Source organism: Gossypium arboreum, chromosome 4 (assembly GCF_025698485.1).
Source record: "Gossypium arboreum isolate Shixiya-1 chromosome 4, ASM2569848v2, whole genome shotgun sequence".
Classification (NCBI taxonomy): Eukaryota; Viridiplantae; Streptophyta; class Magnoliopsida; order Malvales; family Malvaceae; genus Gossypium; species Gossypium arboreum.
The window spans coordinates 113,414,324-113,486,412 of record NC_069073.1 but is presented as its reverse complement, the minus strand read 5'-3'; the positions used below and the strand labels follow the sequence as shown (position 1 = coordinate 113,486,412).

General features: G+C 31.6%; 4 protein-coding genes and 2 non-coding genes across 7 annotated transcripts; 3 read left to right on the top strand and 3 right to left on the bottom strand.

Moving 5' to 3' along the window:
- The first annotated feature begins 15,170 nt into the window (after positions 1 to 15,170).
- Positions 15,171 to 15,251, top strand: TRNAL-AAG (transfer RNA leucine (anticodon AAG)). The gene has a single exon. It is a non-coding gene; the product is annotated as a tRNA-Leu (tRNA).
- Positions 15,252 to 26,442: 11,191 nt separating this feature from the next.
- Positions 26,443 to 26,523, top strand: TRNAL-AAG (transfer RNA leucine (anticodon AAG)). The gene has a single exon. It is a non-coding gene; the product is annotated as a tRNA-Leu (tRNA).
- Positions 26,524 to 33,071: 6,548 nt separating this feature from the next.
- On the top strand, positions 33,072 to 41,413 carry LOC108459193 (glycosyltransferase BC10-like). The gene is made up of 2 exons (XM_053026865.1): positions 33,072 to 34,001; positions 40,635 to 41,413. The coding sequence occupies exons 1-2, from the start codon at positions 33,288 to 33,290 to the stop codon at positions 41,277 to 41,279; spliced, it is 1,359 nt and encodes a 452-aa protein (XP_052882825.1). The 5' UTR covers positions 33,072 to 33,287; the 3' UTR covers positions 41,280 to 41,413.
- Positions 41,414 to 47,049: 5,636 nt separating this feature from the next.
- Positions 47,050 to 48,679, bottom strand: LOC108459890 (uncharacterized). The gene is made up of 3 exons (XM_017759290.2): positions 48,494 to 48,679; positions 48,068 to 48,409; positions 47,050 to 47,358 (listed from the first exon to the last, which is right to left on the bottom strand). Exons 2-3 carry the CDS (start codon positions 48,407 to 48,409, stop codon positions 47,281 to 47,283), a joined length of 420 nt encoding a protein of 139 aa, XP_017614779.2. The 5' UTR covers positions 48,494 to 48,679; the 3' UTR covers positions 47,050 to 47,280.
- Positions 48,680 to 49,106: 427 nt separating this feature from the next.
- On the bottom strand, positions 49,107 to 50,266 carry LOC128279337 (uncharacterized). Its single transcript, XM_053026512.1, has 4 exons — positions 50,051 to 50,266; positions 49,608 to 49,870; positions 49,435 to 49,533; positions 49,107 to 49,331 (listed from the first exon to the last, which is right to left on the bottom strand). Exons 1-4 carry the CDS (start codon positions 50,196 to 50,198, stop codon positions 49,209 to 49,211), a joined length of 633 nt encoding a protein of 210 aa, XP_052882472.1. The 5' UTR covers positions 50,199 to 50,266; the 3' UTR covers positions 49,107 to 49,208.
- Positions 50,267 to 51,746: 1,480 nt separating this feature from the next.
- Positions 51,747 to 57,719, bottom strand: LOC108457923 (uncharacterized). 2 transcript variants are annotated; one of them, XM_017757134.2, is made up of 9 exons: positions 57,242 to 57,719; positions 57,055 to 57,132; positions 55,392 to 56,066; positions 55,121 to 55,223; positions 53,211 to 53,311; positions 52,918 to 53,092; positions 52,482 to 52,652; positions 52,302 to 52,402; positions 51,747 to 52,217 (listed from the first exon to the last, which is right to left on the bottom strand). In XM_017757134.2, exons 1-9 carry the CDS (start codon positions 57,527 to 57,529, stop codon positions 52,161 to 52,163), a joined length of 1,749 nt encoding a protein of 582 aa, XP_017612623.1. In that variant the 5' UTR covers positions 57,530 to 57,719; the 3' UTR covers positions 51,747 to 52,160. The 2 variants fall into 2 exon arrangements, with proteins under 2 accessions (XP_017612623.1, XP_052882471.1); XM_053026511.1 differs by lacking the exon at positions 57,055 to 57,132.
- Between the last annotated feature and the right edge of the window lie 14,370 nt (positions 57,720 to 72,089).

Below are 72,089 nucleotides of genomic sequence, written 5' to 3'. Positions count from 1 at the left end.
ATGTGCAAGACTTGGCAATTCGAGCTGACGTATTGAGTCTAATGTATTCATCATCGTCGGATGTAGGACGAAAGTTAGCCCTTTTATTAGATAGAGTTAAAGCTTTGGGCCTTAGGGCGAAATCGTATTTGTAATCCTCTTATATGTAAAGATATTCTTTTTCTAAATAAAATTTTCTAAATGAAGTTGAACCAGAATCGATATTCTTTTTGCATTCATGCATTTGCATATCATAACATTTCATCACATCATTTGCATTCAAAGTTATAGAAAGACCCTGATTAGTTAAAGTTTACTTTGCATAGGTAGAAAACAGAGAGGTAGAAAAGAAAATCTAGAAATCACACATCCTTACGGCTTTTCGTACTAAAACTAAGAACATGGATCAAAGGTTTGAGCAATTACAAAAGATATGCAAGATCAAATGCAAGAGCAGTTGGCCAAAATACGAGAATGAAATAAGGGAGCGATGCTAGAGGCTCGAGAGAAACATGATGGTTGAAATGGCTCACCACTGAGAGCCACCGATAAAGGAAAAGCTCCCATGGCGATCACTGAAGAGGATAATGAAGGTCCTCCGCCGGGTTTTACTCCGCCTCATGTGCCCCTACAAATCGAGGCACCTCCTAAAAGGCCATCTGTCACAGTAAGGCCTCAATATGAGCCAGTGGATATTAGAATCCCCATAAATTTCCCATCTGGGTTGGGAAATAATTTGGGTGATAGCTCGATCAACCCTATTACTCCTGATCTGGATTTAATAGAGAAGGAAAGAATGGCCACTGAATCCTCAAAACAATTAGAAGATCGTTGCAGGTGGTTAGAGGAGAAGTTTAGGGTTTTAGAAGGCGCTGGCAATCATCATGGGATTGATGCCAAAGACTTAAGTTTGGTTTCAGATTTGGTGCTTCCTCATAAATTTAAAATGCCAGAGTTTGAAAAATACAATGGGACTACTTGCCCAGAGGCACACATAACAATGTTTTGTAGAAGAATGACTGGTTATGTGAACAACGATCAACTATTAATCCATTGTTTTCAAGACAGCCTGGTGGGAGCGGCAGCTAGGTGGTACAATCAGTTGAGCCGTGCAAGAATCAGTTCATGGAGAGATCTGGCACAGGCTTTCATGCAACAATATAACCATGTGACTGATATGACGCCAGATAGGATCACACTTCAAAACATGGAGAAAAAACTAATGAAAGTTTTAGGCAATATGCACAACGATGGAGGGAGGTGGCAATGCAAGTACAACCACCATTGTTAGAAAAGGAAACCACCATGTTATTTATTAATACTTTAAAGGCGCCATTCATCACACATATGATTGGAAGTACCACAAAAAGTTTCGCGGATATAGTTATGGCGGGTGAGATGATTGAGAATACCGTGAGAGGCGGTAAAATTGAGGGGGAAGTGGCTAAAAGATCAGCCCCAAGGAGAAAGGATAATGAGGTGAATAGTCTCAACTCGAGGGCAATCACAGTTGGTCAACCCAAAGCAGCTATGATTGAACAACAAAATACCCAAAGACAAGAATCGAGCATAAGGCAGAATTCGGAAAGAATGCAATTTACGCCTATCCCTGTGACGTATCGTGAGCTTTATCAAAGCTTGTATGATGCACATGCCATTGCTCCATTTCACTTGAAACCACTACAGCCACCATACCCCAGATGGTATGATACAAATGCTAAGTGTGAATATCATGCAAGAATACCAGGGCATTCGATCAAAAACTGCACAGGATTCAAGAAGGCCGTGGAGAGGCTTATCAAGATGGGGGTTGTGAAATTTGACAAGACTTCGATGTTGAAAATCATTCGGATCATGGCAATCAAGGAGTGAATGCCATTGATGAAACAAAGATAAGAAAAATCAAGGAAGACATTGCTGAGGTGAAGATACCTATGAAGGTAATATGGGAGGAGATGGTAAAGAGAGGTATACTGACCTCTAGAAAAGGAGGAGAAGGAATAGAGAACCATTGTGAGTTCCATGGGGAAGTAGGTCATGTGATTCAAAATTGTGAAGAGTTCAAGGTTATGGTACAAGACCTTATAGTTAACAAAGAGTTGCAGGTTTCTGAGGGTAGTTCTTATGAAGGACAAATATGTGTACTGGAGAATGAACGACAAAGAACCAGCCAACCGAGAATTATTATCTCCTTGCCAGGGAATAATGAAGAGGGGTCACAAACTAGGCCCAAAATAGTCATCCACAAACCCAATCCTTTCCCTTATAAGGATGACGGGAGGGTGCCATGGAGCTATGACTGCAATATAACAATACCGAGGGGAGAGATATAGCTAAGCGCCCAGAGGCACGCAAAATGAAGGTTCTCATACGAAGTGGGAAACGTTATGACGGGGAAATATCGAGAATAGAGCCCGCAGAGACGAAAGATGCCAAGGTTTGAAAAGGAAAAGGAAATCAAGTACTCATCAATGAGCCAGAAGGAGGAAGAGGCTAAGAAATTTCTAAAATTCTCAAACATAGCGAGTATAGCGTGGTCGAGCAATTGCATAAGCAAATGCAGCGATATCGATGTTAGCCCTACTCTTGAGCTCTGAGGTGCATCGATATGCGTTGTTAAAGGTGCTTAACGAAACATATGTTACCCATGACATATCCGTTAACAAGCTAGACCGGTTAGTAAACAACATCAGTGCTGACAAGTTCATTTATTTTAACGATGATGAAATTCCACCTGGGGGCATAGGGTCAACCAAAGCCCTACACATCACTACTCGGTGCAAAGGATACACACTTCCAAGTGTACTCGTGGATAATGGGTCCGCTTTGAACGTCCTGCCGCTATCCACCTTGAACAGATTGCCCATTGACAGTTCGCATATAAAAACGTGTCATAATGTGGTAAGAGCCTTTGATGGAACTGAAAGAAAAGTAATGGGGCGAATCGACATCCCTTTGGAGATTGGGCCAAATACGTATGAAGTTGATTTCTAGTGATGGATATCAAGCCCTCCTACAATTGTTTATTGGGAGACCATGGATACACTCGGCAGAAGCAAAGGCCTCTTCATTGCACCAAAATTAAAGTTAGTAATGGATGGTCGTTTAATAACCATCAATGCGGAAGAGGACATCATAGCGGCGATTACCAAGAAGGCCCCTTATGTTGAGGCAAATGAGGAGGCTATTGAATGTTCTTTCCGCTCTTTAGAGGTCATCAATGCCACCTTTATTTTGGAAAGAAGCAAAGTGCCGGTACCCAAAATGTCTGGAGCCACGAGGATGGCCTTACAAATAATGATGGGGAAAGGAGCATTGTCGGGAAAGGGGCTAGGAAGACGGTTGCAAGGAGAGGTTCAAATCCCAAAACTGATTGAGAAGAAGGACCGCTTTGGCTTGGGCTTCACGCTAGACTACAAGCACAAGAGGCAGGAAATAGAGAAGTGCCAAGCAAGAAGAAAAGCGCGTTTGAATGGAAGAGAAGTGGAGTGGGGACCGATGACATTCCCACCTATATCCAAATCCTTCAAATCGGAGGATTACTTGAGAAAGGAAAGTCATCAAGTTAATGCTGTACACAATGAAGGATCGAGCAAGGAAGCCTCGAGGGCATTCGCCTTACGAACCGGGGAGCTCTTCGAATAATTGGACTACGGAAGACCTTCCGTAGTCTTTAGGAATTTTCGAGTAATTCTCAAAACATGTCTCATTACTCTAGGGCCTAGGAGTAATAAGATTATATTCGTGAAATAGGCTTATGTTCATCTATAATTATTTAAATAAAACATAACTTTTATCAATTTAAACGAGTATCGTTCTATTTTTATCGACCAATATTCCTCCAAATTCTAGCAATTCTTATTCTTTTATTCATAACACATAAACAATCATTCTTTGATTCATTCATTCTTTGTATATTCTTTCATACCTCCACAGTCCCTATATATCAATGATATGAGTCTTGATACTACGACTCTTAATTTCTCTGGCGAGCAAGACATGTGTTTAGAGGAACCTCAGGATTTTGAAGATGTTCAGGATTGTGACGTATCTCTCGATCTGTTAAGAATGGTTAAGCAGGAGGAAAAACAAATCATGCCACATGAGAAAGAGGCAATAGAGAATATAGCCCTAGAGGAAGGGAAGGAGTTGAAAATCGGAACCCTAATTGGCGTGGACACAAGGCATGGTCTGATTGAGTTGCTTCGAGAGTTCAAGGATATCTTCACCTGGTCATATCAGGATATGCCTGGATTGAGTACTGACATTGTGGTACATCGTCTTCCGATAAGACAAGATTGTAAGCCAGTCCAACAGAAGTTGTGAAGAATGAGACCAGATATCGTCTTGAAGATAAAGGATGAAGTCAAGAAGTAGTTTGATGCAGGATTCTTGCAAGAAGTGAAGTACTCTGAATGGGTAGCTAACATTGTGCCTGTCCCCAAGAAGGATGGGAAAGTACGAATGTGTGTTGATTACAGAGACTTGAACAAAGCAAGCCCAAAAGATAATTTTCCTTTACCCCACATTGACACTTTAGTAGATAACACAGCGGGATATTCATTGTTCTCATTTATGGATGGTTTCTCAGGATACAACCAGATAAAGATGCATCCAGAGGACATGAATAAAACCATCTTTATAACCTTGTGGGCACCTTTTGCTACAAAGTAATGCCATTTGGACTAAAAACTCGGGGCAACGTATCAAAGGGCCATGGTGAACTTGTTCCACGACATGATGCATAAGGATATCGAGGTATACGTTGATGATATGATTGCCAAGTCGCGTACGGAAAAAGAGCATATTGAGGTCTTGAGAAGATTGTTTGTAAGGTTGAGAAAATTTCAGCTGAAGCTCAATCTAGCAAAGTGTACCTTTGGAGCCAGATCCGGAAAGTTGTTAGGCTTCGTAGTCAGTGAAAAAGGAATTGAAGTCGACTCAGACAAGGTCAAAGCTATACAAGAATTACCCCCACCACGTTCTCAGAAAGAAGTTCGAGGATTCCTAGGAAGGTTGAATTACATTGCTCGGTTCATTTCACAACTAACCGAGAAATGTGATCCTATCTTTCGCCTCCTCAGAAAGCACAATCAAGGTATTTGGGATGGGGAATGCCAGAGTGCTTTTGAAAAGGTCAAGCAGTATTTGTTGAATACTCCGGTATTGTCACCACCCAGCCCAGATAAACCATTAATACTGTACTTATCAGTGTTCAGTAATTCTATGAGATGTGTGCTTGGCCAGCATGATGAGTCAGGGAAAAAGGAGAAGGCAATTTATTATCTCAGTAAGAAGTTCACTGACTATGAGATGAGATATTCACCAATCGAAAAGTTGTGTTGTGCGATGATTTGGACAACTCGGAGATTAAGACAGTACATGCTATACCATACCACTTGGCTCATCTCAAAACTTGATCCGTTGAAATACATGATGGAGTCAACAGCTCTAAATGGGAGAATGGCGAGATGGCAAATTTTACTTTCGGAGTTTGATATAGTCTACATAAATTAGAAGGCTATAAAAGGAAGTGCGGTAGTGGACTTCTTGGCTAGTAGGGCTCTAGAGGATTATGAGCCACTAAACTTCGATTTTCCAAATGAGGAGTTGATGTGTATAGCAATGACTGAAAATTCTTCTTGGAGGCTCAATTTTGATGGGGCTTCTAATGTAGTCGGAAATGGAATTGGGGCAGTCTTGGCATCTCCGAATGGTGATCATTATCCTTTATGTGTAAGTTAGACTTTGATTGCACAAACAATATGGCTGAATATGAAGCATGCATCATGGGACTTCAAGCAACTATAGAGCGAGGTATAAAAACTCTAGAAGTATACGAGATTCGGCGTTGGTTGTTTATCACCAGAGGTGAATGGGAGACAAGGGACCCTAAATTGATTAGTTATCGAAAGGTAGTTTTGGGGTTACTTGAGGAATTTGATAGCATCACCTTCAATTATCTCCCACGAGACAAAAATCGATGATGATGTTTTAGCAACCTTGGCCTCAATGATCAAGGCAAATAAAAAGAAGAAATGAAGCCAATTCAAATGGGTATTTACGAGGCTCCACTCATTGTTGTAATATTGAGAGGAGGAAATGACATTAACCCATGGTATCGAGATATATTGCGATACGTGAAAGATCGTAAATACCTCTAACAAAGCGGTGAAAATGACAAACGAACCTTGAGGAGGTTAGCTTGCGACTATGTTTTAGACGGAGATATCCTATACAAAAGACGAAAAGACCAAGTACTTTTGAGATGTGTCGATCTTGTAGAAGCTAAGTTAATTATAAAAGAAGTTCACGAAGGTGTATGCGGACGATGCAAATGGGTTCACGATGGCAAGGCAAATCATGAGGTTTGGCTATTATTGGGCCACTATGGAAGGGATTGCATCGCTTACACCAAGAAATGCCATAAGTGCCGATTTATGGGGATAAAATTCATGTACCACCTTCACCTTTGCATGTTATGACTTCTCCATGGCCCTTTTCCATATGGGGCATGGATGTTATTGGACCAATATCACCGAGAGCTTCGAATGGTCATCGGTTTATCTTTGTAGTAATTGACTACTTCACAAAATGGGTAGAGGCTGCTTCTTATGCGAATGTTACTAAGTTAACTGTGAGTCGATTCTTGAAGAAGGAGATCATTTGTCGGTATGGAATGCCTGAAAAGATCATATCCGACAATGCATTGAACCTAAACAACAAAACGATAGCAGAAGTTTGCGACCAGTTCAAGATTAAGCATCACAATTCTTCCCCCTATCGTCCAAAAATGAATGGGGCGGTAGAAGCTGCCAACAAGAACATTAAGAAAATAGTGGGGAAGATGACTGAGACCTATAGAGATTGGCATGAGAAGTTACCGTTTGCACTCCTGGCCTATCGAACATCTGTCAGAACTTCTACCGGGGCAACTCCATTCTCGTTAGTTTACGGGATGGAAGCAGATACCTATTGAAGTAGAAATACCTTCTCTTGAATTTTGATGAAGTAAAGTTAGATGAAGCTGAGTGGGTTCAATCCCGGTATGACCAGTTGAACTTGATTGAAGAAAAGAGGCTAAAAGCCATTCGACATGGTCAGATGTATCAGAAGCGAATGATGCGAGCTTATGACAAGAAAGTTCGACCAAGAGAATTCTATGAGGGAGACCTTGTACTGAAAAAGATCCTTCCTATTCAAAAGGATTTTAGAGGAAAATGGATGCTTAATTGGGAAGGGCCGATGTCGAAAGAAAGCTTTCTCCGTGATGCATTGATCTTAGCGAAATGGATGGGAAAAGTTTACCTAATCCAGTGAACTCGGACTCAGTTAAAAAATACTTTGTCTAAAGAAGAAAAGAATCTAAGGTGAAAACCCGCAAAGGGCGCCTTGAAAAAAAAAAAAAAAAAAAAGACGGAGAGGCCAAGGTGAAAACCCACAAAAGGCACCTTGTGATCAAAAGGGTTTTGAGTTGAAAACACAGAAAGGCAAATCAAATTTTGAAGAGTACACAGAATCTTGTTACAAAGAGCGAAGAATGCTACAAACGGGGCATCAATAGAGTACTTGGGATCTTTTAAACATATTTTGAACTCAAGAAAGACTTTATGGAGCTGGTGTATAGGCACTCAAGCGGTGATATCTGGAGGATCTAACTTCTATCTTGTTTTCCATCTTTAGATTCTATTCCTTCCTAAAATAGACCTTGATTAATTTCCTTTGTATTCTTTCTTCTTAATTCATTCAAATCCAATTATTCTTAAGATTTATTCATCTTCCATGTTACATTTAAATAATGATAGATGAACTAAATATGTTTACAAACAAAGTTTTATGCATTACTCAAATTTCTAGACAATACAAGAAACTAAAACAGACAATTGTTCGAGAAATTCACGTAAGTAAAGGATGAAGGAACTCAAGGAATTTCTTTCATCCAATCTAAAGGAAAATGAACAAAATCAATGATTCAATTTTAAGAAAAGATTGTTCTACAAACATCCTCACGGATCGTAGCATTGGAGGAAAGGTACAGCCTACTGGGCCGAAAGGCGTGAATGAAGCTTTGAGAAAAGAAAGGCAAATGAAAGAATGAATGATGATGTCTAGGATAGGGTCATATTCATGACATTTTGCATCATAACATGTTTAATTAGGAACATTTTACTCACTTCGAGCATGGCATCCTACTTATCAAGCATAATCATTCTACAGGATGACGCGCCTTAATCCCTTAAGCAATAGGGTAATAGGCTACACATAGCAGATCTTGCCTTGAGCGATTTCACCAAGCAGATCCAAGATGGTTTGGCATCCTTGTGTTTACAAGGAACAAATCGAAGACATAGCTGATTTGGCTTTCATGTGATTACGATGAAGCAAATCTAAGATGATTTGTCGCCTCAGATCATCGAGAACGAATCAAGTTTGGCATCTTCACTTTGATGGAGAGCGGACACATAGCGATCTCACCTTCGATGTTTATGCTTGAAGCGGATCCAAGATGGTTTGGCATCCTTGTGTTTACAAGGAACAAATCGAAGACATAGCTGATTTGGCTTTCATGTGATTATGATGAAGCAAATCTAAGATGATTTGTCGCCTCAGATCGTCGAGAACGAATCAAGTTTGGCATCTTCACTTTGATGGAGAGCGGACACATAGCGATCTCACCTTCGGATGATTTCACCAAGCGATCCAAGATGGTTTGGCATCCTTGTGTTTACAAGGAACAAATCGAAGACATAGCTGATTTGGCTTTCATGTGATTACGATGAAGAAAATCTAAGATGATTTGTCGCCTCAGATCATCGAGAACTAATCAAGTTTGGCATCTTCACTTTGATGGAGAGCGGACATATAGCGATCTCACCTTCGATGATTTCGCTAAAGCGGATCCAAGATAGTTTGGCATCCTTGTGTTTACAAGGAACAAATCGAAGACATAGTTGATTTGGCTTTCATGTGATTACGATGAAGCAAATCTAAGATGATTTGTCGTCTCAGATCGTCGAGAACGAATCGAAGTTTGGCATCTTCACTTTGATGAAGAGCAGACATATAGCAAATCTCACCTTCAGATGATTTCGCTAAAGCAGATCCAAGATGGTTTGGCATCCTTGTGTTTACAAGGAACAAATCGAAGACATAGCTGATTTGGCTTTCATGTGATTACGATGAAGCAAATCTAAGATGATTTGTCGTCTCTGTATCATCAGAGAACGAATCGAAGTTTGGCATCTTCACTTTGATGGAGAGCAGACATATAGCAGATCTCACCTTCAGATGATTTCGCTAAAGCAGATCCAAGATAGTTTGGCATCCTTGTGTTTACAAGGAACAAATCGAAGACATAGCTAATTTGGCTTTCATGTGATTACGATGAAGCAAATCTAAGATGATTTGTCATCTCTGTATCGTTAGAGAACGAATCGAAGTTTGGCATCTTCACTTTGATGGAGAGCAGACACATAGCAGATCTCACCTTCAGATGATTTCGCTAAAGCAGATCCAAGATGGATTGGCATCCTTATGCTTACAAGGAACAAATCGAATCATAGTTGATTTGGCTTTCGGCGTTTACGTTAAAGCAAATCTAAGATGATTTGGCATCTCTGTATTGTCGGGATCAAATCAAGAAATAAATCGACATTCCTGTGCTTACAAATGAAGCGGATCGAAGATTTCAAAGATGGCATCCTGTGTTTATAAGGAGCAAGTTGAAGACAATGATTTGGCATCCCTGTGTTTATGGGGAACAGATCGAAGAAGCGGATCAAGAACTCAAGACTCGGCGAGCCCGCAAAATTGGTCTTTTATATCTTTGCTCGTTCTTGTTACACAACAACAAGCAAAGAGGGCAACAGATGGCCCAAATTTTGCCCGGGGCCCAATAAAACCAAACCCAAATAAACATAACTCAACTACCCAATTAAAACCCAATACCAAACCCAAAACTTAGCCCAAAACACTAACCCAACCCAAAAAAAAATCAAAAAAAAATCAAAAAAGAAAAAACCTAATCTCACCTACTCCACACCATAATTAGCCACCCACCCCCATTTTGCTCCATTTGCCTACAAAAGAAAAGGCAAATAAATTAAAAAAAAGAAGAAGAACAAGTGGTAAAAGCTTATAAAAAGCCACAATCTCAATGTAAAAAAGGGGGGAGGATTGGAGAGAGGAATTGATTGTATTTTGGAGAGAAGAAATTTTTTGAGATTCAAGAAGAGATTTTTTTTGAGATTCAAGAGGGGATTTTTCTTTTTTTTGAGATTCAAGAACAAAAAATCAGTATATCAATAGCAATCAAAAAGGTTTAAAGGTTTCATTATATTCACTCCAATCGTAGTAAGAAATAAGGGATAGAATCAAAGCTGCGCGTTTTGGGTCAAAGGGCTATTGTCCGTTTTAGTCCTTCCCGGTTATTTGCATGTGCGAATTAATCCCCTCTTCTTTTATTTATTACGGATTTGCCCCAAAATATTGCTCTCGATTCGATTATGTCCTTCCTATTATTTTTATTTGTTTCATTTACCTTATTTATATTATTATGTTTGCATTTATCTCTTATTTCATTCTAATACTAATATTATTAGCACTTCTATTGTTTTTACTATTAATTAATGTATGTTTATTATATATGTACGTATGTACATTTCTATATATATAAGTATTATTTTATTACGTCATTTTAATATTACTATTATATCATATTTACTTTCGCATTTTAATATTATTATTATTATTATTATTATTATTATTATTATTATTATTAGTGTATATTTTGTGTACATATATGTATGTATATACTTATATATATAGTATTGTTTTTAAATTTAATATTTTATTTGCTCTTTGTATTTCTATATTATTATTATTATTATTATTATTATTATATGGTAGTGTGTATTTGCATTATATGTATATATATATTGATATATAGTATTATTTTGTTTACTTTATTTTAATATTATTATTACCTTCATTCCATTATTATTATTACTATTATTATATTTTACTATCATTATTTTCATACGTATATATGCTCTTGTTTATATTATTATTACTATAACTACTATATTTTTTTACTACATCTATTATGTATTACTAATATATTATTACTACTATTATTAAGTTATTATCATCACTTGTTATTCTCATCACTATTATTATAATTTATTATTGTTACTTATTATTTTACTATTATTATCTAATATATCATCATTATCATTATTTTCATTATAACTTAATAGATCATCATTATTATTATTATTATTATTATTATTATTATTATTAGCACTACTTTTATTACTATTATTTAATATATTATTTTTACTATTATCGTTATATTGTTACTATTACTATTATATTATTATGTTATTATATCTTTTACTATTATTATTGTTGTATTTTTCTATTATTGTTATTATATTTTCCTTTATTTTTGTATTTACTTATACGTTATTATTTTATATTAACTAATTTGATAACTGTATATTTTTAGCATATTTATTTTATTTACATATCATTACTTTTATTATTATTTCATCATCTATTCTATTTATAGTTTTCTTTTAAATAATTTCAAACATTTAGCTTATTCATTATTTCCTTTCTTATTATTTATTCGACTCATTTATCTTACCTTCGTATTTATCGTTAGTATTCATATTTGTGTTTATGTTTATCCCGTTATGGTTATCAATTTTTATTTGTTATGCATTCATTATTATCTCGTTTCATTACTTAATTTAGGTTTTATCCAACCCGATAGTGATTCTTTCACTAAAGTAAATATTTCGTATTTGGTAATCCGAGACAATCGTTCCCTAACTTACTGGATTTCGATTTTTTTTCTCTCACGTTTAATCTAAATAACGGCATATTCTTTTAAATCATAATACGAGTGTTAAATAAAATACTTACTCTCTGATATTTGAGGTGTTGTGTCATAACTCACTGGATATGACATCTTATTACCTCGAGATAAGATTTTTTTTTGCAAATAAGGTGATGCTTGGTGTTTGGAAATTTCGAGAAAGTAGTGCCCTAACTTATTGGGTTGCCACTTTTCTCGTTGAATTCAAATAATTAAGCACCCTTCTAAGTTTTTTAAAGGTTTTCTAAATGCAAGCTAGTATCTTGGAATTTCAAAACAATATGTCCTAACTTATTGGATATAGCGTTTTGTTGCTTGAGATAGGAATTTCAAAAAGGGATAACTTAATGTTAATACTTTGACGCTAGTGAATCCCAATTTTCAAAGTTAAAATATTTTAAAGAGGACTACATCTTAAATTTTTTTTTTCTTTCGACATTAAAGACATTTGATAATCAATTAGGTACCAATTTTTGGGCGTTACGAGGTGCTAATCCTTCCTCGTGACGTAATCGACTCGAACCCGTTCTTTTACTTCGTGGACCAAAACTAATGATTTTAAAACAAAATGTTTTAAAGGTGATCCAATCACACCTAAAAAGATTGGTGGCGACTCCCGTTTTCATTTTTAAAATCGATTCCCATTTTCCAAAGCTCGATTTGAAAATGGTTTCGACAAGTTATTGTGCCTATTTTTAATTTTTTCTTCTTCAAAAATAAAGAATAAACAACTCCCTTACGATGTATTTCAAAAACATTTTAAATATAATTTGGCAAAAGAAATACTAAAAATATCCGAGGCAAGATGTTTTGGGGCTATTTTACTAAACTGACTTAAAAAATTTGATATTTACAAAAATGACCTAGGTTAAAAAATAATCACCAAAATAACCTGAAATGAGCAATAAAATGTGGTTTTGGCCTTCTAATGGCCGACACCACCTCGTATTTTGGCCCCGTGATTGCCTGATAATTGTGTCAGGCTTTAAAAAATTGATTTTTTTGGTTTTGGCCTTCCAATGGTCGGCACAAAGGTATTTTTTTTAAATCGTATCATACTGGTATAAAAAAATACGAGTATTTAAATAAAAAAATTTTGGTACTGGCTTGTCAATGGTCGGCACCAGATACGAGATTTTAATTTTTTTTTTACCTTCTAATGGTCGGAAGTATCATTACGTTTTGGACGGTCAATGCCAACTCCCGGCCATTAGAAGGCAAAAAAATTAAAATTCAGACTGTGCCTACCATTGACAAAGCCAAAGAACAAAATTTTTTATTTAAATACTCGTATTTTTTATACCAGTATGATACGATTTAAAAAAAAATCCTGGTACCAATCATTGGAAGGCCAAAACAAAAAAAAATTAACTTTTTAAAGCCTGAAATAATCATTAGGTAATCATGGAGCCAAAATACGATGTGGTGCCGGCCATTAGAAGGCCAAAACCCTATTTTATTGTTCATTTTAGGTTATTTTATTGATTGTTTTTGAACTTGGGTCATTTTTATAAATATTAATTTTTTTAGGTCAGTTTGGTAAAATAGTCATGTTTTGGGTTTGAATTGGCTGACTTAAATTTCGAATTAAATAATTTTATTTAATATAAAATAATTATTTTAACATTTTATAATAATAAAATATAGCAAATTAAATTTTGAGTGGGGACATAAAATATTTTTTGAATATGGGCTGGGCCCACAGCTCCAATAACAGGCAAGACCAATTCCTAAAATCCAAAAAAATTCTAAACGTAACACGTGTTTGGTTCGTTAAGGCGCCTCCCCATAAACACCAAAACAAAAACGTGCATGACAATGAAATTAGGAATTTGTGATCACTTTTGATGACTTTCTTTTAAAATCTAACTTCTTTTATTTTTAAGAATTATTCATCCCTGGCTAATATTTGGAGTTTTAATATGGGTTTGATTGAATTACATTATAGTGGGTTGTTATATATATATATATATAGGTAGAAGTGTTTATAGATTGAGTTATTTAGATTTAGTTGAGTTTCGATTTAAAAAAAATTTAAGCTCAAACTTAATTAGACTCATTCAGAAAAATTTTATTCTGTTTAAAATGATAAAATGTATTTTATATTAATATTTATATATTTTTATAATTAAATTTACATAAAAATATTTTGAAAAATTATTTTATTTATATTCGACTGAATTGAACTAGTTTATAGATAAATTTCTTTTATCCAAACTCAATCCAAATTAGATCGTATAAATCATCCTATTTATAAACAACTCTATTTTTTTTCTTAGCAAAGAGAGCTCTAATTGCAAGAGAATATATGTATTCAATTTTTTTATTTTTAATAAAAATATTTTAATGTTATATGATTAATGCAAGTAATTATTATTATTAAAAGATAAGCTACCCTTCTCAAAGCCAAAAATGCTGGTTGAGGAGGATACCAATAGAGCACGTATTTTTCCTTTCTTGTGCCATTTTGCGGACGTAGTTTGGTGAGCATAAGCTTTTAGCTACCGTTCCAATGTGTCTAGGTATTCAACTATTTCATCATCATTTGAAAGGTGAGCAAAGATAGATTTGTCAACTTAATTGAAAAGCTCAAAATTCATGCTTGTTTGAGGGTAAAATTTGTGGTCCAATTTGATTTCAGAACATCAAATTTTTTTAGAAAAAAGCATGCATGCTGAGAAATCAAACAAACAGTTAGAGACAACTACAAGTTAGATACCTCAGATTATGTGATCAAAATTAATTTTGATGTAGCCTTCATTATATCGCAAATGGTGGTTAACATTATTCCAATTACTAGGGATTCTGATGGATCAATTGTTTTGTGCTTATCAACAATAAAGGTGGGTGAAGCTTTAGCCTTAAAGAATGGTGTGCTATCATTTATAAAATATTTATTATTTTATATGTATTGGATTAAATGCTAATTTTCAAGTTTTTGTATAATGTTTCATTAATCAAGTTTGACTTAGGAAAGTACGTATAAAATATAAGTCGAACTGAATAAGATAAAGAATTCGATCCATATATTAGAATGCGAAGAAATTAAATAGTAAGATTTTTATAAATATACATTTGTTGGGTATAGTTAAGCAAATATTAGAAGTTTTTAATTTAGATACTTTTATAATATAAAAATTTTAATTAATTATTTGTAACTTTCTTCTCATTGTATTTGAAGCATATTTATATTAATATATGTACATTTAGTTAGAAGGATGAATCTGCATAACTTAAATGGTTACTTGGTCTCAGTTTTTCAGTCTATTTTATAGATAAATAGTTTTATTATAAACGGTGTAAAAAGGTTGAGATGGCCGAGTTGGTCTAAGGCGCCAGATTAAGGTTCTGGTCCGAAAGGGCGTGGGTTCAAATCCCACTCTCAACATTTGGTTCTGTATTTTTACAATCAGACAAATAAGAGCATAACAAAGCCCATTCCTTATTACTTAGCCCAATCCCAGCTCTATTAATTGGTCTCCATACATAATGCTTTTATTTTTATTTTTATTTTTATTTTCTATGTAAAAATATATTTGGCTATGTTATAAAAATATGTACTTGTATGTATACCTGTTATATTTTATGTAATGGATTTCGCGCGAATTTTATATGCGATTTTGATTTTGTGTATATATATTTTGTTTTATTTTTAAAAAAATAAATTTCATATTCTAATAATTGAAAATTAAAAGAAATATTTGATAAATGAAGATAAAAATTTGTTTTTAATAATAAAAATATGAGAAGCATGTTAGGTTTTTTTATTTCATTATTGCAAAATTTTATATTATTTACGGTAAATTATATGTGTTGTTTTGAACTTTGGTCAAAATTACATTTCGACTACTAAACTTTTAAAACTACGTAATAGCCATTAATGCTATTGGATTGTTACATTTTGTCACTCATCTATAATCTCTCGTTAATGACACGTTAATTTAAAAGATTAATGACCAATTTGATCCTTGAAATATAAATAAAATATTATTTTGATATTTTAAATATTTTCTTAATAATTATTCTAAAAGTTTTAAAAATATTAAAATAAATTAAAATTATTTGAAAATATATAATGTATTATAAATAATTATTGCAAAATTTTATAATAATATTTATATTAATATTAAATAAAAATATTTTTATTAAAATAAAATAACCCCACCTCTGTCCCTCCCCCAACGCCACCGCCTCTCCCTTCTATTGTCCTATTTAAGATATTAAGATAAATTTATGAGTAATTTTAAATATTGTATGAAAAAATCTAACTTGCATAGAGGGAGATTTGAACCACTAACCTAAGACAGACGTATAGGCAACTTACTTGTACATATGGTATTGGTTGAGCTATGTAGCTCAGTACAATACTTGTAAGTATGTTGATTATATCCTTTAGTTTAGTTATTTGAATCCTTGTGCACAAATAACCTAAATAATTAATTTTATGATTATACTTACGTAAATATTAAATTAATTTAAAATTTTACAATGACCAATATAATTATATTACTAAATCTAGAAAATTTATAAAACTAATTTAGATTTACACTAGGAAATCCCTACTTATATGCATTATATATGCAAAGTTTTGCTTCAATAACAAAAGTCATGTTGATTATAGTAAAAAAAAAAATCAAATTCTTGATTAAAGTATTCAAAATGTGTATTTACCAAATTTGAATTCAACTTTTTTAACTTGATAGCTAAAATAATATTTTAAATTTCAATTCAACTTTTTTTATACATGGCACCCATTCTTTTTACTTCAATATTAATTCATCAGTTTATTTTATTTCATTTTATTTATTTTTCTTTTCATTTTTTTCAACTTCTCCAAAATAAAATGAGTTAAAAATTTTCAATTTAATTTGCATCAATTTTTTTTCTATAAAGCACTACTTTCACATAATACTAGAATTAATTATATTTTGTTCGCCAAACATGTAACGACTCAAAATTCAGTGGTGTCGAAAAATATGGTTTTGAGACCCTGTTTTCGTAAATTGAGTCCATAAATATTAAATATAAATATTTATGGAGTTAGTATATTGATGAATTGAAATTTGATTAAGTAATTTAGCGAAATTGTGAGTAATTAAGGCCTAGGGACTAAATTGTAAAAGTTCAATCACTATAAAATTTTAATTAGGAAATGGATTGAGGATCTAGATAGAAATTATCTGAGGGTTAAAAGGGTAAATAAACTATTTTTTTTTATATAGATAGTGGGACGTAATGTTGATATCTATTATGCCTAATTTATAATTAAATTAAACTAAATATGTTTTAATAATTAATTAAGCTTACTTAATTAAGTTAACTAGTTTACTAATTATACTATATATATGTTAGGGGGATGAAAGCTTATCATCTTTATCCCAACCGAAACCACCATTGAAAAAAAGAAGAAAATTTCAAGATTTTCGTCAAAATTTCGGCTTTATAATAGGTAATACAATATAACCATTTTCTTTTAATCTTTATAGATTTGAGGTCATGAGAGCTTGATTTAGCTAGCCCATGTAACAATTTATGAAACTACTAAAGTTTTAGAAAGTTATTATTGTTGATTTCTTGAAGAATTAGGTGTGAATTTGATAGAAATTAAGGTTAGTTTAAGAAAAAAGACTAAATTGTAAAGCTTAATTGTTGATTTCATGCATTAGGAAACAAATTGAATGAAACACAAAACAAATTGATTTCGTACAATGTCGCAACAATATCCTTCGTAATGTCATGACATTGAGCAGATAAAGAGTGATGTCACGACATCGTCCTTTGAAACGTTGCAACATTGTGCAGGCAGAGCGACATCGTGATGTCAGGTAAGACAATGTTGCAACATTACACAATGTCTCAACGCCATGCCCTATAGTGTCTCTTATTGTACTATGTGTTGGGATGTCAGTATGCCTCGTGGCTTATTAAAAAATTATTTTGGAGATCATAGCCCTTGGACCCATGTACGAGGAATGATCTAGGTTGATAAAGGTTGAAATTAGACTTTAAATGATTTAAAAAACAAATATTGGTATGGGTTTGAAGCTTCTATTGATGTCGCAAACTTCAGTTGCAACGAAAATGTTTCGGACTGTAACGCCCCGATTAACTTATTTTTGTTTTTGTGAAATTTGAAAAATATGTATCTGTTTTTGTGGCTAAGTGTTCTGATTATGTGTTTGAGGTCTTGGGTTCAAGTTCCATTTTTGGCAATTTTGTTATTTTTTATCCTAACCTTATCCCTGCTGGGTAGGCTTATGTAATATTCTTTGTAAACTCATATCAAAATAAGCTTGCTGGTTTGAGTGGTAAAAAGTTAGTTTGTTGGGGGTTTTATGGTCGAATTCCTGTGTGAGCCAGGGTGATAATTTTTGTTTCAGTTGGCTGAGAGAGTTTGGATGAACTTGAAATTTTGAGTTGGTTGGATTGTTAATGGATGTAGTCGGATTATGTCCAGATTAATCAATTTTATTCTTATCTTATTATTTTATTTTATTTTTCTCTCTCTTCCCAAAACCTTTTGACGTTTCTTCTTCAAATTCCTTTTCCAAACGTTTTCTTTTTGATTTCTTCTTTCTTAGATTTTTGTTCGCTATACTGTCGTTCAATCACTGTGTTTTAAGTTCCGTAATCCCTGCTCAGACTGTGGTAGGTAAGTATTCTTGAAGTTTTGTACAATTGGGAATCATTTTCAGGTGTGTTAATATGGTGAATTCTTGTGTAGGTGTTAATCAAAAGGATCGAAATTCATCTTCTATCGTGTAGTGTGTTTGGGCTATCATAATTGTTTTGGTAAGTGATCGAGCCTTTCGATTGAGTAAAATTTTCAAGTATGTCGATTGGGGTTTTGATAGATTAGTGTTTTGGTACTTGGAATTGATCAATTGAATGGTGTTTTTTTAGGAAGGGCTCGAGATTGCTTACGTGTCAAAATCGAACTAGGTGTGTACTCTTATGCGAGAAAACGAGGTTCAACGAAAGCTGAAAACTGAGTTTTTTGACGCCACACAGGTGTGCGGCTGGCCGTGTGTGAGATACGATCGTGTGACGGCAAATGTGTGGTTGTGTGGGCCACATAGGCTAAGTCGGATTGGGCGAGTGGGCCATACGGGTGAGACACATGGGTGTGTGGGTTTTGGGCTAGGCCATGTAGGCTATACTATTATGTGGGCCCAAAATACTAAAATTTTCCCTAGAGTCACACGGGTCATTTCGATCGATTGTGGACCTACCGTAGAGTCAGTAAAGGCTAACCAAATCTTAATTCATGTGATCTGATATTCTGATAGTCTGATTTGAGTAGGGATCTGATTTGTATGTCTAACTATTCTATTTGAGTATATATGTTATCTATATACGAGCATGTTAAGCATGATAATTCTGTTAATTCTGTATTTTGTATTGGTGTTTATGATGGGATCTGCATATATGGAGGAAGTGGTTTGTACAGCGGCCTTTCGCCTATTATTTGGCAGTTTGGCTATATATTATTTTGTTATGTGTCGCATCTACACTATATGTTATGTAGGGATGATGGATGTTTTTAACCCCACATAGTGTGATGGGATGGCCAGATATGGTGTGTAAAGGATGGGGGTAGGATTCTGTATATCTATTCTATACATCTGATTCTGATATCTGCATCTGTTAAAGACTTAGGTTCGATTCTATTTTTGTCTGCATATGAGATTCTATGTATGTTGCATTACTATCTCTATTAGATTACACACTGAGTTTATGGAAACTTACATCTATTTGTTTGATCTGAACTGGTAACCCTCAATCATAGGCAGGTCAGTACGACAGAGGCTCAGCGGTGACCATTCGTTGGGAAACTGTTTCCCCATTACCATTAGTTTTTGGTATTTTAAATTCTGAATTTATTTGAGAGTTTGTAATTTTTGGAACTCCCTAGACTATATGATTTTAACTGTTGGTTTTGGATTGGTTGTGTTTAAGTTTTTTAAAATTATAATGATTGGCAAATTATGGTTTTATACGAATAAATGTTTTGAAAACACAAGCAAATGGTTTTTCTGAAGACAAGAATGATTTTTTTATATTTCTGCTGCAAATTAATCAAATACTTTAAAGAATAATGTATAACTTTTTTTATTAAGATTATAAAAATGAGTTTATTTGAAACATATAGACTCTGGTTGGTATCAAATAACGTGATTTATTTTAACCAAAAAGACGTGTATTAAAACCCTTCTTCGTAACAGTCTTTGATTCAGCCATAACGTCTAAGCTGGATTTAGAGTGTTACATTTAGTGGTATCAGAGCCAGGTTACAAAACTCGGGATGTGAATTTTAGGTTTCAAAATTTTATTTGAAAAAGGACTGGTTTCAAACAAAAACTTGTTTTATCTTGAACGAGTATGTGGTTTACCAAGTCTCCGGAGCTGATTTTATAGGTATTTCTAAACTTAGATAGAACTTTCTGAAAACACAGTAGTTAGTACTTTTTGAAACTGTATTGAGTAAGTTAGAGACTAAAATCTCTGAAATACTTTTGAACTTCTGATAACTTAAGCATAAAATATCTACTAATAAACACTAGAACTGATGCATAAAATTTTAAAATATAACATTTAAAATTTTGATGAGCGCACGTAGAACACGCGGTAGAGGTATCCGTGGACGCGACGGGCACCGTAGAAGGACTCGAGTTGAGTCTTCCTCTTTGGGCAATATGCCAAAATTGGACACGAGTGAGACTCCGGCTACACCTTCTGTTGAGACCAGGTCTCAGAGCCGATCAGCTGGGGACGACACGCTGTCTCAAGCTATGTTGAGGGTTTTAGAAAGGGTTATTGGACTCCATTTTGGATTTGGGGGGCTAGGGGTCAGTAACTGAACGACTCTGGTCCAATAGAGCTGAGTTGTTTAGAGGCTTCACTAGAGTCGGCCCTACTGTGGCCGAGTATTGGTTGGAGGCTATCGAGATGATCATAAATGACATTGACTTCCCATGAGAGGTAAATGGCTTTGGTCTTCATCTAAAAATGGGTTTTGTTTGGTCTCAATCTATTCACTTTGTTGTTCTTAACTCTTGACAACTTGTATAGGATTTACTTTTGTGTTCATTGATAGTGTAATGTACAATAATTTGTTGATGATTCGCTGTCAAATTCCTCGTCGAATGCTTGATTTTACTACTGGTTTAGATCTATAAGTGAATATCAATAGTGAATTTACTTTAGCTATTTGAGAATTCTCTATCAAATTTCAATAATTTGCTTGTTTGCTTCACTGGCTGAAGAAGCATGTCCACTGATGATGATTCACTTAACTAGCTAAAATCATGACAAAGGCAAACGCACCTATCGTATAGTAGTATAGCTATGGTGAGTTGAGAATATCGTATCCACGATGATTAAAAGTACCAGTAATTACTAACTTTTTATTATCTAGCCTATAAATTGAAAAGGTTGTTTTTAATCCAAAATTCATCTAAACTAATTATTAAGACGTAATAGAGAATTAAGTAGAAAATATTCAAATGAACCAATGAGAGAGACAATACCCAGGAAAGAATCCACCTAGACTTCACTTATTATTCTGAATCTGAATTAAACGATTTATTCACTTGCTTGATCCGTAAAAATCCCTAAATTATATTAATATCTTTTTCGAGAGTAAAAATAACTGACTCTAGTTGATTAATTTAAATCTCTTTCTAATTAAAACCCTTATTATCGCATTAGCTCGATCTATGGATTCCCCTATTAGCTTTGACTCTAATCCAGTAGATTTATGTCATCCTATTTCTAGGATTATATGCAACTCCACTCAATTATGCCAGATCTACTTTTAAACAATGACTTTTGCTCCACTGAAATAAGCACATCAATCATGAATTAATATCCTAAAAATATTAAAACATGGAATAAGTACACATAATTGAGATAAAAAAAATCAAGTATTTATTATATAATTCAGAAGTTAAATGATAAAATCCATCATAGGTTTCATCTTTCCTAGGTATCTAGGGAATTTAGTTCATACTTTGGAAGGAAAACATATCAAAATTAGGAAAACAACAAAACATAAAGAAACCCAAAAACTTCTAGAGAAGTTGACTGGAGATCTTCAATCTTGTAAGAGATCCTGCTTCTGAGCTAATTTTGACGGTGTTCTTCGAGTAATTTTTTTGTTCTTCTTTGTGTGCTCCCTTAAGTCCTCTTCTAGTGTGTATTTATAGACTTTAGAATGCTCAGAAACCCTAAAAATTAGCTTTTTCTGCGTGTTTGGGTAACAGGGAGCGATATCGACATGAGTTGGCATATGGGCGTGTGGCCAGCCTGTGTGGCTCAAACGATCGTGTACTCAGCTCGTGTGGGAATGGCTAGGCCGTGTGGATTCTAAAAGTAGCTCGTTTTGTCAGATTTTGGCTCGTTTTCCGTTTTTTTTGCTCCCCTATGCTCTCTTAAGTATAGAAACATGAAATTAAAGGATTAGGAACATCAAATTCACTAAATTTTATAACAAATAATCCAAAAACATGCCAAGCATGAGATTAAAATATGTTACTTTTATGGTTTATCATCCACCAAAAGCACGAGCCTAACTAAACTTTCACTTGTATGTTTTTAGATATATGTCCATATACATAATGTTTAATTTACAAAATACTTATCTAAAAATTTTTGTGAAATTTATGAACTAATGTAAATAATATTGTCGTATGCAGGATGATTGATATATACAAACTACATTTAAAGATTATTTATTCATATTTTAAGAATTTTTGTAATATTGATTTTCAATTTTCTATATGTGATCATATATATTTATATAATAGATGAAAAAACTTCACCATTAAAGTTAATGATGAAAAGGTCAAATCAATGTGGGATAAAAGATTGACAGAAATATCCTTTGATATTTGTATTAAAGAGATATTGAAAGGCAATAGACCTGGTACTCATTTCAAAAAAGAGGGATGATTGAAAATAACTACCAACTTCAAGAATGAAATAGGCAAGGCTTAATCACAAAGACAATTTAAAAATAGGTGAGATGCCTTGAAAAAAGAATGGAAGGCTTGGAAAAATCTTAAAGGTGAAGATACTGGTCTAGGGTGTAATCCTATAAAAGGAATCGTTGATGTATCAGATGATTGGTGGGAGAGTAAGCTAAAGGTACATTAATAATTCTTATCATTTTTTTCTTATTTACGAGGTTATTGATAATTTCTTATTCAACTATCAATTTATATATAGGTTGTGCTTGAAGCTCAAAAATTTAGAACTTTGGATATTGATCCTGAATTTGAAGGGAAGTTGGACCAGATGTTTATGGGAATAGTTGCCACTAGTGATAAAGCATGGTCACCTTCTTTAGGTACACTTCCTAGTGAATTTTTTGAGGATGTTGGCAATGACATACTTGAAGAGAATGAGGAAGAAAATACAATAAATGATGTTCACATTTCAAGTCAAGTGGGGCATGACTTTGATGGAAACAATAAAAAAAAAAAAAAAACCTGAGGTAGGAACTTCACATTTTAAAGTTGGAAGGAAGAAATCATCAAAGCAAATTAAAAGGGCTACAAGATTGTCCAATCAAATTGAAAAATTATGTAGTGCAATTGACAATGTGAGTCAATCCAAATCTAGTTTGACTCCTGTTATGGATCCATATGGCATTCCATAAGCAATCAAAGTGCTTGATAGCTTGTCGGAGGAAATTCCAGAAGTTAGTCCGCTATACTTTCTCTCATTGAAATTATTAATCAATAAGGACAAAAGAACTGTGTTTTTATCAATTAATCCCAAGATTAGAGCTTTGTGGCTTAAGACGAAAATGGTTAAGACGAAAATATAAGAGAGTTCAAAATTTTCTTGTTTTCTAGGGTTTTAAGATATCTACTATGTGACTTATAAATGTCATCCATGTGTAATCTTTGTTTGACTATTTATTTATGTTCTATTTATTTATGTGTAATCTAGTCTAATTAATAGTTGTTTATATTTGGTTTTTGGATATAGAATTTATTCGTAGGTGATGAATATGGTTGACAATTTCAGTGGTGATGGAAGTGATAATGAAAGGGGAAAAAAAGAGATTTTACAACTCATGGAAAGTTTTAACTGGTTATTTCATGTTGCATATTCTTCTATGCAATTATATTATGAGAAGTATATATTGAAGCAACCATGCACAAATTTAAAACAGTCAGGTGAGACATGGATTCAAGAAATCCTTGAAGGTCATGAATCACGTTGCATGATTAATTTTAGGATGTCAAAAATTATATTCACAAGCTTATTAAGAGTTTTGGAGACAAGATACAATTTGCAAACTTTAAGGCACACATCTTCTCGTGAAATGTTGAGAACTTTTTTGTACATCTTGGGCACCGGTGCAAAATTTTCTCAATATTGAGAAAGATTTCAAAGGTCTGGAGCAACAATAAGTCAATACTTTGCAATTGTGCCTAAGAAAGTTTCAAGGATGGCCATTGATATAATTGCACCTGATGATCGTTCTTTTAGCTTAATACTCAAGCAAATACGTAATGATTTTAGATATATGCCGCATTTTAAGGTAAAAATTTAAAATTATATTATTATATTTTAATATTTTTAAATAAAAATATGCATGGGACTAACATGATTATTTGTTTAGGATTGCATATGTGCAATTGATGGTATACATATTGTTGCTATTCTTCCACCAATGAACAAATTCCCTACATTGGAAGAAAATGTGTCCCGACTCAGAATGTTATTGCAGTAAGATATTTCATTTATTTCATTTTTTAAATAATAAAATATAAGTTCTTTAATTGATAATCTTAAAAAATAAACAACTCTTGAATTAATTGTTTATCATATTATGATATGTAGGAAAATATTATCTTGTTGATTTTGGATATCCTTAAATGAAAGGTTATCTTGGATCGTATAGATAACAACAATATCATTTTCCTGAATTCCGTAGAGGTAGACCTATATCTAGTAAAGAAGAGATATTCCATCATTCACATTCATCATTACATAATGTGATTGAATGAACTTTGGTGTTTTGAAAAAAAAAAAAGGTCATTTTAAGGGATATGCCAAGTTATAGTTTTGAAAAGAAAATGATGATCGTTGTTGTTACAATGACAATACACAATTTTATCCGAAAACGTGTCGGTTGAAATGATCATATGATGGAATACAAAAATATTGGCAGGGCATATGAGAATATTATTGATCCAGAAGATGTGCATGATGGAGAAAGTGATCAGGATGATGGTGAATCAAAAAATTCAAGTGATTATGAAATGAAATTAACAAGAGATAGCATAGCTTGTAGTTTAATGAATTCACTTTTAAATTGCAAATGCTAATGTAAATTTTTAATATTTATATTGAGTATACAATTATTACTCCTTTTGAAACTGAATTCAAATACATAGAATATTTGAATTTGTCAAGTTTATGTTTTCTATGTGATGTTAATATCTAATATGGTTTATATATTCAAATTATATTTTATAAAAAATAATACAAATTATTTTAAATATATTTAACTTTTCTAATTCATGTATTAAAATATTAATAATAAGTTATAATAATTCTTATATTTTATTATAAATGAATTTGATGTATTTCATATATAATAACATTAACAAATGTTAATATCATTTAAATACATCTTTTATTTCTTAATATTATCATGTCTAAAATAAATATTTTATATTTTTAAAAGCACTTCTCAACGATAATATTAAAGTAGCGCGAAATCTCTTTCCCTTCAAAAAAAAAAAAAAAACGGCCACTCTTCCCTCTTATATCCTCGTAACTTCTACCGAGAAGTTAAGTTTTTAAAATAAAAGATACCAAAAAAATATTTGCTAACCCCATATGTTACAAATGATCAGTGAATCTCCTTTTCCTTTTGTCTTTGATGGAATATTTCCAATGGAAGTTTGTTTATCGATTAATGTTTAATTTTGCTCCTTGCATGCACTGTGTTTCAAAATTAAGATTAAAACATTAAAACTAGAATAAAATATGGTTACTATAGCCTTCATTACATCGCAAATGGAGGTTAAACATTATTATAATTACTAGGGATTCTCATGGATAGATTGCTCCTGTGCTTATCAACAGTAAAGGTGGGTGAAACTTTAGCCTTAAAGCATGGTGTGCTATCGTATATAAAATATGTATTATTTCAAATACATTGAGTTAAATTTGAATTTCAAGTTTTTATATAATATTTCATCATCAAGTTTGACTTAAAAAAACTTTGTATAAAGCATAAGTCGAACTGAATAAGATAAAGAACTCAATCCATATATTAGTATGTGAAAAAATTAAATATACATTTGTTGTTGCAGTTAAGTAAATATGGAAGGTTTTTAATTTGGATACTTTTATAATATAAATTGATATCATATAAAAATATTTTAATTAATTATTTGTAACTTTCTTCTCATTGTATTTATAGGAAAAGATCCTACTTCATTTATATTAATATATGCATATTTATTTAGAAGGATGAATCTGCATATCAGTTTTTCAGAATAGCTTATAGATAAATAATATTTTTTCAATTGTACAAATGGTGTTAAGAAGTTGAGATGGCCGAGTTGGTCTAAGGCGCCAGATTAAGGTTCTGGTCCGAAAGGGCGTGGGTTCAAATTCCACTCTCAACATTTGGTTAAAATTTTGTTGTATTTTTACAATCAGACAAATAAGAGCTTACCAAAAGCCCATTCCTTATTAGGAGGTTAGGCCTGCAAACTTAGCCCAATCCCAGCTCTATTAATTGGTCTCCTCTAGCTCTCCATACGTAATGCTTTTATTTTTCTATTTAAAAACATATTCGCGACTTACGTTTGCTTTTTGCTTCTATTCTTTTTTCAACACATCAATAATATATACGTGTTATAAAAAATATGTACACGTGTGATTTTGCATGTGTAATTGTTATATCTTGTGTAATGAGTTTTATGAACTTTATAGTGTATCTCGCAAATTTGATCGTGTATCTATAGAGAACTGAACACATGTAAACCTAGGCTAATTCGTGAACCAGTTTGCAAATCCCAACTTGGCAAACTTTGGAAAGGGATAGCTCCACTAAGATTATGTAAGAGCACATAGAGACCTAGAGTAATTGGTTGCTAGTCACTCTAACATGTCTCATCTTAGGACATCACATCACTGTCACTGTCAATAATATTAAATTAGACTTCCAAGTCAACAAGTCTCTTTCCATCTTTTATTCTTCTCTCCTTTATCTTCTATTCATCTTTTTCCCTTGTTCACCTCATTGGTTAACAATTGGTATGGTGATCGTGAACATATATAACACACTCAAATATCAATGATCCTCCAAGTACTAAGTTTGATCATGCCAATGATCAAGTTATAGACCCCGTTGGTCATAACATCAGAGCAAACATAAATCAGACAAAAAAAAATTGAACTAGAATCCATTGCATGCTAGTCAACAATATCCCTCGCAAAACCAAACCAACGCACAAAATCAAAACTAACAAAACCTTTACCGATAAAATCCATACCACTAGTTTTACCAATACTCCCATGGTATTGTAACCCCCAAAACTAGCACCATGCTAAAGCATCACCAACAGATTAAGGGTCTCAGCATCATCAATTCAGTAATCAACAATATCTATACATGCAAGAGAGAATAAGAGATATGAAGAGCAAATGTCTTTTCAAAAATAGAGATATGAAGAGCAATATGCATGTAATACCCCGAAAATTTTTATAGTAAAATATTATCCGTGATATAGTAAAATAAGGAAATAAAGTGACAAAAAGGGAAATTTTGAGTTATGTCAATATTGGGAAGTATATTATGACATATTGATTCAAGAAAGGATTAAATTGTAAAAGTGAGAAAAGTTTTATGGCCCAAGAGTAAATACTCAAAATTTGAAGGATTAAAGTGTAAATATGAAAAGTTGAAGGACTAATAGTGCAAATATTTTAAGGGTGGAATGATCTAGAAATCAAGAAAAATTGATGAATTAGAACCAAATTGAATAGGTGAAGAATTATGAGGGACTAAATTGTAATTTTACCAAATTAAGTGATGACTCAAGATTGGAATTTTAAAAGATCACGAAGGGCAAAATGGTCAATTGGAAGAGAGAGAAATCTAGAGACAATGATGATGTTGGAGATATTTTAGATAAATTAAATAAATAAATATTAATTTATTAATACTTTAAATTGATTTTTAAGTGATATTTTATTATTTTATTATTATTTTATTTAATATATATATATATGTGTAAGGAAAGAAAGGGGAGGATGATCACCATTCTCATGCAACTAACGTGAGAAGAATAAGAAGAAAGAAAGTTTTTCTTTTCTTACAATTTAGTCCTTCCTCCAAAAATTCATTATTTTCACCTAAAAATTGAAAGAATTTCCATAGCCATCAAGAGAGAAAGACAACAAGGAGATGATGGGGAGCAAGAATATCAAGTTGGATTCAAGAAATAGAAGCTGGAGGAGAGAGAAAAATCAAGTTAAAGATTGAAGTCAATAAGAAAAGGTAAGTACATCAAGATTTCAATATGTTTTTAAGTTTGTTATTATTAACAAAGCATGGAAATAATGTTATAGTAGAGTTTTCTTACATAAGGTCCTATGTTCTTGATATGTTAGTGAAGAGAAAATAAGAGAAAGTGATGAGAAATGGTGTAGAAAAAGAAAATAAGGGTGTTATAACATGATAATTAATATCTTACACTAAAATAGTTATGGACAGCAGTAGTAGTCTAACTTTGAAAAATTACAAAAATTGTAGAAATTGAATTATAGGATGAATAAAATATGAGATTAAATCTTATTGAGTATAGTTTCTTATAGAAGAAACGGTGTAAGTAATAGATTTTTAAATCATGAAATATAATGAATTTTGTGAGACAAGGTCAGAATGAATTCGGGTTCCCCTATTCTGACTTTGGAAAATCATAAAAAATTGGATAGAAATAATTATGAGCTTAAATTTATATGTTTAGAATTTTTAATGAGTCTATTTTCAATATAAATAAACGGGAATACCATTCAAATTATGTACAAGGAGATAATTAATTTTTAGTAAAGAAGGGTCAGAACTGTCAGACAACAGAACAGGGGTAACTTTAAAGAATAAACTGTACTTATTGGATAAACCAAAAATTCTGAAAATTTTATGGAAAGAATATATATGAGTCTAGTTTTAGGGAAAATTTTTTGATCTTAATTTTGAGCTCTATAGCTCCAGATATAAATAATTTAGTGACTATGACACAGATGGACAACTTAAATATTCATAAAAGTAAATAAAAAAAATATATAGATAATGTTACTTACAAGTGTGTTATATACATTAAGGATGTGGAATGGAGAGGAGGAGGAGGAAAACATATATAAATATTCATTTAGCATGGCTAATTTGCATATTTTAGGCTCGAGGACTAAATTGAATAAAAGTAAAACTTTATGGGCAATTTTGTAAAAATGTCGAAATGACCAAATTGCATGAAATGGATTATTTTATTATTTAAATTACAAAATTGAATAAAATTATTAATTTAGTTCAAGATAGGGGAAAACATGTTTTAGGGATTAAATTAAAAAGTGTTGAAATTATGAAAAATTCTAATATTTTATAGAATTCATGGACTGTTATCAATATGTATGAGAATAATAGCTGAAAATAAGGATTAAATTGCAAGAATTTTATTTTCCTGACCCTAAGGATGAAATCGTCATTAATTAAAAGTTTAGGGGCAAAATGGTAATTTTGCCTAGAGCATTAATTAAATGCATTAGAATATGAAATGAATGAAAATGATGATCAAATTTATTTATAAAGATCCGGACGACTCAAATATGAGACTTGATCGTGGAAAAGAAAAGATATCGGATTAATGAAATTATAAACACAAACAAGCAATGAGGTAAGTTGGTGTAACTTGAATTGTATTTTAAATACTTGAAATATGTGGTTATGTGATGAAAATATGTTTTGAATGTTCAATTCATGATATTTGATGAAATATTGATAATACTCGATATAAATTGAAAATAAATCCTGTTGAATGAAAGGAAAATTCGATGGATCTCGAAAAGGAATTGACGGTAAAAGGATCTAGCAGGACGGGTGATCCTATTCGATATAGCCCTCCGAAGAATACGTGTAAAATGGATTTAGCCGGACGGGTAATCCAAATTAGGTCTGAATTTAGCTTTGATGGTAATTCGGATCTAAGCTCATTAGAGTAATTGTCGTTGGGATTTAGCTTTGGATGGTAATCCCGACAATACTCTATGAGTTTATATTACTGGATTTAGCTTTGACCGGTAATCCCATCAGTAAAGATGAGGTTCATGGAGTGTGCTCTCGATATGAAATGTGTAAGACCATGGTTAAAAGATACCATGGCGACTGATATGAAATGTGTAAGACCATGGTTGAAAGATACCATGGCAGCCTGATATGAAATGTGTAAGACCATGGTTGAAAGATACCATGGTAGCCTGATATGAAATGTGTAAGACCATGGTTGGAAAGATACCATGGCAACCTGATACGAAATGTGCAAGACCATGGTTGAAAGATACTATGGCAACCTGATATGAAATGTCTAAGACCATGGTTGAAAGATACCATGGCAACATGACAGAAAATGAGTAAGACCATAGTTGAAAGACACTATGGCATCATGTCAAAGATAAATAAGACCGTGGATGGGAGACGCTATGACATCTGTTGAACAATTGATATTCAGGTAATATGTATCAAATGACGAATGGTTATATGAAATAATTATGAAGATAGATAAACGAAATAAGTATAAGTACATGGAATATAATTTATGTTAAGTTTGATATAAGCTATTACCGGAATAAATATATATAAAATATATGGAAATGATGGAGCATGAAATATTGATATAATGAAATGAATGATATATGCTTATGAAGAAACGGTAAGAGAATGATATGTTTCATGACATGTACATATATGATTATCTTTGATATGTTGATACAAGGAAATTATGTAAGTAAAGACAATTATTAAACTTAAGTGTGACATGTCGAGAAAATAAGTATATCAATGTTGAATTTATATGAAATATGTGCAAGTATACTAACAATGATGTGGCTTGACGCTTAGACAAAGGTCAAGCTATTGATTAAATGGTAACATGTTTAACTGTAAGAAGCATTGAAATGGTAAGTACTTAGATGAAAATAAAATTTAAGATTTTGCGAAATTTTTTTATGATCCCGATTTAATTCCGGTTGGTTTTTAATGTATGTTTGGGGTTTCGAGGGCCCAATAAAGAGACGTTATTACTCTTTTCAAAATATGAATAATAAATGACTCAGAATTATCTGAAAATGTTCAGTAAACTCCGGTAATGCCTCGTACCTATTCCGGCAATGGATACGGGTAGGGGTGTTACAATGCATGCCAAGGTAATGAAATTTATTAGATGAGGACATTGATATGGAGGATAAAGACGATAGTTATGATGAGTATTATGATAATAGTTATAGTTTTCTTAATCAAAATACCTTGGAGTAAAAAATAGAAAAGTTAGAGAAACACTTAAGGATTTTCAAAAGTTAGAATTCTTTGGATTAGTGAAGAAGTATAAAAATATGTCCTAAGCTAAGATAATATTGCAACATCATATTTTTCCCACGTTTAAATTTCTCAAAATGATGTATGATGGTGGAGGAAACATTTAGCACATTATGTGAATTACATGAATATATCTGGGGCTTCAAATGAAGTTAGCATGGTATTTTCAATAACATTGAAGGACTGAACTTAGGTGTGATATTTGCAATTGCCACAGTTTTCTATCATGAGTTTCGAGCAATTAGCTGACCTGTTTATAATCAGGTTATTGGCGAATAAGACATTGAAGTAATCTCCTGCCTACCTCATGTCCATCAAGCAGCGTGAGGATGAACTTTTAAGGGGCTTTATGAAAAGGTTGAATGCAGCAACCATGGTCATAAAAGACATTCTTAAAGAATTTGCTGCTGAAGCTTTCATGCCTGGAACAAATTACCAATTTTTGAAGTATAATTTAATTGATAAGCTCCCAACCAATTTGTCGGCATTAAAGAATATCTTGTTTAGATCCCATTGAGAAATTTCTAAATCCAAGCGAAATTGTATTTGTTTTTGAAACCTGATTTCATACTCTTAAACATCATCTTTAGTTGTTCATTTATCTGCTTAGACAACTTAGCTTGGCTCATCTTCATCTACAACTTGGTCTTTTGTAGTGATTGTCAAACAACTATCAACTCTGGATATTCTTTGTTTAAAAATATGTAACATAGCAACACTGAATACCTGAGAACTACTTCAATCGGCCTGTTAGATATAACTAAAAGAATAGCAATAATGAATATTCAAACCGATTGAAAAACCACAAACTTAAAAAGTGGAGACCATGTATTGATGTTGCAACAAAAGTTTTATTATTTGTATACAGGAGTAGAATCTTTTTCTTGATATAATTTGCAAGTAAATCATAAATTAATGTTTTTATTTTATATCTACATATTCACTCCATTAATAATATATATATATATATTTTAGATATATATGAATCAGCAAAACCATAAATACTAATATGGTTCAAAATTCGTGTTTCAGTTAATTATTTGTTTTTTATTAAACTATAGAGTAAAAATTTAAATATTATAATCTGTTCAAAGTTTTTGTATTATTCTTATATTTGAAATTTAATATTCATATTTTTAATTTTGAGAATTTAGTCCATTTATTTTTTAATTTAAAATTTTAGGTTCATTCCTAAACATCGTTAAACTTCCGTTAAATTTATTGGCATGATATTTTGAAATTAGAAAAAATATACTCACTTAGTATTCATGTAATGAAAAAATGACATTGTAATTGACTTGAATTTAATTTAATATTGTTAACAATTTTAAAATTCACATAAACATTTTAACGAGAATAGACTATTTAAAGACATTATAATTATAAAAATCAGAGTAACAATGCTAAAATTTCTAATTTTAGATAAAATTTTATAATATTATATATATATGATTCATACTAAAAATAGTTAATAATAATGAATTATCACAATTTTATACCTCCAAATAAAATTGTATTGTAACTTGCAATATAATATTATAATATAGAGTTTGGAAATTCCAATCGCTATTTCCTGAGGTGTAGAAATTGAGAAACTAATATTAGTTAAGGCCTTAAATGGCATATTTGTAATAGTTCAAAGTCAATGAGTATACCAGAAACGGTGGCTGACAATCAATCTACGAACCGCCATATCTGCTCCCTGCAGCATACATTCTCTCTTTGCCTTCTCTCTGATTTCTTTCTTCTTCCTTCTCCTGTTGGTTGAGATCAAAAGCCAACCAAAGGACCTTAGCTATGGCTGACCGTGCGGCGAAGCTACAGAAGAAGGCACCTGATTCAGTTTTCATGGGCACAAGGGTTCGAGTTTTCTCAAACGTAAGAAGGTACCTGGATCTCTTTCTCAAACTAACTCCCTCTTTAAACAAAATGAGAGGCGCCGGTGATGACACCAACAACAACAATCAATCTACCACTTTGTCCAAGCTATTTAATGCAAAATGGCACGTCTTCAATTTCATTACTTATTTCCTCCTCTTCGGTTGTGGTCTCACTGTTGGTGTCATTCTCAGTTTTCACCTCAAAAACATTTCACTGGATCTACATACCCAGCTTTCTTTGACCTCTAGATCATCATCACCGTCGTTGGCAATGGCACCTCAGCAACCATCTGATTCGCCTGTTGAAACAATATCAGATGATGGAGCTCAGTATGGATTAAATGATTTTCTGGAGCCACCAGAAGCAATGCATGGGATGGATGATCCACAGCTTCTATGGAGGGCTTCAATGATTCCCCGAATTGCTCAATATCCTTTCAATCGAGTTCCTAAAGTGGCTTTCTTGTTTTTGACAAAAGGGCATGTTTCATTGGCTCCGTTGTGGGAGAAATTCTTCAAAGGGTACAAAGGGATGTATTCCATCTACATCCACTCCAATCCTTCTTTTAATCTGTCAAAGGCAGCAGAGCCTCAAGGTTCTGTGTTTTATGGCAGAAGAATTCCCAGCAAGGTTAGCCTTTTGAATTTTCCATCTCACTTTTTCTTTTTAATTGTTGAATTTGATAATGGATAATACGATTAAGTACAACTCGAATTCAAGTTACACCTGAACTGTAAAATCCTTCACCATCAAGCTATGATATATGTTGAGTATGACTTCTATTTCAGTCAAATTTGAGAAATAATCTTTCAGTTAAACTATGTTTATTTGTTTCAAATCAAACTCTGATTAGTTCAGATTATTTTATTATTTGACCTATAAATTTAGCCTATAAATATACTCTTTACAACTTTAGAAAACACACTCATTAGAAATTAGAACTCATAACATTTTTAGAGAATTTTGTATTTACGTTTTGAGGGTTCTTTTTTTTTTTGGATTTTCAAGGTTTAATTTTTATCTCCCTCTTTTGTACTATTCGTTCTTTTGTCATTATAGTAAAATTATTTTTGCTCATAGTTTTTTTATCCTCTTTGAAGGGGTTTTTGCATGTTAAATTTGTGTGTTCAATTTCTCAATTTCTTCCGTATTTTTACTTGTTCGTTACTTAATCGGGTCGGTCCCCAACAAGTGGTATAAGAGCTAGTTCAATTTTCGTAGATCAGTTCGTTAAGAGATAGCAGCAACAAGGTTTGAAATTGAGAAGTTTGATGGTGTCACAAATTTCAATATGTGACAAGTTTGAATGATGGCAATTCTAGTTCAAATCGGACTGAAAAATGTTATTACCGAGAAAAAGCCTGAGAATCTAAATCAAACAGAATGGGAAGAGCTTGATGAAAAGGCCTTGTCTGCAATCCAGTCGTGCCTCACGAATACGGTATTGCAGGAGGTATTGATGGAGAATACCTCATCCGCCTTGTGGAAAAGGTTAAAAACTCTTTATACAACTAAATCTCTAGCTAACCATTTAATGTTGAAACGTTGTCTATTTACGTTTCGCATGAACGAAGGTGATCTTCTTAGATATCACATCAGTCAATTCATTACTCTTTTAAATGATTTAAAGAACATTGAGGTTCAAATTAACGATGAAGATCAGGCTATGTTATTATTGTGCTCTTTACCCCATTCATACAAGTCTTTCAAGGAGACTCTAATTTATGGCAGAGGCAAACTCTTGTTCGAAGATGTGAAGGGTCATTTGTTGTGTAGAGACAAACTTGACAATAAGTTTGGTTTGGATGGCAAGGCAGATAGGCAAGCTTCTGTTTTAGTAGCATCAAAGAAGCGAGACAAAATATGTCGCTATTGTAAAAAGTTAGGTCACATCAAAGCAGATTGTTATAAACTGTGAAATAAAAGAGCTGTTGAGAGTAATGAGAAAGATGTAGCTGATGCTAATTTGGCCAACGAAAGTGATTATGATTTTTTGTTAGTGTCAACGAACGATAACTCCAAGCTTACGACCGAGTGAATCCTAGTTTCAGGATTTTTTTCCACATCTGTCCTAATAGAGAATGGTTCTACACATATAGTTCAGTTGAAGATGGAGTTGTACGCATTAGAAACAATTCATCCAGTAAGGTAATTGGTATTAGTACTGTTAAAATTAGGATGTACGATGGGACGACTAGGACACTCTCAGATGTCAGGTATGTACCTGATTTACGAAAGAATCTCATCTCCTTAAGTATTTTAGACTTGAAAGGATGCAGAATCAACATCAAGTTGAGCGACATTAAGGTATCTCGTGGAGCTCTTGTTTTATTAAAAGATAAAAGGACTTTCAGTCTTTATATTCTGAAGGTTCTACAGTGATCAGTGAAATCAAACGTCCTTGTCTGTTATGAAGTCAAAGTCAACTCGTTTGAAGCGGAGGCAACTTGGTCATAGGAGGGAAAAATGTATGACTGTTTCATTGAAGAGGTTCTCTTTTGGATGCAGGTTTTGAAAAGTTAGGGCAATATGTTCGTGATAATTAGACTCGGTTAGTTTTGATTTGGTAATGTACAAGTTGAAGGCTAGAAGTCTTCCCGTTTCTAAGCACAGATTCAACTTAGTTAATTCCATGCATAGTTCAAGATAGGCCTGTGGCAGGCTTTGGCAAAGATGGCGTTGTGGAAATATGAGTCAAGGTGGAGATTTGTTGAGTATGACTCCTATTTTAGTCAAATTTGAAAAATAATCTTCCAGTTGAACTCTGTTTATTTGTTTCAATCAAACTCTGATCGGTTTCATTATTATTTGACCTATAAATATAGCCTATAAATAGACTCTTTTACAACCTTAGAGAACACACCCATTAGAGATTAGAACTCATAACACTTTTAGAAAATTTTGTATTTACGTTTTGAGGGTTCTTTGTTTTTAGGGTTTTAGGGTTTAATTTTTATCTCTATCTTTTGTACTCTTCGATCTTTTGCCATTATAGTAAAATTATCTTTACTTGTGATTTTTATCCTCTTTAGAGGGATTTTTTCACGTTAAATTTGTGTGTTCAATTTCTCAATTTCTTCCATTATTTTTATCTGTTTGTTGCTTAATCGGGTCGATCCCCAACAATATATGTTCAAATTTTAGAATTATTTAAAAGCAAAAGTAAATTAGTTTTAAACTTGTGCATACTAGTTAAATATAATAAAATTTAAAATATATATTTATATTTCCAAAAATTATTTATAATAAAAATAAATTAAGTTTAAAGAAAATTAGAGTATAAATTCATAATTTATCATACAACACTATTTTCATATTTTTAATAATAAATTGTCTTACACAAAATTTGCAGTACGAAGATTTTCAACCATATAAGTAGGTCTAATAATATTGCCTTTAGGGGAAAAGATGCTTGGGTAACTGATTCCCAAAATGTGTGGTCGGAGCTTTGCCTAATTTTTATATTTAATTACATAACTTAGATTTATTGAATTAAACGAAGTTATGGTATTGTTTTTTTTAATAATTTTATAGCTATACAAATAATATTTTCATAAAATCTGTAAATAATACTACAAAGTAAAAATAATTAATGAAGCATTTGGTAATAAGATTACGTAGATGTAACATTATAGGTAGATTGTGAGATTACCTTATTTGGTTCATTTGGTTAGAATGTAGAATTTAAATGTTTGATTGATGGGTTGTAAGGTTATTTAGAAGTACATTTTACTCAATTATCTTTGTTATATAATTTGTTTTTAATAAGTTTAGTTCCTTTAATATTTTTAGTCTCAATTTTCATAAAATTATGATAAATTATTACAATGCTTACTTTTTATTACAATTTATATGTTAATAATAAAATATATTGTGTTGAAATAAATTTATAAATCATATTTATAATAATTCATGAAGAGTGATTGCAACACCAATCATAATTATAGATATAACCATACTTAATATATTAATAAATAAATCATTAAATAAAATATATTAATTATAATTGTAATGTATGATATTTGCTGATTCATTATTAAGAAAAATAATATATTTTTATAGTCTTAAACTTTAATTAAGAACAATGCCTAAATTAATTAGAATAATAAAAATAAAAGGTAAATTGGTCAAAATTTATGATTATACCCGTAATCTAAGATTATCCAAGGAATGTGTTGTAAAGAGATTACACCCTCTATTACGGGATGGTCGTAATGTGAGATTACTAGATGGTCAAAATGATAAAATCCAACCGTAATCTCATTTCGAAATGTAATATTACTGGCTGCTATGTTATATTCGATGAACCAAACGCCCCCTAAAATGTATGATTCAAAGATGATTTCTTAGAGTAGAACTATTGGAATGTAAGATTACTTGCCACATTTCTTAGTATGTTAGATTACCCTATTTGGTTCATTTGACTACAAGGTAAGATTTTATTACTTGATTGATAGATTGTAAACATATTGTACTAAATTACCTTTAATTATAAATAAAGATAAAAATTATTAAAGAAAGTTAACTATTAAAATATAAAAAATGATAATAATAATAATAATAATATACAAAATGATAATTTTTAACTAAGAAATAATTAATAATGAAAAACTCTCTTATAATAATTAATATAATATAATATAACATACATTGTTAATTTTTCTTAATAATAATAAAGGTGCTTTCAATAATAATAATAATAATAATAATAATAATAATAATAATAAAAGATTGCCAGAGATTATGTCGTAAAGAAAATGAGTTTAATATCTTAAATACAAATAAATTCTAACTTTGCCTTGATTTTTCTTTTTGTACTATAATTCATATTGGTCAATAAATATCAAAATGAAATTGTATTTTATAATCAAAGCAAAATATTTAAGAAATTGCACGTAACATCCTATGATGCAAATAAATTAGTTATTAAATTTTCATTTGGTAAAAAATTAAAAAGGGAAAAAATTGAGAATAAGTAATGAATTACATTTGACAAATAAGGAAATGAGTTACAAATATTTTAATCTAAATCTAAATTCAGAGGTGGATCATTTAAAGTAGACCTGGTCTGATCTGAAGCCTATTTGAAAAATGAGAAGATTTGGGTAAAAATATAGACCTTAAAAATAAATTCAGGTAAAAAAAAACCTATTTAAAAAATAGACCGAGTCTCGAGTAAGACTTTTTTTACCTAAGCCTGGCCCAATATGCAAAAAAAAAAAAACTATTTTTTTTACTATTTTCTTGCTGTTTTTTATTGTTTTGTTACTATTTTCTTGTTGTTCTTTTCACTATTTTGCTATTATTACACATTATATTGCTACTATTTTGTTATTATTGTTTACTATTTTATAGGCATTTACTTATTAAGTTGCATCTATCTTACTATTATTTAAGTATACATATTTTTAAAATTTATTTTCAATTAGTTGAGAAACATTTATTTTAATATTTTAGTATTTTAATGTATTGTATATATTTTAAAAAATATATAATAAATAATATAATAAATTAATACGGTAGGGTAAGAGTGAGCCCGAATTTTAGTATTTTCTCAAGTCGGGCTTAAACCTAGTAAACGGGCCTAAAATTTTGGTTGGACCTAGTCCATGAACACCTTCAGCTTAAAGGGCCTAAGGCTTAAAAATGAGAAATTATGATTTTTTCTTTGAAATTTTAGAAAATTTTAATTAGACGCTTTAAAATTTTTGAAATTCTCATTATATATTTTCTTTTTAAAAAAAATTAATTAAGTTCACTTAAAATATTTAAAATTCTCATTAATTTCACAAAAATTTAATTAGACCTCAATTTTTAAAAAACTCTCATTAAACTCTTAAAATTTTTACTTAACCCTTCAAAACTTAATCCCAAAATTCGGCATCCTCTGAACCTATACTTAAAAATAATTACGTTGCATATATTAGTTAAGGTAGATAAACCTATGATGTAAGGGTAAAATGATAAAAAATAATGAAGGATAAAATTTATAGAAAAGTAATATTGTTCGGGAATCTTAGGTAATAATTTGATTAAGTTTTATCCAGAATCTTGACATTATTGGAAATGTAAGTAACCTTACAATCTAAATGGGAAATTCATTCTTAAATTTTACATTACCATTGAGAATGTGAGATTTCTTAAACTAAACACCCCGAAGAAAGGACCTATAACATCAAATGAATAAAATTTAAAATATTAAATTTGAAATTTTAATGTTTTTATTGTATAAAGAAAGAAAATATTTACAATATGAATTTTATAATATTCTTTTATTTAAAATCAATTGAAACATTTTATATCGAAATTATTGTTTGTTATTTTTTATATTCACACAACTTGAATCACTATATATTATAGGCAATTAATATTTGAAGAGATTCAAACCATTAAAATAAAATAAAATTCAATTTAAAAACTCAATTAGATTGGTAAGAAAAAATTAATAACAAATAATCTTTACTACTATAAAGAAATTTAAGCAAATAAATATAATTTTATTTACTAAGATTTAAATCAAATTAAAATTAATTTAGAGATTTGAACTCTATATAATATAATAAATAAAACAATAAGTTTTTGAAGAAAATAAATTTGATCCTTACTCTTTTTTTAATTCAATTTGACTTCCAACCTTTTAAAAAAAATAAATTTTATCATAAACCTTTTAAAAAGAGTCAAAATGATTTTTCTAATGTAAATACTTGATTAAAATGTTGAACTTTTAAACTTGGCAATCTGCATGACAATTCATGTGTACTTCATGCTTTTTTTTTAAAAAAATTATGAACTTTTATAATTATTTTTAAATTATTTGTTGATATGACATATAAGACAAATAGTGTTATGCTCATGCCAACATGAAGTACACGTGGATTGCCACATTAACTACATTAAAAAATTATTATTTTAGTCAGCATTTTCATTAAAAATAATTTTATTCTTTTTGAAAGATTAATGGCCAAATTTGAATAAAAAGAGAATAGGAATCAAATTAACAAAAAATATAAACATTGAGGGTTGAACATATTATTATTATTATGTGAGTTATACAATAAAGATTATTAAGAATATAATTACCATGAATATGCCAACACATACCTCTTAATCACTTGGTGATTTGAATTATTTGCATTAATGTGTGATATTTGATAGTTATTATTTATTTATTTATAAAGTGCTATATCTAAATAGGTAATCTAAGATTGTTGAAGTTCAATAAAATTTAAACAAGTCTGAATGGCTACTTATATGATGATGCAGCAAGTGAGATGGGGACATGTAAATATGATAGAAGCGGAGCGCCGGCTTCTGGCCAATGCGTTGATGGATTTCTCAAACCAAAGATTTGTTCTTCTGTCAGAAGCATGCATTCCACTGTTTAACTTCTCCACAATCTACGCTTACCTCATGAACTCTACCCAGAGTTACATAGAAGCATATGATAAACACTCCCCGGTTGGGCGTGGGCGATACAACGAGAAAATGAGCCCTCATATCACAATTGATGAATGGAGAAAAGGCTCCCAATGGTTCGAGATGGATAGGGAACTGGCCTTGGAAGTTGTTTCTGACCAATTCTATTTTCCACTCTTCCAAAGCTACTGCACCAACGCTTGCTATTCCGATGAACATTACTTGCCAACCTTTGTGACCATGAAGTTTACGCCCAAGAATTCCAATAGAACTTTGACCTGGGTTGATTGGTCCAGAGCTGGCATTCACCCTGTAACCTACTTAAGCCCATTGGTAACCGTTGAATTTTTGAAGGCTTTGAGACATGGAAGCCAATGTGAGTATAATGGGCAGAGCAGTAATATCTGTTATTTGTTTGCCAGAAAGTTCTCCACTGATTCTTTGATTAGGTTGTTGACATTTGCACCCAAGGTCATGTATTTCAATAAATAATCTTCCTGGGTACACCATACATGTATTAGTCTAAGCTCATTATTTCATATTGTAACCATGAGATTTTTCGTACTTACTAAAACTATACAATATGTTCATTCATTTGGGCTTTTAAGGATTTAGATTTTATCAAATTTAACTCTTTTCCACTTTTTTATTTCATGTTTTTCTTAATTTCACATTTTCACGTTTTAAGTCAATTATATTTGTCGAAACTTTTTTTTTTTAAATCGACTTTTTATTTTAAAATGAAAATGGGAGTCGCTATCAATCACTTTTAGGAAGTGTAATCGAGTCACCTCGTAATTTGATCGTTTTAATAAGATGTTTGATTTATTAAAACAATATTTTTCGGTCTACAAAAATCCAGAAAATGGGTTTGGGAGTCAATTACGCACAAGGAAGGATTAACACCCTCGTTATGCCCAAAATTGGTACCTAATTGATTACTCGACGTCTTTAGTGTCGAAAATTGAAAATTTGAAGAGATTTTAAAATACGATCCTTTATTAAGACATTACTTAACTAAATTAATTTTCACAAAAAGGGGTTTATTTCAAGTTAATCGAGAAGAAAGGATCATGTCTCATAAGTTGGACACAATGCCTTAGATCTTCGAGAACAAAAATGAACGCCATTGATCATTACTTAAATTTCATTTTTTATTTTAAAGTAAATATTCGACTATCTAGGTTTTAGAAGGAGGTCATATTCCGTAAGTTAGAAATACGACTTTTCTAATTCCAAAATAATAAACATTTGCCCCTATTTAAAAATTTTCCTTTTTTATGCATCGTGCGAAAAAAATGAATGTAACACATAAGGTGATATGCATTTAATTTATTCAGGCGTGATATGAAAACAAAAAAAAATATGTTTAAATATAGCGTATGATATAATGATAACAAGTAATGTGAAGTAGCTACATGGGTAAAACACTAGAATGATAAATAATAAAAAAAGAATGCTATAATAAAATCAATATAATTATAACACTAATAAGAATATTAATTCATGACATTGGTAACAAAATAAATAAAGTAATAAAAATAAAAGAAATAAAAATGTAGTAAAAATAAGATAAAAAATAATATAATAACAATAATAATAAATGAGTAAAATGTACAAATAGAAAAATGTAACAATCTTATTTTTAAATATAAAAAAAGCAAATAATAAATAAATGGATGAATAAATAAATAATAGTAATAAGAACGATGATAAACAAGAAGTGCATAAATACAGAAAATATAAGCATTATAATCTTTAAATATACAAAAGAGTAAAAGATAATAAATATATAAATAAATAAATAAAATAATATATATAAGATCTATAAAGGGTTGAAATTAAATAAATAAGGGTTAAGTCACAATTTAGACAAAATTAATGGATAGATTGTAAAATAGAAAAAAGAAAGGGCAGAATGAAGGGCCAAAATAAAATGCGCAAAAAGGGACGAGGACTAGAAGGGAAATTATTCTCAGTCCCACGAACGTGCCATTTCATGATGGACTGAAACAAAACAAAATCCAAATCACAGGGTAAATTTTTTTTTTTTAAAAAAGAAGAAATAGGACTAAATTGAAACAGGCCATAAAAGCGGAAGGACCAAAGGTGTAAAGGTGTAAATAGACCCCCCTTTTAAAAAACATACGGATTCTAAGGCAGGTCAGGTCGGTTTTTGGGTCACGTTTCAAAACGACGCCGTTTTAGCATCTGATGCTTAAGCCCAAAACAACATCGTATAGGCCCTTATATAAATAAATAAAAAGAACCAAAAAAAAACACTTCTAACCCCGTTCTAAAAAAAAAAATTCTTTCTCTTATTTTTTTTCTCATGTAGGCCATAGGGTCGCCGTGGACCGCCGATCACCGGTGACGGTGGCCGAAAATAGCCCAAAAAATATTTTAAAACCCTTTTTTTTACATAAAACTCTGATTCGGGGTCAAAAACACCGGACTAAAGCCGAAACCCCCCTAAAACAAGAAAATCCTTTGGTTTTCGACACCTTCCACAGTGCTTTGGCCGAAATCTAGAGGGCTCGACGGCCTTTCGGTTCGATGGAGGCACCAACGGTGGCTCGGAGATGAAACGACAAGTATGATTTTCTTTTTTATTTATTATTTTTTATTTTACTTCGAGAATAAACATCAAAAAAATAAAAATAAAAAGGCTACCTTTATAAACTTGATCTTTATTTTTTTTTCGTTCGATTTCTGTTTTTTTTTTAAACTCCTCTTTTACAGTCAGTTTTTGTAGGCTTTTTATAGCCAAATTACAATATTATTTTCTATTTTTTATCTACTATTTGCTATTGTTTCTGTTGCGTGTTTGTCTGTTCTTCCTTTTTCTTGCAAACAACGATGGTAGAAGCTAGGGTATGGTGTTGAAGTGGGAAGGGTGCGGCGCAAAAGAGGCTAGGGTTTCTATTTAGTTTAGCTTATGGGTTATTTGGGCCACTAGGGTTTTTGTTATTTGGGTCATTTGGGCTTGCAACATATCGGGTAGTGCATTAGGCCTGTAACTTGGGTCTGATATTTTGTAAATGGACCTTTTTTTAGTTTGGTTTGATTTGGTTTGTTTGGGCCCAGGCAAAATTGGGCTTCTACAATATTTATAAATTATAGTTAAAATAATTTTTTAATAATATACTTAGACAATTATCGATTGAGTCTTAACTCGATTGACATGAACATTGTTACCAATGCAGGAGGACGTGAATTCTGTTGGAAAAATTACATTTTATGGAAACTTTGAGGCATATTCTCAATAAGTAAAGGTGGAGATTTGAATCATCTAATTATGGTTTCATATTCTACTCCATGAGACCTTTACAACGGTATATCATATGCTCAAAATGGTTGAGTGATGAATGAGAAATTGATGCTCAAAATAAGCCACTTGGAAATATTGTTGAGGAAAAGTAAAGGCTTAGATCTCACATTGGTTAAATACCAAATGTGAGATGTGTTTATATATGTGAACTCTCTTGAAGTATAGTTAAATTACTAAACTTGTAATTTTGTCTCGCGCGTAGGAGGGGATGCAAGTTCTAACTCGACGGGGTTGAGGTGCATCCCACGACTGGGCGACTCTAAATGTCAGGCCCAAATGGGCCTGTGGCTATTTTAGCCCAATACGAATATATTTTTCCTCAGCAGACATAATCCTCTTATATATGGATAGTATCTGATTTCAATAAATTTGATTTAATTTTTTTAAATCAAATTGATTTTTTGGCTCCTTAATGGCAGATTTTATGGTTATTTCCAAAATTTTCACCATCCTATATATTTATAAAAGACTGTGTTTTTTGTAGGATTAAACTTACATTCTAAGATTTTCTTATACTGAAATTCTGTTGATTTCAAAATTCTTCTTTTGCCTTTACATATTTTTACAACATTCCGGTGATAGAAAAAGGCAAAATTCTTTCGTTGATCGTTGTAGAGGTGCTACTACTTTTATATTGTTGTGATTGTATCCTGGGAGACATTCGACCAACATTTCTCCAAGCACCGTAGGAGCAGCTGAATATGTCTTAAAGAAACTATGTTTCACAAGCCTCAACGTTTTGTAAAATTTCTATTCTTCATTCTAATTTAAACTTTTATTCGATTTTAATTTTGATTGTTTTTTGTATTTGATAAATTAAATATAAATTATTCTACTTTTATTTTATATGTGTTTATTTATATTTAATTTATTTTGTTCGCTAACATGTCTTGTCTAACAAATTTGAGTGCGTTGAAATGCATTATCTTCCTATTTATGGTTTGGGGAGGGGTTATGGGTAGTTCTAGGCATTGTATTAAAAGAAAATAGATATGATCTGAACCTGTAACGCTCTACCACTGAGCTAATAGCCCGTCGTGCAGGCCTCCTGCTGGGGCCCCGCTATGCCAAAAGCAAGAGAAACCCCATCCCTCTCTTTCCTTTTTACGCCCCCATGTCGCCACATGGGAGGGACCTTGGGACGTAAAAGGGAATCCTATCAACTTGTTCCAACCTAGGATAATAAGTTCATGAGCTTGATCTTACTTCACCGTCAAGAAACGAAAGAAGGCTCTATATTCAAGTTTAATTCAGACGTAACTCGCTTTTATACAATTAAATTAAGTGATTACCAAAAACCGCTATATTTAAGAACTAAGCAAAAGTGAGTTTCAATATATAATTAAAAATGAATTTTCAATTCTCGAAGTCGTTGGGTGTATACATAATGATTTTTAATAACAGAGGATGTATACATAATGATCTAACCACGACTTTATGTTGCTGTAACAAAATTTTCACAATAATATTTCAACATTTTCTAACAAATTTCAGCATTGATAAGTCAAAATCATCGGTTAAATTTTGCTATCACTCCTTGTGGATCTAGTCTTTATACTTTAATTTGATCATTTTTAATCCTTATGCTTTTCGAATTTTAAAATTCCAATCCTCGCCAAACAATAATAGTTAGATTCATCCAAATTTTAATGAGTCAAATATATTATCATATGTGTAATGTCATATAGATTAACGATAATCTTTTGCGTCAAGACTGAAATTTCAAATTTCGAAAAGTATCCGGGCTTAGAAATCTTAGAATGATCTAATTAGAGAATATATACTAAATTTACAACCGTATGCATAGTACAGAACTAGAAATTGAATGAATCTAGCTGCTACCATTTGGATCAAGACTAAAATTTCAAAACTCGAAAAGTAAAATGACTAAAATTGACCAAATCAAAAAGTACAGGGACTAAGATTAATCAAATTAAAGTATAAGGACTAAATCTACAATATTTGTAAAGTACAAGATTAATATCATAATTTAACCCAAAATTTTCTTATAGTATCCCATGCATCAAAGTCATATTTCTAAAATATGACTGATTATTGTATTTTCAAGATAAGGCATCAATGGTACTCAAAGATCACAACATGTTAAAGCTTCAATGCATGCAATGCATGTTGTTGCAACATGCTTAAGCGTACAAACTCTCGTATCACTCTGATTTAATCATTTTTCTATAGTTATTTTAAGTTTATGTCATTCGTGTTTGTTAGTTCAATTTTTCAAATTGGCCATTTTAAATACTTTCATTTAAATTGGATATTTGAGTTTGTGTCATTTTTGGGCTTAAATCATTTTGATCTAGAATTTTTAGACATTGTACCGTTATGAATTTCAAAGAGAAAAGGTTAAAATGAAAATTCAGCCAAACATTAGAGGTAATTTGGCATTATGCCCATTATAATACTCAAATTTTGGTAAATAAAATATAACTTCTCAAAAAATTAATACATCAAAATTATAATTGTTCTTTTAATTTAAATTTTGTAATAACATTTGGATGACACGACAATGTCACATGTTTTCGAACATGTATTTGGCATTACCATGTCATCTAATAATTAGTTTGATTAAATTATGAAAATAGTCCCTATATTTATCAAAATACATTATTTTAGTCTCTATTTTATTTGCTCAAAATTAGTTTTTTTTTCGAAGTATTTTTTAGTCTTTTGTCAAATAATTTCCATCAAACTTCAATAACTATAACTAATCTCAAAATTTTACCTACTAAATTTTAAGGAGTGATCAAAATTTTATCATAATATAGTATAATATTCCTATTTTAAATAATTTACATATAGATTACGATAAAATTATTAAAATAGAAAAAGATTGTATATTTATTTCTATTGATTTTAAAATTTAAGCTTCATATCATATGTTAATTATATTTAAATTAGAATTATTAAATTAGATAATCAAATAATATGAGTCGCAGAAATTTAATTGCTAAATTTACCGAATCCAAACTCAAACATTTTTATTTAATATCCATACAAGAAATTATAGACCCTCAATTCTCAAATCAATGTCCACAAACGAATTGTGGTAACTCAGTCTGCTCCATTGCGGGATCTCTTCTTTTGTTCTTCAATCAATCAACAAGGGAAATCAATTCATCATTGTGATGCCATGCAAGCTCTCGATTACTGATAACTAGAAGGAAGCTTTGATGGCGATGACGAGGCAAGATAATTTTCACCGAGGAAACTATTGTCATGGGACTGGGATAGGCAATATTAGTAAATAAATGAGATTGATAATAAAAATTATTAATATGATAAGAAGAGAGGGAATGGTAAAATTACCATGGAAATTTTTGTAGTAGTATTGAATTGTATTTTATTTTATTTTTTTTAAAAATAAGTAAATTAATCATTTTCAGTGGCGAATCTAGGGAATTGGCAGGAGCTTCGGCCCGAGCCCCCTAAAATGAAAAAATTTCCATTTAGCTCTCTTTATAACTTATAAAATTTTAAATTAATAATAATAAAATTGCACTTTGCTCCCCAAGATAATAAAAAATTGATTTAATCCTTTAAAAATAATAAAGATATGTTATTAAAATTGGTAAAATTACATTTTTACCAACATAAAATATATAATTTAATTCTGCCCAAAAAAAATTTTTGGCTCCACCTCTAATTATTGTACATTAATCAAAGAGCAAACTAGTCTGTTGTTAAAAATTCTATCCTTTTCTATCATTAAAAATAGGTCTTTATACATAAAAATAAGGCTATTTTGTTATTCTATTACCCACACTAATTTTTAATAGTACAAATGGATGAAATATTTATAAAATGAACCAGTTTATTCTTTGATCTAATATGTAAAGAGTAATTTACCTATTTTTTAGTAAATGGGATAAAATGCAATGTGATTCTTATTAAAGAGAATTCCATGGTACGAGGGTATTGAAGTAAAACAAACCTGAATGGTAATTGGGATTTGTTGGCAATCAATGGAAGTGGTGGATACAATGTTTTGAGTATCAACAGCTGTAAGATAATTTGGTAACATTGTTGGAGTGGCAGCTGCTGGTAGTGGTAACTGTGAATGAAAAAATGGCATTTGAAGAAGTGGGAGGCCAAGATTTCTGGTTCCAGTTCCAGACATTAGTGGCAGGTCTGCTGGTTCTGAAAATGGAGATGCTGCTGGCATTGTAGGAAGACCAGATGAAAAACACATGCCAACCATCCCTGCTCTCATGTGCATTACTGCTTGTGACATGTATGGAACTTGATAAAAAGCTCCTCTTGCCATTGACATCATCTGAAAACAGATGAACACAATGCAGTAAGAAATAAATATTGGCAAAAAAATTTGAAGTAGAAAGGGAAAGAGGAGAGAGATTACTTCAACTTGAACTTTTAGTGATTTAATACAGTTAATTGCATCGTCCAGAATCGAAGCTTTGTCCCACTGAAATTTGGCATACACAAAAAATAGAGGTAATGATGATGATTTTAAAAAATAAATCAAATCAAAATGTTGGATTGGTTAGAAATTTCTTTTACGTACTGTAAAACAAGTAGGGGGGGAGGGGGGGGGGGAAGGAATAGTTCTGACAGTTAACTTCATTTCCTCGACATTAAAAAAAAAAAACCATGGTGCAAGTGGCAGCACTAAATTACAAAGCCATCACATTGGCTTTATCAATTCCATGGCAAAATCTAGTTTTTGTACGTTTTTCTGCTACACATGTGAATGACTACTGTCATGAGTTCTGAACTTCCATGTGAAATATCCACAACATAGGAAACACAAATTTTGCTATAAAACGGCTAAAAACATATTGCATCCCTGACTGCCATGGATTCTATTACGACTATAGAGCATGCATATCTAAATTCCGAATTAAGTAATTTCAAATTCGGTTCATGTAATCATCTTTAAAAATAAATTTTAAGACTTTTAAGACTTTACGCCAAAAAAATTTCTGAATTAGAAAGAGGGTGCAGGAATACAGCAACAAAGAAGGGATTTCAAGAATTCCAGTGTTGGGATCGTTACTCTAATGTTAATTACAAGTCAGGGTTAAACTCATGTCATTAACAAGTATTATACTTGATTAATATAGTGTCAGAGATTGATTGATAATAAGGAAAAATGAAGAAAAAAATGAGACCTTGTTACAGTTAGGTATCAATTCTTGCAAAGCTTGAATCTTTCCTCTAATACGCTCCCTGCGCCGCTGTTCAGAGATAAAAAGAAGAAATGGCGGACATGAAACGGAAAATCCCATTTCAAGACAAGTAAATTAAGATTATACTACTATTTGCATGAACTGAACTCACCCTCTCTGAAATCGTATGCAATTTACCACGACGTTTTTGTTTAGGCTGCTGCTGCTCATTTTGGTTCCTCTCAAGTCCTTGAGACACCCCTGCAACCTCCTAAAACCAAATTCAAACAAATGAGTCTCTACATTTATACATATAATACTTAAAGTAGCTTTAAATGAACGTACTTGTTGGAGACATTTCGAGTTTTCTAATTCAAAGAGTTTTCTTTTCCTCTGGTTGGACTGTCCTGAATCAGGTTCGAGTGAAATCTCCTCGGGAAATTCAATGCCTTGCGGGTTCTGGTTTATTGGGTGAGTCTGGAAACTCGAAGTCATTACAAAAGCATTTTGAAAGTAATCATCTTGTCCTACCAACGCAGCAATGGTTAAAGAATGAGGAAGCACCTCATCCCCATGATTCTGAGACGACTCTCCCACGTCTTTGTGGCCTGAAATATTGGAAATGAAATCAGAGACAGACGTTTGAGGGTCCATTGTGAAAGCAACATAGAAATATGGAGGGAACTTATGTTATGCCTTATATACACAGTCCTACAATCAACTTAACTCAAGACTTGGACATAATTTGTGTGTGTGTGTTTTTTTTTTTTTGGGGGGTTCAGTCTGACCTTTCTTTGGTGTATTAAAATTTAGCACCAATAGAAGAGTTGGGATGGTCCTTTTTTGTGAAATTTTGGATGGTATTTTGGAAATCAGAATGTTCAGATAATGGTACAGTTGATGGGGTTTTGGCAGGCTGCTATATGGCAGCAGCATTACCGAAGTGCAGTATGCAGTCAGTGTGACTCAGAAGGAGAGTAGCATAGCATGCTTTGTCCTTTGAGACACTTAAGGGACCAGATCAAAGGTAATTTCAATTTTATATGGCAATTGAGCGGAAGGAATGAAAATTGTCCCTTCTGTTCCATATAAAAAAATGTTAAATATACTTATAATTATTCAATTATATTCGAAATTGTTTCATGTTGCGTTCACTTTTCTTATTAACGTGAATGAAAATTAATATTATATTATAATTTTGCATTTTAATTTGAATAAAATGATGGTTAAAATTTTGTAAGACACTATTCTATGTAGATTCGAACAATAAAATTATGTAAATAATTAATTTAACTTTATTATTTGAATAGTTAATTTATTTAAAATTTCTCGAATGGTTTTTAAGAAAATGAATTTTTTTTCTGGAAGTAATAGCTTTTTTGTAAACTTCACAGGATATCATATGATTACCCTTATCTTAATCTTCAAGTTTTTAAGTATTTTCATCAGTTAAGTTGTTATCATTCAACTCATACCATAAATACAAACCAGAATTGAAAATAAAAATATAAAGCAAAGTAAATATTTACCACAATTATCTTATTCTTTACTAGATTTGATCATGGATTGACTTAATATAAAATTTTAAGTTTGTTTTCAGACCCAGCCTAAAAAATAAGTGTAAAATTTTATCTAATCCAGATCTAGATAAAAAAAAAAAACTAAACCCAAGCTCGCCCAAATTTCGATTGTATTAATTTTTCTAATATTTATTTTTTATAAGAATAAATTTTAAAAATATAACACATCAAATACACTATATTAAAATAAATATTTCCTAGCAAATTGAAAATATATTAAAAAAAATTTATACTTGAATAACACTACGATAGTTGTAATTTAACAAATAAATAGCTCTAAAATAGTAACACAATTAACCATAAAACAAAAACTATATAATATCCAAATAATAACAATAAAATAGTAATAATATAATAGCAAAATGGTAAAAAAAATAAAATAAATAACATCAAGAAAAAAATTAGGTAAATTCAAGTCGGGCCTAGGGACAAAAATTTTACCCAAGACTTGTTCCATTTATAAACGTCCGAATTCATTTTTTGAGCTTATATTTTTTTCAAACCATTTTGTAGACAGACTCCAAACTTGAACAAATGGCTCAGCGCATGATCAAATCTACTCCTCACCTTAATTTTACCATTTCAATTAGAATTACATTTAGCTTTTTATGGATTTTTATAGATCTGTTACATTTTTTTACCCTAGTCTAATTTTATTATTGTTGTATAAAATTTTAAGAATAATTTGATAAAACCAAGACTTTTAACGTAACTTCTAAAATTATAAACTTCAACTTTCAGAATTTATAATTCTTTCTAACTTTTAAACAATAAACCATAATTATCATTTTAGATTGTGATATGTAAAATTTTATACATATAAATTATGTCTAAAAGTCAACTTGATGTATCAAAATATTTTGAATAATAATTTTAATCATCAAAATGAATCTGAACAAAATAATTTAACTCATAAACCTTGAAATTCAAGATATAAAAATAATATCAGAATCCAACCCGACCCATTTTTTATATATTACACTATACTCCTTTTGTATTTATATATGATGTAATTTATCTAGTAAATATTGGAAAATATTTATAATTCACAGCTTAAAAAAAAAAAAAGATGAGGTAAATGTCGATTCATCCAAACTTGAAGGTCCTTCATACTTCCTTTGTTTCAACTCCGAATGCATCTCGACCAAAAGTGATGAGTCAGATTAACTGCGTCGAGCATGGCAATAATATAAGCATACTCCATGCTGCCACCATTACCAAGAAATGGGTACATTAGGTTGCCTATCGGCTAAATGAACTAGTGTTTCTTTACTATATCTTTTTGTAGCGATGTTTATTGGCCCAGATATCATCATGTTCAATCGTCATGTTGACTAAGAAACTGGATTATACATGGGTAAACTTGCTCCACAGCCTGTGTTTGAACAATTTTAGAAACAGAAGAAGAATAACGATCAAAGGGCGTTTCAGTGTACATTTTCCTGTTAGCAATGCTTACCAGTCGTCCTCCCACAAGATCGTAATGAGCATAATGTGGACCCTGATGTTCTCCGAATATTTTATAGGTGACCAAGTTCCGCGGAAGAAGCTTCACGGTTTCTGATCCAAAGGATAACAAGTAAAAGTGTAAATACGTAGGAAAACCATATAATATGAGAGAATTATGTGCATTATTTACCTTCTACAGCTTCAGGTGGGCAAATTAGATCTTGATCTCCTGCAATAGCCAGGACAGGTACATTGCTTTTATGTAGATGATCCTTGAAGAAAAATTTACCATTCCTATCACATAATCCCCGTTCTCGAAAAGCTGACGTGAGCTGCAGAAGAAGTTTAGCTGGTATAGTACCTGAGAATCATTAAAGGAAAAAAAACTTGATAAACCCAGAGTAGAGCACTAGGGATCACATCATAGACAACTCCCATCAAGCCAGAAAATCGGCAACAGATATCAAGTCATAATAGCAGAAAACCGGTTTTGTGTATAAGGACTTTGTATGTAATTCATCATTGGCTACCCGGATGTCATTTACATAGAAACAGTGAAGCTTTAGATTCAAATAAGAAAAGCTGTGGCATTTCGCATCATGTGAAGAAAATATACCCATACTTACAGAAGTTGTTTAAGACAAGCTTTTTAAGCAACTCCGGATGCATCATGTCCTCTGCTGATATTAGATTATTAAGCCAAGCCAAGACATAAGGAGGCCGAGAAGATAGAGGATATGCAGCTGCCAACATTGCCCCTAATGGAACAACAGGTACATTAAGAGCCTGTGCAGGATCTGCCTGCATAACAAGTGCCATGATATTAGTTTCTCAAACCAATTTGTATCAAGCTTTTAAGTAGGTAGTTACCAAAATCACATCATCATAAATGGCAATTAACACTGGTTCACCAACTTACAAGAGGTAAGAGTAATTTGAGTGTCGAACTTGAAGATGTGTAATCAAGTGATGACGCCAATGTAACAACAGCCTTGAGTTCAGGTTCCCTTCCTTCAAAACCTTCCAAGAAGATATATAACACACAAAACCAATGGTTATTTTTATTGACACGAGAAAAAGGAAGTACAATATAAAGAGAAGCACATTAAAAACTAATACTAGAAAATGCTTTTGATTCAAATAGAATCAAATTTTAAATACATGCCCCCTAAGTTAAATTTAACAATAGCAACATTCTATGATACTAAAAATATATTTGACCCATTGGCTCCCTTAGGGCGGGGAGCGCTACTCTTCAAATAATAATAGGCTTATTATTTCATACACTGCCACTGGAGTTTAAAAACTCCACAAGCAAGGTTAATGGGGTAACACATGCCCCTTATAGTACATTAAAAAATAAATAAAAAATAAATGGGTAGGTGTCACTCCACTAACCTCGCTTGTGGAGTTTTTACACTCCACTGGGCAATGTTATGGATAAGTATCCATAATGAATATGCTTGATCCTAACAGCAACACCAGTTTGGGCAGGAAATATATATATAAATATCTTAGGACCAAAAGGTGGGGGGGTTGAAGGCTCATCAGGCTTGAAAGAAGAAGATGAAGAGTACTGTCTGACTAGAGATCCAACATAGATAGGGCTCATTCATTCAAACAATAAGGAGAACAAAAACATCGGACATATCAGTAAAGGGCTCAGCTAAATGAAACCACAGGCGATCTCATTAAGAATAATCTTCTTTTTATAGCATTGGCTGCTCAATATGCACCCTGTGATAATTCAATAGCTCTTTTTTCAATTGTTATTAAACAGGTGATGACACATAAAGCAATGGCATAACAAGTACTTAAGTCAGTGGGTTATTATAATAATATTTATCTTTTTATAGATAATGATTTTTACTTAGTGTACGACATTGACAAAATTAAACATTGAATAAAATATCCCAAAATATAACAACTTCAAGTGAATACATAATTTTTTTTACAATTTATTACATCATGTACAAAAAACCAACCAATTAAAGATTGGATTAAAATCATATATAATATTCATTGTAGAGTTAATTAAGGTGAAAATTATAGCTGGAAAATGAGATGGCAACAAAGTGAAAAAGAGAGTTTAAAAAAGAAGCCAGTAACAAAACAAAATTGTAACAAGGCTCAACTTGTGATTAATAGAAGACCACAAGAAATACATGCAAATTATTTTTTCCAAACTTGTGAATGAACATAAAATTAAAGACCAAAAATTTTTCACTTAACAAGTTGAACAAATTTTACTAGTGTAAATATACTAGTTATATAGGAAAACGCCAAATTTTTACGCTAATTATATATTGGGAGGGATCCACTTACACTAGTATAAAACTAAGGTAATTTACTCTCAACTTGACGTGCATGATCTATATATGAATAGAACATGGAATATGATGTTTGAATTGTTGAAAAAAATTAATGGTACAAAAAGTCATGAAAGTGTTACACTAGTCTAAATAGATCCCTCGTCTATATATATACATATACACTGTATATGTATATATAATATTCAACTTTAAAAGTTGAGTCTACTTAACCTAAAGTGGCTACTCGACGGGCATAAAGCTTTTGTACACCTTAAATAATTATAATTTGTTTCCTCCACTAATCATTGCAAATCTATGGCAGCTTTACAATTCTAGTTTGATGAATTGTTATTTAAAGCTTAGAATAAGACGAGGTCACCACAATATGAGCTCATTTTAAGGTTTTCAAAGTGTAGTTCCACTAATTGAGGGATGAATCTTACTTTGTCTCCTATGCATTAGTATTGAAGAGTGAAAATCATCAGCATGTGACAAACTGCAAATGATGGTATCTTACCACACCGTGCCAGCTTAGCATAAAGCAATATGCCTCCCATTGAGTGACCAACCGCAAGCAATTTTCCATCCTTTGGCTTTGTGTGTGCCCTTATGTACTCCATCTATATGAATGAAAATGCGAATCGTCAATTCAGCCTAAAGACAGTAGACACTGATAGCATACAAAATGCAAAATAACAAATGGAATTCATAACATTCTAAATAAGAAAGTAAACTAAAAATAATTCAGCATTTGCATAGCCTTCCAGCATAGCAAAATGTCACCTCACCGCAGCAGGAACATCCTCCTCCAGATAGTGATCAAAATCCCAATCATACTTCACAATCAAGTCAAGTTGTTTCTGAAAATCTTCTATTGTTGACGAAAGCCGCTCTTGCATATCAATGAACTGAGGTGAAACAGATCGTTGGCCTTCTTCAATAATATTTACAAGTCTTTGACTCAGATCTCTAATTTGGCTAGTTATACCAGAGTTTTGTTGTTTTTCCAATAAGTTGGAAAGGTTTGCCCTTACCTCCTCAAAGCGATCAGATAACTGAGAACCTTCCAAAAGGTTTGATATTTGATCAAACAATTTAGCAGAGATAAGCCTTGATTGGCCATCACTGAGAAAGCCAGAAAGTCTCTCAGACAAACGCATCAAGATTTCTGTCAACTTCGACACCAATTTTGACTCATCCCATGCTGTTGCAATCCCTATCGAATCTTGTCCGAAATGAGAAATCTCAGAATCTGATAAAGTATCAGAAACATTATTTGGCTGCTGCACAGGAGACATTCCATTTGTAACACCCTTAGCAACAGCTTCCATCTGCTCAGATACTGCATTAGCACTTTCCTTAATTTGTTTGAAATTTGATCCCTGCACACTTAGCCCAGCACCACGAACTTCAAGAATCCATGTGTCAAATCCTTGGCCAGACATGTATCTTGCAAATGAAGACTGCATATCCATCTCACATTTATCAGGAAAAGGATCATATTTATAAGAAAAAGAGAAGGAAATAATATTCAGCATCTTAAAGTTATACGTAAAAGTTGGAAGACATCATTATTTGCTTCAACTCGACTGTAGGTATTCATGTAAGTGTGCAGAAAAGGTAACATGAATGGCACTTTTAACTGTGAGATAGTCATGACTAACCAAGGCAACATACATCAAACATATAGAAGTTGACAGGTGGTGACTTTTGATGCCATAAAGGGTCCGTATGGATTGAACTATCATTTATGAGCATTTCGTTGAGCATGGTTCACAATATTTGCCTGAGGGCTATCAGCCTTGGTTTTAAGAAATTTTGAAACAAACCCAGAGGCTATCACCAGGATAAACAAAAGCGCTGATATACTATGTGGTTATAATACTGGCTGCTGATAATCAACAACACAGTGCAAAACCATCTTCTTAGGCTCATCATAGTCTGGTTTCTGAGAAGCATCCAGCCGATTATAAAAAATAAAAAATTAAAAGAAACCCAAATTGAACAAGTTCTGGTTGTTGTAATCATGTGCTAAAGGCCAAATCAAATGTTCATTAGTCCCTGCTACTCCATGCGCAAAAACAACTAAAAGATATAGAGAAATCCTTGGACCAAATGCAGCGTAAAAACCTATAAGCAAATAATTCAGCATTTTAAGCCAAAAAGAGCATACCGAAACAATTTACATCTCTTTGAAAAAAGAAAGAAGCAAATTCTTGGGAATTCTTGCTTATATATATACCTACCGTTTTAGACTTCAATTTTATGCATGACGGTTACAGGACGGTAAGGCTTAAACAAATTGGACCGAACTTCTGAATTCTCGTTTTAATATACAAGGTCAACACCAACTCCAATCGAAGTTAGTTTAACCCAACTTTTTCTCTCCATACTATTGGGGAAACCAAAAAATCCATATTCAACTATCTCAAAACAAAACACACAATTTACCTCGGGAGAAAGATCGTACCCTATGGCATTAGTCCCCACCCCAGATAATAATAAAAGGGGGTGATTTCTCGGGGTCGCCTGTTACAACGTAGTGATGGTTATAATCATTTCATCTCATCAATCTATAAGAAAAAGGGAGAAAAAAATAGCGATAGCCGAATTGGAAATATCAAAGAAAACGACAAACCTGAGGAGGAGGGTGATAACGCCAGAGGGCGAGGCGCCAGTGAGAATTGGGAAGGGAGACATAGTGGAGCTCGTCGGCGGTACAAATGGAAGGCTTGTCGGGAAGGCTGGCGGAGGTAGAGAAAGGTCTTGAAAGCAGACCCAATGAGGCAGCGGGGCGGAGACAGCGAGGTGGGAGGGTGAGAGTTGACCTGCGAAACGGACTGAGCGAGCCGATGCTGGAGAAAGCTACGTGAAGGGCGGTGCGGATATCGGATTGCATTTGGACTGGGAAATGGAGCGTACACATTCTACTCGATTCTATTCTATTCTATTCTATTCTATAGTCTTCTGTTCTGTCTCGCGCTACGCTTTTGGTTTTATTCTTGCACAAAAGCAGGAAGAGAAAAACTTGAAAGAGAAATGGCGGTGACTAGATTAGTAAATCAATTTTTTTGTAAATTAGTTTTGTAATTGAAAAATTATGAATTTTGTGTTATGAATATTATTAAATGGATATTCAATCTTTCATATTTCATCTTAAATGTTTAATATTTCACCTTTCATCTCCCTTCATCTTTCACCTTTCACCTTTCACCTTTGATTTTCTTTGATTTATATTAGTTTGGTATTTTTATGTTTTTCATTTTTTACATTTATGATAGGATACATATTACATTGGTGGTGCTTTTTTAATTTTATGTATTTTATTTATTTAATTTTTATTTTCTAAAGAGAAAATATTTGATACATTATTCTAGATTAGACTAGAGTTTTGAAAAATACTTTGTTAAAATTAGACTAGAATTTTTAGACTACACAAGTAAAGTCAAGAGATTAACAAGTATCCTATAAAGATATAATAAAATATTAAAAATAATTATCAAAAAATATATATGATAATTTTTAAATTTGTTTGTAGATCAATGCAATCAATATTAACCCTTTCAAAATTTTTAGCAAAGTATACTATCAAGACATCATTTTTAACACATTTAAACCTCATCAAAACATACAATCAAATACCAAAATTTTCAGCAATTAAAACGGTCATTTAACAACTTTTGAACATCATTTAAATCACATTTAAGCATCATCTACACATACATTTAGACAACATAATTTCCAACTATTAAAACCGCATATTAATATCTTTTAGACATCATTTAAATCACCTTTGAGTATCATTAAAGCATACAATTAGATACCATAACTTTCAAGAATTAAAGTTATTATCTGACCACTTTCGAACATCATTTAAATCACATTTAAGTAGCACATTTCAAACAGCATTATACCTCATTTAAAACAGCCACATTCGAAGACAATCAAATAACAACTTGGATAGTTTAAACATCATTAATTCGGAAAACATTATGACTCCAAATTCGGACAGCATTGTAATTCATTTAAGCACCAACATGAACCATTTATGCAACCTTAATTTGGACAACATTAAAACATTTTCGAACACATTAAAGATTCATTTGGACAGCCACATTGAGAAACATTAAGACACCTTAAATCAACCACATTCGGACAATATTTATTCACATTTTTAATAATATACACTACTTCTAATATCTATGTATGTAACATCCTTAACTTGTATCCGTCAACGGAATAGGATTATACGGTATTACCGATCAAATCACAACATACAACATACATTTCTCGAACATAAAGCCATTATCACATAATCATCAATCAAACATAATCATATTGTCCCTTACAAGGCTCTGCGAGACCTTAAAACAAGCTTGAAAAAGGTTTGGGACTAAACCGATAACATTTGAAAGCTTTGGAAAACTTAGAAAATTTTCATGCAAGAAGGGATCACACGCCCGTGTGAACAGACTGTGTGCCTCACACGGCCACCAGACACGCCCGTGACACAGGCCGTGTGAAAACAGGGCATACATACTGACTTGCATCACACGGCCAAAGACACGCTCGTGTGCCATTGCCGTGTAAAATCTAGAAAGTATACTGACTTGGCCACACGGCCGGCCACACGCCCATGTGCCAGCCCGTGTGCCACACACGGCTAGTAGACATGCCGGTGTGTCTAAGCCGTATAACTCACTGACTTGTTTAATTAAGTTATAGCGGACACACGATCGAGTCACACTCCCGTGTGCTCAATCGTGTGGGGTGAAATTAGGCTTGGTTTAAGCCATATTTCTCACCCTCCTCAAGCATACCTAAACCACATCATTTCATACCACTTCAATGCACTTTTAGGCAACCAAAACATGCCAATTCATATACAAATCAAATTCACATTCAACATTACCAAACACATTTCCACATAACTCAAGCCTATACATGCCATATAACCAAGTCACAAGTGTATAAATACCGAAATCAAAAACCGGATAGTGTGATGCGATCTCCGCTGACTTCCAACCCAAGAGAACGTCTGAATCATTATAAAACATAGAAAAAATAACACAAAGTAAGCTATAAAGCTTAGTAAGCTCATATGATATTAAACTTATCTTATTGAATAAGCACATATTAAGCATTTACATATACTATAATATAAATTCATTTGATTTCATCTTTATACCATAATTCCAATCACATAATTAACAAAGCTTCACAAGTTTATTTATTTCTTTGCTCGTGTGGATCAATTCCGTTCTTATCCCATCATTCACATTTGCATGTACATAAGCGAATATATATATAACTTTATTTAATCCAATATCAATCACATTTTATTTAGTAAAGATGAATCATGTGAAATATCATCAAATAATGGTATTTCGCACACTATGTGCCATATATATATTTAGTTAAAATATCTATAACTCATATCTCACACATCATTCAATTCATACCTCATTATAGCCAAATAAACACATTTTTGGCATAAAACATACTTATACATAAATCTTTCTCATTTCATACACATGATACACTAAGAACTCACCAAATTACCTTCATTTGATTCTCATTTGGGTTTCGTACGTACCTGTTACACTTAATTTGATTGTACTTTCATTCTCGTCTTGACTATACCCGTTGAACCATTCAGAATCGCTAAGGATACTTAGAAATCTCGTATAACTCATACCATGCCATATCCCAAATATGGTCTCACATTTTATAGTATATCGATGCCAATAGCCCAGCTATGGTCTTACACGAATCTCATATCGATGCCAATATCCCAGACATGGTCTTACACAAATCTCATATCGATGCCAATGTCCCAGACATGGTCTTACACGAATCTCATATCGATGCCAATATCCCATGCCAATGTCCCAGACATGATCTTACACGAATCTCATATCGATGCCAATGTTCCAGAGATGGTCTTACATGAATCTCATATCCCAGTAATCCTAATGTCATGACATTTAAATCCTAAGTTATTCCTAAGGTTCATACGGGCCTTTCGAACATCATAACTCTGTCGATTGTGCTTGTACTCATTTCCAATCAGCATTATAATTCAATTCAACAATAATGATAAATTTATAGCACAATTTAACAGCATTTATTAACATACGAACTTACCTCGTTTGCTGTAACGACGAATTAGGTCGACTAATCTGATACTTGTTTTCTCCCGTTCTAGATCCGAATCTCATTTGTCTCAATCTATATAATAATAAAATTTACTTATTTAATCATTAATTCATTCAATTTAACACAATTTACACATTTTGGAAAAATTACACTTTTACGCCTACTATTTCACATTTTTGCAATTTACTCATTATCACATAAAAATACAAATTCATACAATTCAATACCAGCCCATGTTAGCCGAATTTTCCTTACATTCATATCAGCCCATTTTTCTCATTAATTCACACATTTGCCCATGGATTTTACAAATTTCTTAATTAAATCCGTAATTGACATTTTTGTCAAAAAATCACTTTATAAATCTTGTTAATCTAGCTTCAAACTTTAATAATCTATCATAAAACATCTAAACAACCAAGAATTCAACAATGGTATCATTCAAAATCTATAATAGTTTTGAAAACAGAGATATGGGCTAGCTAGATCAAGCTACAACGAGCTCAAAAACGTAGAAATCATTAAAAATCGAGTAAAAATCGTACCTTGATTAAGCTTCCAAGTGACCGAATGTTTAAGCTTCTTTAATGGCTTTTTCAAGATTTGATTTTCGGTGGAAGGAAGATGACAACTAATGAATTTTTATGTTTTATTTTATTTGTTAAACATTATTTCATAATTACTATTATAACCTTGTTAATTAACCTTATAATTCTCATGATATAAGCCCATATTTGTCCACTAATTTTATTAATGGTATATTTACCATGAAAGTACTCATTATTTTCATTTCTATAGTCATTTGGTTCATTTCACTTAGAGAACTCATATTTTACGCCTTACGCGATTTAGTCCTTTTTACCGAATTAAGCATTTAAACGGTAAAATTTCTTAACAAAATTTTAATACTATCATTCTATCATGCTGTAAAACTTATTAAAATAATAAAATAAATATTTTGACTTCAAATTTGTGGTCCCGCAACTACTGTTCCGATTTAACTAAAAAAACGGGTTGTTACAGTGTAATTTAATCCTTATCACAAATAACCAATCAAATCAAATCGATTTCACTCGATTTATCATTTATAACCCACCTTATGATCTTTCCATATAAATGAGTTCATAAATGCAACAATGGAAGATGTTTGAGTTATAAAAATACAAACCGAAAGCTCGTGTCACCTATCGTCGACTCTCGCCTTCCCTTTTCCTTTTGACGATCCTGCGTCATTGTTAACTACGAATAATAATTTAATAATGATATAATATCAAATTCTATTCAAATCAGATTCAATTTCAAGGTCATACATATTTTGCAAACTATTCAATTTAATCCTCTATCTCGATACTCAATCAAATTCATACAAATCTTATTAGGTCAATCATAATAAAATATCAATTCATTAAATATCTTGAATTTCAATTAATCATAATCAATTTATCATTTCTTTATGATTTAGCATGTATCGCATCTTTTTGTACTAAATTGTAAACAATTCAAATTACAACCACACACAAACGATTTCATGATTCAAGAATATGTTACAATTATATATAACCATACTCTATGAACTTACTTGGTTAAAACAATAAATAATTTGAAACTTTAAGGACAATTCAACAATTTTGTCTTTTCCCTGATTATTTCTGATTTGGTCCAAGTTTCAATCTATACAATTATTCCATTCAATTCATCAATTCCACACATCTTATATAATTCTATTATCTGCATATATTAGTTTAATTTTATTACCCGAATTCCCTTAAATTTTTGTATTTTATTCAATTTAGTCCCTAAAACCAAAATAGTTAAAACTTTCAAATTTGGGTCTCGATTTCGAAATCGATCTCAATTTCATCCTTCTACAGCCCACTACTATCCATAATTATAGAAATTTCATACCAATTTCAAAAAATTTACACTTTAGTCCCTATTTTCAAAACTAACAAGTTTCATTTTACAAACTAATCCTTTTTTTCATATATTGACTTTAAATCTAACCATTTAACACCAAAAGCTTTAAGATTTAACAATGGAAATATTTATAAACTTTAACAGTTTCTGAAAGTAACACACAGATTAGATATTAAGCTATCGAGATTCCAAAAATATAAAAATTACAAAAAAAAGAGATTAAATTACACTAACCAATTTTGAAATTCAATATGAAATTCCTAAGGCCGAACGTTTTTCTTCTCCGTTCTCTACTCTCGGTTGCATGAACAAAATGAGGATGAATGTTTGTTTATTTTTTTGTTTTTCCACTTAATCCCACTACATGTTTTTTTATTATACTTAATTTTTATTTTATTTTTTGTTTATCTAATTATAATTTTATAATATAACACATATATATGTTCTTTTGCAGAAACTAAACCTCCAATATGGTAATTATACCACATTGGTCCTTAACTTAAGATTCCACTTAAAAATCTATAGTAATTTAACTTTTACCACTTCTACAAATTAGTCCCTGTACTTTAATTAATTACTAATTCGATAAAATTATTTATCCAAATTTCAATTCACCTATAATATAACTCCATAAATGAAATATTTATAGTCTCGATTCACTAAAATGGGGTCCCGAAACTTTTTTTTTGGTACCACTAACTTTATGATCGTTACACTTGTACCTTAATTAACTATCAATTAAATAGAATTATTAGACCAAACTTTAATATATTTCTATTCTAGCCTCGTAATTATTAAATTTACGAACATATTTACGGAAATGGTGTTTCAAAACTGGAGTTTCTGACATCATTGGAAACTAGATCGTTACACTCGTCGTAACACAACATACCGACCTGGTTCGTTGCGACAACAAATGCTCGACGTAGCTTCGTGACTGTTTGTTTGCTAAATGGTACAAGATGGTACCAACAAGCTTTACCTATACAACAATTTCATCACAATCAATCACCATTTTAGCTAAATATGTCATTCTCAAATGTTCATTCCTAATATATCTCATCATATATACCTTTATATTACCTAAACATACATTTTAACTAAAACACCTATGGCAATTACCATTCACTTATCAAAGTTAACATAAACATTCATATAAGTTTCAATATTGCAAACTTTCATACAATCCAAATAAACACCAAATTCACATATGCAAATAAACCATCTAACCATTTCCAAAGTACCATTTCAAGCTTCAAATACAAATATGATCACCGACTCAACTTAGGTACATGTCATATTTTAAAAAAAAAATTATACAAACATTGCTAAGTCGAGGATCTCTGGCTAAATGCTAGATTCACTTCTTGAAACCTTGGGATTTATTTATACCTGCACACGGAAAAAACAAATCATACGCTGATCAATAAAGCTCAATGGTATTTCCATGATTCAAGTCAATGCAAAACAAGTTTAAAACTATTGCATATGTAACGTCCCCCCTACCCGAGACCGTTGCCGGAGTCAAGCAGGAGACATTACAAAACTTATCTTAGCACTTAAACAGTTTTCGTAGTAAACTATCCATCTGCGTCACAGTCGCTAAAAAAATCATATCTCGAGTTACGAAACTCGAAATCCAATTCCGTAAATTTTCCTGAAACTAGACTCATATATCTACTTACTAATTTTTTCTAGAATTTTTGGTCAGGCCAATTAGTACAGTTTATTATAAGAAGTCTCCCTGTTTCAGGGTTCAGCTACTCTGACCCTTGTGCACTTCGAATCAAATTTCTTCCTGTACAGAAATCCAATGACTATGCCATTTGTTTCAATTAAAATAGACTCAATAATGAACCCATACATATAAAGTTTGAGTCCTAATTCTTAATACACAATTTATGGTGAATTTCTAAAGTCAGAACAGGAATCCAGAAATTGTTCTAACCCTGTTTCACCAAAACGTAAATATCTCATAAAATACAACTCTTTTACCAATTTTGTTTCTTCCATATAAAAATAGATTCATTAAGCTTCAATTACATATTTTATTCATCATCTAATTCACTTTATACTATTTTTGGTATATTTTCAAAGTTGGACTACTGTTACTGTCCAAATCTGTTTTAGTATAAAATGTTGATAACTAAGTTTATAACATCTTCATTTCTTCTTTCTACAACATTTACCAACAATTCCTCTTATTACTCTTCACTAACATATCAAAACATACCATTCTTAAGGTTTTGGTAACATTTACAAAACATACCAAAATATCATTTAACAACTTAGATACTTTCAATATAACCAAAAGACATCCTAGGTACAATGCCATTTTCCAAAAGATAGAAACTTCACCAATTTGAGTTTGGGGATCGGCTTGTATCTTTGAGTCCTTATACTTTCGTACCTAGCTCACAGACGAAACAAACCGTCGCTGAGAATACTCTCAGTGGTATTTCCATAAACAATAGCTTAATCAACTTTAAAACATGGTAATTCAAACACATTATTGCTATTATTCAATATCAATTAGTACTTTAATAACCTTTACTTTATTTACCCTTATTAACATAACTCGGACACTAACGGATACACGGATCCAACCCACACTCCGGGATAAGCACATAGTGCTTCATCGGAACAAATCCGGAACTTTAACATTATAGTACACAAAGTACTTCATCGAAACAAATCCGAACTTTAACAGAGAGTCGACACATAGTGTCTCATCGACTCAATGTCGGAATATCCCAATACTTCCAATTCCTATGACATGTCAACTATATCCGACTAGCCCGACACTGTTAATAGGGTATTCAAAATCACATTCATTTCAATATGGTAAAAATACTTACCTCATTCACATTTTCATACAATATAAATATCAAATATAGCAATAACGATTAAGCTCGGTTTATAGAAATACAAACCACTATTTATCGAATTTAATCGATATCTTCGTTCACTTTCTCTTTTCCTTCTTTGATGACGTATCCGTGCTACGTTTGCTACTAACAATCATACAATTAAAATTCATCAATATACTAATTCATAAAACACATTTTCACTTTCTATCAAACTTTTACAAAAATTCCAATTTCGTCCTTTTTCCATTACTAATCTTTTTCTTTAACTTAAGCTTCATATTCTCTTTTAATCAACTCATTAACAATTTCTAACTCATAAAATTCATTATAAAACATAAATTTTGAGCTCTATTCAACTTAATCCCTATTTAAACCTAACTTAGAATTCTTTTAATAAATCACTCAATTTTCACTTCTAACTTCAATTCCTATCAATTTAACCCATAAAACCTCAATTTATTCAACTAAATCAATATCTAAAATTTTCTATTTTTCTTCATTTTAACCTCATACATGTAGAACTTTGAATTAGGCATCCATAAACATAAAAATCATAAGAAAATGAGCTAAAACAACTTACCAATTAAACTTTAGGGCCTTAATCCTCAAATTTCCTTTTCTTTTCTTTCTTTCTTTCCTTCTTTCTTTCTCACGTTTGCTCTCTGTAACTCTTTCTATGTTTCTTTACTCATTATTATTTATTCATTATACTATATTATATTATTATTAACCTATAAAAATATAAATTAACATGTGTAATAGCTATAACATAAAATATCTTATAGCTATTACACATATATACCAACTATTACACATGTTATATCATACATTCACACACATGGCACTTAGGGTCTAATTGCTAGATTAGTCCCTTTTACTTCTTTAATCTATAATTAAACTTTTATTCCTTATGCAATTTAATCCTTTAAACTAAATTCAAGCTACTTCACTTAATTAAACACTAAATAACCATTCAACTATAATTCATAAATATTTCTAATAAATATTCATGAATAAATTTCACGGAAACAGTACTCAAGACTCAATTTCCGATACCGTAACTTTCGGTTCATTACAGCATATGACCAAATCTAATGCAAATCATAATCAAGTCTCATGTAATTTCATATCAAATACTTTCATTACCAATAATAACATGCATATGATCATCTTTACACATCAATTCACTAGTAGGTACTCAAATTTACCATTACTCATTCATTTTACAATAACTTAACCAAATCATATTATCAAGTTTAGGCATATATATTTGTTCATTTACCATCATCAATACATAAACACATATGTTCCATTTCATATCAACATTTCAACCATTTCCAAGCCTATTGGCTCATTATTACTCAATTGACCCCATGACTCGTTTTCAACTCATTTAATTTCATCAACCATATAGCCAAATCATGTTTTTATAACCCTATTAACCAGACACGTACTTAGAATGGATACACGGATTTGTCACCCCAAGTTTCCCAGCAACAATGACATTGAACATGTACATATTACCATTCTGGGTTGCTCGACAATGATGGTTTCCACAAACTGGTTATCTTGTGATCCCATATTGCCTGAAAACAATACTCTATATACACAATCTACCACCCTGGGTTTCCTGGCAACGATGGTTTTCAATTAATATCCTGACCCTATGGCATGCCAACTATATCCGACACTGTCCAAATAGTTAATAAGGTAACTAATTTTCAATTTCATTATATAATTCAATTCATATTCTACCACTCTCAATTTACCGTCAATCCATTATTTCATCACATTATATAGCATGTTACAACATCATTTCATACCAATTATCATATATCAACTAATTCATGAAATTTTCTATTTTATTCAATTTAACTCATATCTTGATATTCAATATCAATTATAGCAATTTGATTCAAATAACTATTGTCAACTCACCTCAATACCATATAATGCAAAATGTCATGAATATGCAATAATTAAATTGATCTTGAATTATAGAAATATAAACCAAAAGCTCACGTCACTAGTTGTCGGCTCTCACTTTTCCTTTCCCTCTCGATGACTCGACATTGTCTTTAGCTACGAATAATAGTTCAACAATGACACAATATCAAATTCCATCTAAATCACATTCAAATACAAAGCCATAAATATTTTGCAATTCAATTTATTCCCTAAACCCAAAACAAGTATAACTTTCAATATAGGGCTTCAGACTAAAATTCAATTTCACATATACTTAGTAGGGACCTTCTACTTTCTATTCATACCAAAATTTCATAACAATTTTGCATTTTTTTCAATTTGATCCCTAATGTACGAAAGTAACAATTAAGCTTTACAATTTAGACATTTCCATAATCTAAGCTCAACTTCTATCAAATTCACATTCAATTCATCCATTTCTAAATAATGAAAACTTATCAAAATTTCAAAAATTCGACAAATTGATACATGAGCTGGCTAAATCAAGCTCTTATGAATCAAATTCCATAAAAATCAAAGAAAAATAGCTTGGGACTTACTTGAATTGAATGGTCGAATGCTTCAAGATTCAAAAATGGCGTCCCCTTTTTGTTTTTCTTCTTTTAGCCATTTGGAGAAGATGAGTTTTTCATCTCTCCATCCACCAATTTCACCTATATATTATAATTATTATTTAATTAATCATTATTAACATTTTTCTTATATTTTAATCTTTGATTAATTAGTTTAATTGTCATCCATCATCACATTCCACCATTACTTATTTATGTATATTTATGCAAAAATATGCTTACTATGAATATTTAAACACTTATTTATTAAGCCTTAATCTTTAATCTTTATAATATTTTATAATAAAAATATTTTACATTAACCAATTTAAAATATAAAAATTGTAACACGTTAAATACATTTAAAAATTTTAAATTTCATTTATCTCATTAAATATTAGAAAACAAATATTTGTACATATAATTTCTTGATTTATTATCCAAAATTTTACAAACCTAAAACTTTAAAACTATCATTACAAATAATTCTTACAAAATGAACATGTGGAAGATATTATTATAAAATAATCAAATAAAAGAATACTTAAAGTAAAGATAATTTTCTCGTGTCTTATTTCACTCAATTAATGATTCTATTTATAAGTAATTGAAATTCAATGCAATATAATAAATGAAGCTTATTTAAGTGCTTCATTAACACATTAAACAACTTGCATAATGAATGAGAGGTTTTACCTTATAAATGAGGGGGGTTAGAATATGGACATTCACATTTATTTATAACACTCCTCCTTAGATGTCCACTAGAGAGAACTGTGCTTCATTAAAACCTTTATTAGGAAAAGCCCTGTGGGATAAAAATCTAATGAAGGAAAAAGAGTACACAATCTCCTATTACAAGTTGCCTCGTTAAAAATCGTTACCAGGAAAACCCAGTGGGACAAAACCTTAGTTGAAGGAAAAGAATACAACGTATTTTAGATCCCCTTAATGGCAACATCACATTATATCTTTGAGTCGATGCATTCCAATCTTGTTTCGTAGTCTTTCAAATGTTAAAGTTGGCAATGCCTTGGTAAAAAAATCTGTTAAATTATCACTAGAGCGAATTTGTTGAACTTCTATGTTACCTTCCTTCTCAAGATCATGAGTAAAGAATAATTTTGGTGAAATATGTTTCGTTCTGTTACCTTTGATATAACCACCCTTTAATTGAGCTATACATGCTGCATTATCTTCGTATAAGATAGTTGGCATATTTTCCTGTAAAGGCAAATTACAAGATAGTTGGCATATTTTCCTATAAAGGCAAATTACATATCTTCTGAATATGTTGGGTTAATAACCTTAGCCAAACACACTCTCGGCTTGCCTCATGCATTGCAATTATTTCAGCATGATTTGAAGAGGCAGCAGCTAATGTTTGCTTTGTCGAACGCCATGATATGTCTGTACCTCCACATGTAAATAAATATCCCATTTGAGATCGACCTTTATGTGGATCCGACAAATATCCAGCATCAACATAACTAATTAATAGGGATTTTGAATCATTTGAATAAAATAACCCCATATTAATGGTCCCTCTAAGATATCTAAATACATGTTTAATTCTATTCCAATGTTTACGTGTTAGAGAAAAACTAAATCTTGCTAACAAGTTTACACAAAAAGCTATATCAGGTCTTGTGTTGTTTGTAAGATACATCAATGCTCCTATGGCACTTAGATATGGTACTTCAGGACCAAGAAAATCTACATCATTCTCGCAATGACGAAATTGATCTTTATTCACATCTAACGATCATACAACCATCGGGGTACTCAATGGATTTGCTTTATCCATATAAAATTTCTTTAAGATCTTTTTCGTATAAGTTGACTGATGGACATGAATTTTATCTTTTAAATGCTCGAACTACAGGCTAAGAAAAATTTGTTTTTCCAAGATCTTTCATCTCAAATTCTTTCTTTAAATAATTTACTGCATTTTGAGGCTTTTCAAGTGTTCTAATAATATTTAGATCATCAACATAAATAGAAATTATCACAAATTTTGATTTAGACCTTTTTATAAAAACACATGGGCAGATTGGATCGTTTTTATAACATTCATTTAACAAATATTCACTAAGACAATTGAACCACATAAGTCCAGATTGTTTTAATCCATATAAACTTTTCTTTAATCTGATTGAGCAATTTTCCCGGGAAACTCTGTATCCTTCAGGGATTTTAAATCCTTCTAGGATTTTCATATAAATTTCATTATCAAGTGTACCATACAAATAGGCTATAACAACATCCATTAGACATGTCAAGTTTTTCATGTACTGCTAAACTAATAAGGTATCTAAATGTGATTACATCCACCAAAGGAGAATATGTCTCTTCATAATCAATGTCAGGCCTTTATGAAAATCCTTATGCTAAAAGTCGTGCTTTATATGTTATGGCTTCATTTTTCTCATTTTGTTTTTACAAAAATATCCATTTATATCCTACCGTCTTTACATATTTAGATGTTTGGACTATAGGTCCAAAAACCTTATGTTTAGAAAGTGAATTTAATTCTGCTTGAATTGCGTCTTTCCATTTTGGCCAATCTTTTTTATTTCTACATTCCTCAGTAAATTTAGGCTCAGGATCCTCATTTTCTTTTGCTATTTCGATAGCAACATTATAAGTAAAATTGTTGTCGACAACTATATTTTTTCGGTTTCATCTTTTTCCTAAAGTAACATAACTTATTCAGATTTCTTCGTTATCACCATTTTCAGGCAAATGAACCTCTTTTGGGGTTTTTTGATTAGTTATATGTTTAGCCTTTTCTTGGGCACTTGCCTCCACAATATTATCATCTTGAATAATTGCTCCTTTCCTTTTACGAGTATTTTTATCTTTGGAACTGATTGGCCTTCCACGCTTCAGGCATGGATTACTTTCTTTTACACAAACAATTTGCCCTATTAGGATATCAATCCGTATTGGAGCATTTTCAGCTGGCATGTGAGATTTTGTAATTCTTTTTAGGTCAGTAAATGAATCTGGCAATTGATTGATGATGTTTTGCAAGTGTATGATCCTTTGAACTTCTTGTTCACATTGACTTGTGCGATGATCAAATTGAGATAATGATGATCCATTCCTTGTAATTTTTTTTACCAATTGTATTTTCTCTCCCCCTAATATTGTGAATGTTGTTTCATCAAAATGACAATCAATAAATTGTGCAGTAAATAAACCTCCGGTTAATGGTTCAACATATTTAATAATAAAAGTGGATGAAAATACATGAGAATTTTTCATTTTCTTATTTTTACTTATAATGTGCTATTTATATGCTCCTTTACATTCAATTAATAAATGTATTACATTTAATGAACTAAGTTTTCTAATTAATCCATTTAATGATCTCCTAATTATAAATGAAGTAAAGAGTTTTATCTCATTACTTTAATATGCTTAAGGGGGTTATAGACATCCATTTAATTATAAAAGGAGATTTATAACCAACATATATTCCCAACTGTGGTGGAGCAATTGGAACATATACTGTGCATCCAAAAATTCTATGATGGGAAATATTAGCTCTTGACCAAAAGCCAATTGTAATGGGGAGTACTTATTATAACTTGTTGACCTTAAGCATACAAGTACTGCTGCATGCAAAATAGTATATCCCCAAGCTGTAACAGGGAGTTTTGTTCTCATAAGCAATGGTCGAGCAATTATTAGGAGGCGTTTGATAAACGATTCAGCTAAACCATTTTGTGTGTAAATATGAGCTATAGGATGTTCAACTTTTATCCTAATTAACATACAATAATCATTAAAAGCTTGGGATGTAAACTCACCAGCATTATCAAGATGAATAGTTTTGATTGCATAATCTGGAAATTATGCTCTTAATCGAATTATTTGAGTGAGTAGTCTCGCAAATGTCAGGTTGCGAGTCGATAATAAAGACACACGTGACCACCTGCTAGATGCATCTATTAATACTATAAAATATTTGAATGGTCCATATGGTGGATGA

What these genes read in the sequence shown, in the direction of transcription:
- LOC108459193 (XM_053026865.1), top strand. Translation starts at nt 33,288, where the DNA reads ATGGCTGACCGTGCGGCGAAGCTACAGAAGAAGGCACCTGATTCAGTT. An exon ending in GCAGAAGAATTCCCAGCAAG is followed by an intron (nt 34,002 to 40,634) that starts GTTAGCCTTTTG and finishes ATGATGATGCAG; the next exon opens with CAAGTGAGATGGGGACATGT.
- LOC108459890 (XM_017759290.2), bottom strand. Translation starts at nt 48,409, where the DNA reads ATGATGTCAATGGCAAGAGGAGCTTTTTATCAAGTTCCATACATGTCA. An exon ending in AAATCCCAATTACCATTCAG is followed by an intron (nt 47,359 to 48,067) that starts GTTTGTTTTACT and finishes TGCCTATCCCAG; the next exon opens with TCCCATGACAATAGTTTCCT.
- LOC128279337 (XM_053026512.1), bottom strand. Translation starts at nt 50,198, where the DNA reads ATGCTGCTGCCATATAGCAGCCTGCCAAAACCCCATCAACTGTACCAT. An exon ending in TTTTAATACACCAAAGAAAG is followed by an intron (nt 49,871 to 50,050) that starts GTCAGACTGAAC and finishes CCAATATTTCAG; the next exon opens with GCCACAAAGACGTGGGAGAG. An exon ending in TGCATACGATTTCAGAGAGG is followed by an intron (nt 49,332 to 49,434) that starts GTGAGTTCAGTT and finishes ATCTCTGAACAG; the next exon opens with CGGCGCAGGGAGCGTATTAG.
- LOC108457923 (XM_017757134.2), bottom strand. Translation starts at nt 57,529, where the DNA reads ATGTGTACGCTCCATTTCCCAGTCCAAATGCAATCCGATATCCGCACC. An exon ending in CCCACCTGAAGCTGTAGAAG is followed by an intron (nt 52,403 to 52,481) that starts GTAAATAATGCA and finishes CCTTTGGATCAG; the next exon opens with AAACCGTGAAGCTTCTTCCG. An exon ending in ATCTTGTGGGAGGACGACTG is followed by an intron (nt 52,218 to 52,301) that starts GTAAGCATTGCT and finishes GTTCAAACACAG; the next exon opens with GCTGTGGAGCAAGTTTACCC.